The following is a 72,089-nucleotide window of genomic DNA, read 5'->3' on the forward strand; positions in this document are numbered from 1 at the left end:
TGAAGGCTGGGTTTGGTGGGTACTGGATCTTCCATTCACACACTTAGTAAGTAGCTTACAAAGTCTATGAAGGCTGGGTTTGGTGGGTACTGGATCTTCCATTCCACACTTAAGTCACACAAAGTCTTAGTAAGTAGCTTACAAAGTCTATGAAGGCTGGGTTTGGTGGGTACTGGATCTTCCATTCACACACTTAGTAAGTAGCTTACAAAGTCTATGAAGGCTGGGTTTGGTGGGTACTGGATCTTCCATTCACACACTTAGTAAGTAGCTTACAAAGTAGTGGCGTCATTGAAATATTTTTTCTTGTTGACATGTCGGAAAAATTTATCGACGTGTCAACAACATGTCGACATAAAAGTACGCCCATGACTTGGTCGAGAATGTCAATGAAGTTGAATAAACAATTGTATATACCATAGTAAATGCCATGATAAATGTGTATTCCACACATTATCTTTAATGCATGACATAAGCTTAAGTGCAACAAGATTTTTGGATAATTTTACCACTATTTAGTATTTTGTAAGCACCATGTGTCATAAACAATGTTGTTAAATTAATGTTGTAATCCAAATTTTCTGTTGACATCAGCAACTTTTTCTGATGTCGACAACATGCCGACATAATTGCATGTCCTGTAATCATATGTTTTCTATCTTTTTACAGGTCCGTGTGATAGATGTATTTTTAGTGGAGGGTCTCAAAATTTTCTACCGTATCGGATTGGCAATAGTAGTTCTGCATAAAAAGCATAGAGGTAAAAGTCATGGGAAAGAAAACAGTTGTTGTATGGATGTGAACATGTGTATATGCATGGAAAACAAAAAGAAATTCAACGACCTAGATTCAGTTCCAGGGACAGTTTAGGAAAAAATGAAATATGGCAAAAATGAGTATGCTCTTGTCATTGGTGCTAGTTTAGCATCAATGTGATGCAGAAGGTTTCACCTGAAGCCAAGACTTTTTTCGTGGAGGGTGCAGATTTTCCACAATGCAGACCTTTTCAACTTGTTCAAGAGTAATCTTCATTCCAGCCAAAAGCAAACCTTTACCCCCTCTATAATTGAGTTTTGGAGCCTATATTTTAGACCACAGAAAGCTCATGATTTGGGGTATATTTATCTAAATTGTACCATTTTTTGGCGCAATTTTTTCTATTTTTGACAGAAGAAACAGACCTTTTACCAATATATAGGGATGGATTTGTTGCACCCCTCCTCCATGGCTAAATGGACCTGCTCAATGTTAACAACTAGATATAATCCCTATAAATATAACTATGCAATTATCTTCTTATTCAATACAAATGACCATACAGGGATGTGCTGCAAGTATAAATCTCTTTTTTCAGGCCTCAAATGTTTAGAAATTTTGTAAACAATCACCAGATTGTGTTAAATTTAGCTTTAACACATTTTTCATGCTGATTCCAAAGATGTTAATGAAAATTTACAATTCTGAAATTTTTGAATTAAAAAAAACCAAAACTTGTTGTTTGCATTTGACAACCGCATGGAGAGAGTTAAATGATTTTCTTTTCTCTTTCTTTTTTAGGCGGTGAGGAGATACAGGGTGATATGGCGTCTTCCATTCAAGAGTTTGTTAAAACCATTCCTACTTCACCTGAAATATTACTTAATGTAAGTAGATTTGGATTAAACCAATACTTGGATCAAATTTATGTCAAAAGTTTCAAATATTTATTACCAGTTTGTTGAAGTAGTAAATGTCATTAGTAGTATTGGTATATAAGGAAGCTTATGAAACTTGACTAAAAGTGAAGTGTGAGAACTCTCCAGAATGGGAGCATAACCATAGAGTTACCTTCAGAGAACTCTCCAGAATGGGAGCATAACCAGAGAGTTACCTTCAGAGAACTCTCCAGAATGGGAGCATAACCAGAGAGTTACCTTCAGAGAACTCTCCAGAATGGGAGCATAACCAGAGAGTTACCTTCAGAGAACTCTCCAGAATGGGAGCATAACCAGAGAGTTACCTTCAGAGAACTCTCCAGAATGGGAGCATAACCAGAGAGTTACCTTCAGAGAACTCTCCAGAATGGGAGCATAACCAGAGAGTTACCTTCAGAGAACTCTCCAGAATGGGAGCATAACCAGGAGTTACCTTCAGAGAACTCTCCAGAATGGGAGCATAACCAGAGAGTTACCTTCAGAGAACTCTCCAGAATGGGAGCATAACCAGAGAGTTACCTTCAGAGAACTCTCCAGAATGGGAGCATAACCAGAGAGTTACCTTCAGAGAACTCTCCAGAATGGGAGCATAACCAGAGAGTTACCTTCAGAGAACTCTCCAGAATGGGAGCATAACCAGAGAGTTACCTTCAGAGAACTCTCCAGAATGGGAGCATAACCAGAGAGTTACCTTCAGAGAACTCTCCAGAATGGGAGCATAACCAGAGAGTTACCTTCAGAGAACTCTCCAGAATGGGAGCATAACCAGAGAGTTACCTTCAGAGAACTCTCCAGAATGGGAGCATAACCAGAGAGTTACCTTCAGAGAACTCTCCAGAATGGGAGCATAACCAGAGAGTTACCTTCAGAGAACTCTCCAGAATGGGAGCATAACCAGAGTTACCTTCAGAGAACTCTCCAGAATGGGAGCATAACCAGAGAGTTACCTTCAGAGAACTCTCAGAATGGGAGCATAACCAGAGAGTTACCTTCAGAGAAGTCTCCAGAATGGGAGCATAACCAGAGAGTTACCTTCAGAGAACTCTCCAGAATGGGAGCATAACCAGGGAGTTACCTTCAGAGAACTCTCCAGAATGGGAGCATAACCAGAGAGTTACCTTCAGAGAACTCTCCAGAATGGGAGCATAACCAGAGAGTTACCTTCAGAGAACTCTCCAGAATGGGAGCATAACCAGGGAGTTACCTTCAGAGAACTCTCCAGAATGGGAACATAACCAGAGAGTTACCTTCAGAGAAGTCTCCAGAATGGGAGCATAACCAGAGAGTTACCTTCAGAGAACTCTCCAGAATGGGAGCATAACCAGGGAGTTACCTTCAGAGAACTCTCCAGAATGGGAGCATAACCAGAGAGTTACCTTCAGAGAACTCTCCAGAATGGGAGCATAACCAGAGAGTTACCTTCAGAGAACTCTCCAGAATGGGAGCATAACCAGGGAGTTACCTTCAGAGAACTCTCCAGAATGGGAGCATAACCAGAGAGTTACCTTCAGAGAAGTCTCCAGAATGGGAGCATAACCAGAGAGTTACCTTCAGAGAAGTCTCCAGAATGGGAGCATAACCAGAGAGTTACCTTCAGAGAACTCTCCAGAATGGGAGCATAACCAGAGAGTTACCTTCAGAGAACTCTCCAGAATGGGAGCATAACCAGAGAGTTACCTTCATAGCAATAAAGATGTCATAGGGGACAGACTACTGGGCAGACTACTGCATCCGAAAATATATTTGGGTGAAATTAAAATGGAAAAAATGAAAATTAATATTAAATCAGCCCTTTTGGGCTTGTTTGACTATAAAATGGGACAAACTTCTCCCAACTGATAATGCACCCGTTTGTCGAGCACCAAAGGGGCTAGAGTTTTAAGATCCCACTCAAGTGTATGATTGTGTCCAAAATTTTTCGTTAGGTATTATATAAAACTGGACATGCCATAAATGTGTATGTTTCCCTGTGGAAATTTCTTTGTAATCTTTTTTGTAGCCACCAGCCTTTTCTATATAAACAGTCCTGTACATGTAGATACATTTATAATAAGCTTTTTAGCATGGAGTAACTAATTATCTTCTAAATGCCTGTAGGTTTTGCATTGTAGAAAAACTTATTTTTAATATTATTGGGAAGCTAGCTTAATATTTTCAACATAATATGAAAAGGCCGAAGGGGATATATTGTCATTAAAGAGATTATATTTCAGGATTATTGGTAGTTAATATACTACATAAATGTTAAATCATTTGAAATAACTAATATAAATTAGCTTTACTATAAAAGGAAGGAGTACAATTGATTGCAGTGATCCGACAATTACTCGATTTGACTGTGAAGCATGCCAGTGCAAAAATAGAGGCAAAATTTATGAGCAAACTAAATGTGGGGCAAAACTGAGTGATCTGTGCATGAATTCATTCATTTTGAAATGAGTGGGTTTTAGCTGCCTAAGGTGTTGTGCATTATGCGCTCACACAATACATTACTCTCTTTACAATGAATTGTAGCCCCATTTCCTCTCGTTCGTGGCAATGAAAGTTGAGGCGTTATTGCAAGAAAGCTGTATCTGCAGTAGCTGCCAGGTGTCATATTTTTAAATCTGTACAATATAGAATGCAGAAATTGTTACATTTTTACCAGGGCAACTATTGCATATATGATGCCTTGTTGCACTAAGACTTTAAAGTATGTGAAGTCCCCAAACTCCTTTACTATGTGATGGAATATATTAGCCCAATAATGCTTTTACTACTTGAACTAAAAGAAATTCAGAAATAAAGCAATTTAAGCAATTATGCAAGTAAATTTGGATTGTGTAGGCGCATATAAAAACATACAACATACATACCCTTAAAGTAATATTCCTGCTAGTGCAAAGTTTTTGGCTTAAAATAAATAATATTTGTTGTTATTGTGTTGAAAAGTGTTATATATATCAACTACGTCAACTTCTTACTTCTTACCAACTTCTTACGTCATGAAAGGAACATATTTCATAGCTATTGAGAACATGCTTTATATTTGGCCTGTACATGGTAGCTTGCTTACTAGGCCTGTGGGTGAAAGGAGCAAGATTAAAATGAAGCACCTTGAGGTTATCAATGTATCAGGCTCTACATGATGAATGAAAAAACATTGATTTTTACAGCATCTTTATTTCACACAGAGCATAAAACTAATAATAAAGTTTCTATTTTGAAGTAAAGTTTCTCAGATGTAAACAGTGTGCTACAATTATAATTCAAAAGAAAGGAGCATATTGATTTTTATAATTTGGAACAAATTTAACTTTTTGTATAAAATTTAAAATTAAAATATCTGTAAAAAAATAGTTGTGGAAGAGAGGTGCCAAGTACCTTGTAGATTATGGAGTTGGTAAATACACACCACCATGCATGCTGAGACAAGTTTTCTCGCCATGTATATTGATGAACGTGTTCTATAGAAGTATCATGCAGGAGATTAATGCTTGTATGGTTTAGGTGACGATTTGTTTTTGAAGAAAAGTTTTTTCTGAGATGCTGAACCCTTGCTTTATAGCATATATAAAAAAGCCTGATTATGTTTTCCCTGTGTGGTCTAATAAAAGAAAATAATAGATGAACTTTTAACACTGAATAAAATTGTGTGAAAACAATTTAAACTCTATACATTGTTCCAAGGATTATGATAACAAGGAAACTCATGAAATATTAACATAATTTTTATTCAAGAAAGAAAACCTTGATTCAACAAACAATCACAATTGATACAAAGTGTCTGATGAATGTCTAAGTTAGCCTCATCCCCCATTTTTCTTTATCAAAACTGAGATTTTGGTATCAAAAGAAAGCTGATATTTTTCTCATCATCCCAGTGAAATTTAAAGCCCAAGATATTTTTTGTGTAAATGGTGTGAACATAAACATAGTGATTTGTGTACATGCACTATCATATAGACCACTTGACATCACTGTTTATCAACAAAAGGCGAGGGACTCGTCTATCGTTATATGCTCGAACGAGCCGCTACACTGTTCAATGGCTTTCTTGTATTGTATGAAATGTGGCGGGCGATTTAAAATGCACATGCCCTTAGCAGACTACGATGCGTCGCACACTGCAGGGCAAAGAACAATGTAAATTGTCATAATGCGCGCGCATACTGCCGGGCAATGACGTCACATGCCAAGTGGTCTATAGGGCATCATTATACACATTTTTGCTTATATCAAAACTGCTGGAGCAATACACTCAAAATTTGGAAACATGTTGTTTTAATGGTAGGTCTCGATCTAAGATAGAAAACAGAACATTAAAAATTAGACCACACCTCTTTAATGCATCATTTTGTATTGTTTTAGGTTGCATTCCAGTTCCGAGGATTATCGCGTTCCATTATTGGTACATATCAAACCAAGCACCAGATAGAGTTGAGAGCCGAGGGCAAAGTTATGAGTAAATCACCATCAAAACAAAAAGGAATTCCTGTATTATTGGAAGAAATACAATCCAGCATCATCAATTCAAAACAGGTAATGTAGATTAATGCTGAATTAAAAGGCTCAAAGTTATACACTTCCAGATTTTTATTGCTGTCACTCCAGAGGTATACTGCTGCATAGCTATTCCATCTGTGCTCTAGAGTACCTGTGTGGGTACTCTAGAGTACACACATTAGAATCACATGTATAACAGTACACACACTGGTACTGGACTGGTGGTACATTGGTACTCTTAGCCACAAAGTATCTGGGCAGCAGTGTACCTTTGGGGTCCACAGCAATAGGAATCTGGTAGTGTTGTTATAGAAATACCACATTAAATATTCACAGCTAGTATCAGCTCCACAAGTAAGGGTTACATTGGGTCAAGTTGCAGTAAAGTTTTTTGTCCAAGAGAAAAACTCAAATTTCACAAGAGCAAACCAAGGACACCGCTGCTTCCTTGAACTTGCACTCTCATGCACCAGACTCTAGGGTTCTATGCTGGTTTCATACTTTCTGCCGCTTGCCACTGAGCGGCTGACAGAAAAGTGCAAGCGGAACAGCACAACGCTGAGCGGCAGTGATGTTACTCTCAAAGCCATTGTTGATGCTCAGCACCACTCTGCACTTATTTAGCCAAAAATTGTATCCTGTACATCAGAGCAGCACCACTCCTGAGTTGACTTGAATTCAATTCCTAGCAATCTGCCGCTTTGGGCAAAGCGGTGTAGTGATCGATATATCGTCTTGCGGCTGGTCACCACTAGTGTTTCTGCGCAGTGAAGCAAAATCGTTATCAAAGTATGCAATCTGCATTATCTATTGACCTATCTTGAATATTACACCAAATAAATGTATATTTTTAATAAATAAAAGTAAGTTTATGTGGTGATTGTTTTTTTCAGCTGCAAACTTTGTGGAAGTGGTTACCAGACAGAATCGCCTTATATCAACCCAGATTGATATTCACATCAGAAGAACATGGATTTAGTCTCAATACATTCTACTTGAAATGTGAGCAATATGAACCTACAGTACTCCTTGTCAAGACCACAAATAATGAGGTGAGTGAAATGTGAGCAATATGAACCTACAGTACTCCTTGTCAAGACCACAAATAATGAGGTGAGCGAAATGTGAGCAATATGAACCTACAGTACTCCTTGTCAAGACCACAAATAATGAGGCGAGTGAAATGTGAGCAATATGAACCTACAGTACTCCTTGTCAAGACCACAAATAATGAGGCGAGTGAAATGTGAGCAATATGAACCTACAGTACTCCTTGTCAAGACCACAAATAATGAGGTGAGTGAAATGTGAGCAATATGAACCTACAGTACTCCTTGTCAAGACCACAAATAATGAGGTGAGTGAAATGTGAGCAATATGAACCTACAGTACTCCTTGTCAAGACCACAAGTAATGAGGTGAGTGAAATGTGAGCAATATGAACCTACAGTACTCCTTGTCAAGACCACAAATAATGAGGTGAGTGAAATGTGAGCAATATGAACCTACAGTACTCCTTGTCAAGACCACAAATAATGAGGCGAGTGAAATGTGAGCAATATGAACCTACAGTATACTCCTTGTCAAGACCACAAATAATGAGGTGAGTGAAATGTGAGCAATATGAACCTACAGTACTCCTTGTCAAGACCACAAGTAATGAGGTGAGTGAAATGTGAGCAATATGAACCTACAGTACTCCTTGTCAAGACCACAAATAATGAGGTGAGTGAAATGTGAGCAATATGAACCTACAGGACTCCTTGTCAAGACCACAAATAATGAGGTGAGTGAAATGTGAGCAATATGAACCTACAGTAATCCTTGTCAAGACCACAAATAATGAGGTGAGTGAAATGTGAGCAATATGAACCTACAGGACTCCTTGTCAAGACCACAAATAATGAGGTGAGTGAAATGTGAGCAATATGAACCTACAGTACTCCTTGTCAAGACCACAAATAATGAGGTGAGTAAAATGTGAGCAATATGAACCTACAGTACTCCTTGTCAAGACCACAAATAATGAGGTGAGTGAAATGTGAGCAATATGAACCTACAGTACTCCTTGTCAAGACCACAAATAATGAGGTGAGTGAAATGTGAGCAATATGAACCTACAGTACTCCTTGTCAAGACCACAAATAATGAGGCGAGTGAAATGTGAGCAATATGAACCTACAGTACTCCTTGTCAAGACCACAAATAATGAGGTGAGTGAAATGTGAGCAATATGAACCTACAGTACTCCTCGTCAAGACCACAAATAATGAGGTGAGTGAAATGTGAGCAATATGAACCTACAGTACTCCTTGTCAAGACCACAAATAATGAGGTGAGTGAAATGTGAGCAATATGAACCTACAGTACTCCTTGTCAAGACCACAAATAATGAGGCGAGTGAAATGTGAGCAATATGAACCTACAGTACTCCTTGTCAAGACCACAAATAATGAGGTGAGTGAAATGTGAGCAATATGAACCTAATGAAGAGTCCAATTGAAACCAAACGTTAGTCATAGCTGCACTTTGGGAGCCAATGGTAGTGTTCACTACCCTTGTCTTCAGATGACATTTTTTGGACATTGTTACTATGTTTCTGTTATCCTTCTATCTTCCTCTCCTTTCCTTTCCTTTCCTATCATTTCCTTTCCTCTCATTTCCTTTTCTTTCCTCTCCTTTCCTCTATTTTCCTTTCCTTTCCTTTCCTTTCCTTTCCTCTCCTCTCTCTCCTCTCCTCCCTTTCTTTTCTCTTCCGTACCTTTCTGTCTTTCTTTTTATATTGTCCCTGTCCATCTTTTCCTTTCTTTCCATTGTCTTCATTTCCTTGTTATTTTTCTTCATTTTTCCTTCCTTTCTTCCGTTTTTAATTTTCGTTCATTTCTTCCTTCCTATTTAAAATTTTAAACATGATTTCAAAATTATATACTTACGCAATTGGTGCCAATTAAAACCATGTGCTAACTTGGATTTCCTTAGACAGCAAAAGTAACCACAGCCAGCTGGTTAAGGCACATTAAGTTAAATAGAAAGTATTATTAGTGAATTAAATAATTCCTCCACCATTAATGTCTAAACTACAGTGTTTTTAATACATGTGTATCAATATTTCTCACATAATACAATTACACAGGTATTTGGTGCTTATCTGTCGGTCAGTTGGGAAGAGCGAAATGATGATGCAAGAAAAGCGCCCTACTTTGGCAACGGCGTAGTGTTTCATGTTCACCTTGACGCCAAAAGAGATGCATTATCCTTGGGTCGGCACCACTAAGGCAAACCCAAAGGATGTGGTACCAGCTGAAACAATGTATATGAGAGCCACCGTTAATGAACTAGCTATTGGTGGGGGGTAAGTGGAAATTGGAGTTAATTTTTGGCACAAACCTTTGTTATTTACAGACCTTTATGTGGGGCCACCTTAATTATGAACCGCGTAATTCTAGTTATGCCTCCACTGGAGGTATTGTGTTTCCTGGTTGTTCGTCATTCCAAAGGCAATTAGCGGTCTTCAAATTCCGGTAGATTTTTGTTGCAAAATATGCTAATTTGGTACCTTATTTACATAAAGGTTTGTAAACAGATGGTTGACAAAACACATACTGGATCTATGAAGATACACTCCCGTGAAGTAAAATCAAATAAAATGAACGGAGACAGGAAACAGTTTCGGTACAAGCATAAGTTTCATTTTGTCCATTTTCTTGGAACTGGTGAGGCGTATAGTGATGGGACTTGGTGGAGGGGAGGCAATTGACAGTCTTCAAATTCCACTATTCTTTTGTCACAAAATATGCTAATTTTGTAGCTCATTTGCATAAACCTGTCAAATTACGCTAACTGATTGCTGCTGACCTTCATGACCCAAAACGTTGCAAATTCCCTTCTTTTACTACATTCCATATCTCTTCTGTAATAGTAATGGTAAAAACAATCATCAAGACTTTGTCAAAGACTACAAGTTCAGGCTATTTACAATCTCATTCTCTGCCTTGTTTTGTTTCTTTTTCCCAGTGATGGTGAAGGCATTCACCTTGACAAAGACTTGGACAAAGGCTACTCGCAGCCTTGCAAGACATTCAATAACTCATCCCTAGTGACAGAGGCTGATGGCCAGTTCCAGTGCCAAATAATTGAGGTGGTGGTGTTCGAGGACAAAGTTTCACAAGAGAATGGAACGCAACATAAGTCACCCAACAAGTAAACCGTACACAGTTATATTGGGTTGGTGGGAATGGGTGTCAAGTCTGAATTTGACTACACTATTTCATGATTAGAATGGAGGCTTGCATCAATGTAGATTAAGTCAAGATTTGGGAGTTTTCAACTCAATAGCTCTCAATTTGAAGTATATACAAGGATGTCCACTGATGGCCAATCTCTTGCCACGCTTAACCCCCTGAGCACTACCTGCTGATATAACATTGCCTCTGATTGGTCAATTACATTATATCTTCACTTTAATCACCAATCAGAATGGAGCTTTGCAAATAATTCACCCCAATTTTTTCTGTGGTGAAATTATTCTAACAATATTGCTGATTGGTCCAATTGATAATGAAAACTTCTTTTTGGCCAATAGGCAGGTAGTTCTCATAGGGTTAACAAAATGAAATTCATTTGCATCATGAAAAATAGCTGGGGAAAAAATTTCTTTTTGGGATAGTTCAAATCTTTGAACATAATTACATAACAGATTGGGCTTTTCCATTTGAAATCCACACCCTGTGGAAGATTAAAGAAAAGTGAGCAAGTATGTTTTCAAATAGAATTGGCTAGGGTTAATTATCTTGAAACCTATACACCCCTTGTATAATTGCATTACCTACATTTACAACTGGAGTGAGTATTTCAAATGGATATTACCCAATTGATTATTCTGTTTGAAACCCATCCTCTGTGGAGTGACAAAGTTGCATGTCCTACAAAAGACCTGATGCAACACTACGCCATGCCATCCAAACACTGTCCTCCAAGATGGAGTCCAGGGAATAATGGGCTATTCCAGTTGAAATCCACACTACCCCTTTGGAACATTTTGTAAATACGTTCCATAGGGGGAGTATGTTTTTCAAATGGAATTGGTCAAGGTCAATCATTTTGACACTCATACTCCCCTGTATTATGGCTTTACCTAGTATATCTTCCACAACTGGAATGAGTATTTCAAATGGAAGCTACCCATTTGTCTATTCTATTCGAAACTCATACTCCCTTCGTGGAAGACTTTAGCTATATCTTCTACAGGGGTAGTGTGGATTTTAAATGGAATAGCCCAATACATGATTCGAACAGGTGACTCAGTTGTGTTCTGAAATACTTGTAGTCTACACACTACCAACATGGCTGCCATTGTCAGATCCATTCTGGTTGGGTTTATTGCACAGGATTTATGGCCCCTTTTGTGCTATAAATTGCAACATTGTGTACAATTTGTTATAAATGTGGAAATAAAAGCAATTAAAGAATGTAATAAGGCAGACATTCTTGAGCACTGCAGTTTAAAAAGAAAGGACATTTTTTTTTTTCTTCATTAATTGATTGGGGAAGGAGTACAGTTTTGTAATTTGTAATAAATAATTTGTAATAAAAAAAATGGAAATGCACTTTTTATACCTGTATAAAGGTGATAGTTTTTGTGAAGTTGTTGGTAGAACTTAACATGCAACCCTTCTGTCCATGCAATGTATATGTCGGTTTTCAACAAAGTCTTTGGTGCAATCCCAAATGTCTGTGTTCAGAAAAGGGACTAAAAGGTAGTTTATAAAAGTAGTTTCCAAGTAAAGTGTTGGATACATGCCGTTAGACCAATAGGCCTATAAAATAAACACCATGTCGGACAAAAGTTTTGGCAAAGTTCAAGTCAGCAAAATATCTAAATCCAGCGATGCTGAGGTCTTCGCACAGGCCCCAATTTTATTTAATCATCTTTATTAACAGAAGAAGAAGAACATATAACCCCAAGATCAACTGAGATCCATACCGATCTCAGGCAAGGGTAAACACAAATACAAACCGCAAATAAACACATAAACAATGAGGAAATACATCATGGCGGTGAGAAAAAAGTTAAATAGAAAACATTAGCACAAACATGTTTATGTAACCCGAGCAGACAAGCTACTTCTGCAGTTGATGATGTTTTAATACTTCAGAGCTTCCAGATGGTAGAGCCACTCCAAGTAATCAGTGTATGGCACTCAAACCGCGTGTGGTTTAACATACGACAGGCATAGCACTGTCCAGGTTGGGTGTCTAACGGCACATATCCAACACTTTACATATAAAACTACTTTTATCTTTTACTTGGTGTGCCGACATAGCAACCGTGTCTTCTAACTGTTTACTAGTTTGACATTGTACTGTTGCTGACTGTACATCAGGAAAGACAAAAATACAAAATTCTGGTATACCTGATTTAGCTCCCACTTCGTTCATGACTCAGTTCTAAAATTAAAATAAACCAAAATAAGCAACAACAAAAAAACAATTTTTGCTTCAAAAATGTAACTTCTGTGAATATAATTAAGCAAAAATGGCAATATATTATTGTGTGCTAATAATATGCCTAAAAGCTTAAACACCCTGCCACCTCCCCAGCTTCAGTATCTAAGTACACTGCTAAGTGATGTACACAAGTGGTTCTTTGGTGTGTGCATAACAGGATATGTCGCTGTAAAACTGTACATAGAATGTAGCGGACATAACCAGTTATTGTTGAGCTTATTACATGTTGCAGGAATTATTGAAACTTGGCAAACATAATACAGATGTGCACAACTGTGTCAGGAAAATAGCAGATTCTTACATAAGTGAATATTGAACAAAATAAAGTCTGTCAAAGTGTCTACCAAATGGAATAGGTGTTGCAATGCAAATGTGTAGGTAAGCAAACTTGAGCAAAAAATGAGGTATAAATGGTTTGATATTTGGTAGGTGTGGCGGTGTGAAGTGATGAGAAATAAGCAAAATAAGTCAATAATGTGTTCATAAATAATTGGAAACAGGTGTTGTGATACAGATGTATAGTCATTGTATCTCAATTGTGAGCATGTTAAAATGTGTCAGGAAAAATATTAAGTGTTGTGATAAAAACTCAGTATCGGCTATGTGCGTTAGTATTGTGACATTTAAGTTGCAAAGCTGTTGTAGCCCACAAATAATGCAATGCACACAAGTTGCTGTAAATGCTAGTGCTATGTTTGATAATATTGTGCTGTTTCAGTTAAAATCCATACACCTGCTATGGTGACATGACTGTAATCTCCCACACAGGGGGTGTAGATTTCGAATGGAGTTACCCATTCTGGAGCTCCATTTGAAATTCACACTCCCTGTGTGGAAGATTAAGGTCATGTCGTCCACAGGGGGTGTATAGATTCCATTGTAACAGCCTATTGTGCTTCCAAGATGTACAAATTGTTAAGTTTAACTACATTGTCTATTTTTTGAGCAAAGTATTGAATGAAATTACTTGGGGAAAAATCTGTTCCTGTACCCACATCTACCCCATGTTGGGTATGGTGTCATTTAGGTTACAACAGTTGTGAGTTGGCATTTTGTGACCAGTTCACTGGGGACGGGTTCTAAATTAGCATAAAGTAAGTTTTATAATTATTCTTTATAAACTTCATTCAGTTAACCACAGTTCAGTCATTTTCTCTGTTCTGGAAGTTTGCATATATTTTTAAGGAGATGAAGTATCAACAATGATATGGCATTTGATTTTGCCATTTAAGAAGTTGCTGCTGTACATTAGAGTGTGACTTTTAATAAATATGTTATTTTGTCCACTCAATCCACTGTGCAAAAAATACAAAATTAAAATGTCCTAATTGTGCCTAAATGAAGTCTTGGGAGGGGGGGATTAAGGTGATGCTGTGGGGTGTACATTGATAGGATGATTTAATATCAGCTGAAAGAAGAAATTCAGTGTACAGGACATGTCATAATCCTTGCAACTTTTATTGTTTTCAGCATCAAAAGAACCAGGTTATCAAAAAACAAAATCCATGAAATGTCACATTTTGGGTTAAAATGTCCAATTCATGCCATGCCAACCGTCAGATGGGGGGAGGGGTGGCACAAGCCATTTTTTGGCAGTTTTCCTATGGGATTTTATGGGAATGATGAACCATACTGCATCACCTTATATGAATTGTAAATATATTCCCTAATTGCCCAGGTTTATTTGTACTTGGGCAGCATATAGTTTTTAAACAATGAGTACCAAATTTGAAATGTAAGAGTATTTTTGCTGCAAAGCAAAATCAACTGATGTCATGATTTAATATACATTATATATCCTATAATTTGATCAGCTCGTAATCGGCGGGAATTGTTAGGTTTTTACCACTACGCCATTGACCTGTCTGGTCTACATTTTGCATGTTAAAGAAGGATTTAATTACTAAGTTTTGGAATTAAATCTAATACGAGAACTTACTTTTTGCAACCGACGTTGCATCTGTAACCACCAGACTTCATCTGGCAACTGACCCGCTGGGCTGGTCACGTGATTGCATTGAGCAACCATCACTGAACAAGAAAGGGGGACTCAACTTATCTCATGCATGGGACCGGGCCATCGGGACGATACCTAGCCGTCTATCACATGACCAGCCCAGCGGGTCAGTTGCCTGATGAAGTCTGGTGGTTCCAGACGCAATGTCAGTTGCAAAAAGTAAGTTCCAGTATTAGATTTAATTCCAAAACTCTGTTTGGAACTACTGGATGACTAAGAACATTCACTCATTTGACTTTAATTACTAATTTGTGATGCTTCTTGCGAGATGTCACAAGACAATTTTTGAAATTAAATATATTGATATTAATCCACGATGTCACAATGCTCACTGAATGCGAGCTGATCAAACTATACTTTCCTACATTTGACATAATTATGATATAGTTTATTATGCATATTATTTCTAGTGTATTCAGTATCCTTCTTTTAGTTATGCAAATGTTTATGCAACTTTATTATAGTTTATTTTATTAGTTTGTTACATTTTATGTTCAGTATTCAATAGATATTGGGCTATACCAGTTGAAATCCATACATTCCATATGGAAGGCATAAGCTTAATCTTTCCCACAGGGAATGGGTGGCTCCATTTGAAATCTACACTCCCTGTGTTGGAGTTTAAGGTCATGTCTTCCATAGGGGGTAGGGATTTCAACTGGAATAACCTATGGTAAACATCTTTAGATTTATTTTTGTCTTGTCGCCTCAAAAATAAAAATGACATCATACTCATAGGCATGAAATAGTTAATTAGCCTAAAATGACTGAGAACTCAAATGTTTAGCATCACTGATGAAGTTTCAGAAAAGTAAAATGTTGGCACAATTACCCAAGTTTTTACAACTGAATATTTTGGCTACAGCGAGGCAAAATCTACACTGCCTGTATAGAAAACAAACTATTGGGGGAATATGAATTTCAAATGGAGTGAACACATTAAGCAGCTCCATTTAAATTTCATACACCCTCTGTGAAAGATTCAACCTGTATCTTACACAGAGAGATGGTGAGTTTCAAATACTTGCTAAAATGTGCTAATTCCATGTGAAATTCATACTCATTCTGTGGAAGATATTTCCCAAACATTCGTACCCACAAGATGGCAAAAGGCTGACGGCCTCTATATATCCCCAAGGCTGCAGATGTTTCCATGTTTCAATTTTAACATTTTGAATTTCAATTTTCTATTGCAGTTCAGAACAAATTATATTTTATGACTATGTGTAGGATCTGAATGTTTACTTCAAATAAGGTGTGAGGTGAACAAGACAAATTACACAATTGATTATTTGATTACTATAATTAGACTATGTTAAGATACTGAAACCAGTGCTCGAAATACCACATGCATACATGCACAGATGCATGTAACTTTGACTCTGTGCATGTAGAATTTTGCCTGTGCATGTAAAATTTTGTGAAAATCAGCCAATTTTTAGGAAAAAATCAGAGTTGTGCATGTAAGTTTTACTTTGTATATCGACCCCTGACTGAAACGTGTATGTAATTGTAGCACCCATGTATAACAGTCTTTTTTAAAGAATATCAAATTGTTGTCATCCAGATTTGCATTTTCTTTGCTGCATTCACCTTTTTTAAGGCATGTCGTGAGTAGTCATGGTTGTTCAACTCCAAAATATCAATTTTCATTGTCTCAATTAGAGGATTAATGAAAAATTACACCTTGAAGATTTGAATGGGTACGGATTACGGAATGCAAAACATGTACTTTCAAAAATTGCTTTATGTATTGTGGTTCTTGAGATATGTGTCGTTTTATGAAGATGTTTTGTTTCGATACTCTTTACATCATAACTCAAAAGACCTACAAAAGTGTAACTGTGATATTTGAAGTCTTTGTCAAGCCCGCTTCAAAGTAACAACAACAATTTTTGCCAGAAGTCATTACTAACTATTCACCACAATTCGACTAATTCACAACACCTAACTACTGTAACTGGCATTAAACACATCTTATGTCATTTGGTCTCAAACACAATGAAAATGAAAGTCTATAGTAATATAATTGGTGGTGTACATATTTATAATACATAGAGTTTATACTAACATGGAATTGGGCTATTACAGTTGAAATCCATACAACGATATGACCTTCTAAACAGGGAGTGTGACTTTCCAATGGGGTTACCTGAGTGTGGGAAATAAAGGTCATTGCTTCCATAGATTTCAACTGGGAATAATTGCCTATTGTTTGCTTTGTAAATCACCCCATCACCCCCCTAAACTGAGATACATAATGTTTGAAATATTAATCAATATGGGATAAATTTATGATATTTTTGTAAATATGTTCATAAAAGTGATAACCTTTCCAAGCTTATGTTGTTATAGGAAAATGTGGCTATGCAATCCCCTCTTGTATATGTTTGTGTATGGTACACCTGGTATACCTCATGATAAAGGTCCATGTAAAAATAACATTTTATTGTGTATTATAAGCTGATAGGTTATTATGTATGTATGTATGAGACTATTCTTGGTTTTGGTGTGTTTCAGTTTGAAAATTAAACAATCCACATGCAACTTGAGGAAATTAGAATCAAATTTATCGTTTTTAACAAATGTGTCTCAATGCCAGTAGATGAGGCTGATGTCGGCAGATACAAATTTACTGAATGTCCAAAAATGTCAAGAATGTGTTGAAATTTTTTTTTTTTTAAATTGCATATTTGATATCTTGATATCTCATCTTTTGAACCATATAATGCTTTCTTTATTTAATTCCCGTTAACATGTTTAAAAAAAAGCAATTTTTTTTTGTATAATAAAAATGAATGTGCTTCAACTTAACAGGCTCTCTGTATTTTGTATTTCACAATGTCCAAGTTCTGTGACCTTTGACCGATCTTAACTTGAAACGTAAATCTAACAGAGATGGTTTATGTATTATTTTAATCCATATCTAGTGTTTTATATGAAAATTCAAAAATCTCAGTTAACAAAATGTATGACATGTGCCTCATTCACTTGCATTGGGTCACAAATGACTCATATTGAAAACAATTATTCTGTACTAGCAAATATGTTAGCAAAATGTTAGTCAATAACAGGTAGCGTATTTTGACCTACTTAAGGAGGAGGGTCAAACAAATTAGTACCCCTCCCCTAATTAGCACACCAGTGGACTTTTCTGATCCAAAATGTGGAACCTGACTGTGTGTGAGTCAGAAAATGTATGATTTTCTTCCAGTTTGATTTCTTGCCATTATATAATTATTACATGTACAATAATTTTGTATAAGTGTGGTTGTGATCTAATTTGTATTACTAACATGGTGAATGGTGTTATAGAACATGTAGTGCATAATGTCAACAAAAATTGTTTGCTTTTCCTTCACTGACAAACTCTGAATTTAGAAATTCCAGAATTTGAAAAATCCCATTGAAATTTGCTGAAACATTGCTGATGGGGTACTTATTAGGGAGGAGAATGTAGTAAAGTCAAATTCAATATGGCTGACATGCATCACATTTTGCTATATTTCATCACATAATAATGTGTACATCCATATCAACTTGTCGGCTGCTATATATAACTAGGAATAAATAGCAGACTCATCTCAAGTGGAGGTCACTTCAAATCATGCCCAAGTCACATTAAGGAATGCAGAGAACTTTCCTAAACTACATGATTTGGGGATGATTTGAAGTGACCTCCACTTGAGATGAGTCTGGTGTCTATTCCTAGTTGTTATGTAAAAAGAGATACATGTATCAGCCGACATTTGCTTCATTTTGATACGGATGTATACATGTTTGATTATAACAGTGTGTGAAATCTAATCAGTTCCTGTAAAAGTCAATATTTTCGCGAGAAGATATTTTCACGATTTTGAAGATTTTGTCAATTGCGCGAGAATTAAATTTTCGCGGTTTTGATATTGATACAATAGAAACCTAATGCAAAAGGTTATTTTTGCGAGTTTATGTCCACTCGCGAAATTCGCGAATATAAAAACCTCGCAAAAATTTCTACTTTTACAGTACATTTGTGTAGTTGATATGGGTGATAAGTTGGTGTCATACAGGGTGCACACCAGTAAATAGCCTCCATAGACTTTCTGTACAAACAGGGTCCGGGAAAACGTCATTTTTGTTTTACTTCAGAGCGACTCAGCTCTTCAAAACTTACTCTTTCTGCAAGTTGAAGGTCAGCTGAAGACATCTAGTCCAGAGAAATCATACAGAGTCCAGCATTTTTTTTCAGGAAATTGCCCACTAGATCACCCTATATAAAATACAGCTTACGGCGACTCACAAATAGCTTGGTGTTTCTGAAATGTAACACATTTTGAAAGCTTAGCCAAATCTTCATAAAAGGTCGGATCCTGCTCATTTTTCACAGACAATATATTTCCCAGGCCCAAATTAGGATTCAATATGAATCAGGGCCTAGTGGCATGTTTTTAAGCCTTTCCTAATCTATTATATTCAGTCTTCTTGCACGTTTCCTTGTTTGAAACACTGTGACTTTTCAAGAAAGGATGTAGGAGATTCCTATTTACTGGTGTGCACTCTAAAATTCCTGATCCAAATGTAATTTCACTATTGAATGTATGTAATGTATCAAAAACAAAGTAGTATATTTTGTTGTTGTTGCTACTGAATGTCATAGAAATATCGGAGTATATTATTGTAATGTAATTTGTAAAGTGACAGCATATGTATAAAAGTCAAATCAAGTCAACACCAACCCCTATGTCTGATGGGCCTGTAATAAATCAATGTAGAGCAGTCAAGACCCCTGTTCACATTCATTTTGCAGTTCAAAGGAAAGATTTTGGTATGGAGAACATGTTTGCTGTATTTCTTTGCTAAGATTTTTGTCTCAAACATAACTTTAGTTTTTATTTAAAATTTTTTTCATTCATATCTTTTGGTGAAACTTTCTATACATTGGAGGCATAAACGTAGATGTAAACAAGCTAGGAAAGTGCTGATATTCTTGTCCAGAAACAAAAGAGGTCTCTCTAACAGGAGCAAAGTAAACAATAAGGTCTGTTTGCCCTCTCAGCTCAATTTTTTTTTTGGGGGGTCGGTAGGTCAATATATATATTTTTTTAAGATCTAAAAATTCCACGGGAACATATAATACTGAATTTGTGAAAATTGTTCCAACTTTTTGTTCTCATGCTTTATAACAATGCTTGGTGGAATTAACTCTACAAACCCACCCAAGCCCAATTAACCTTTAATGTAACCCGAAACCCTTGCCCTTACCCCGAAAAGGGAAATTAGGGGAGAAAATTATTTCACTTTGATAATCGGACCTATATTCTTTAATGTTTTTAAATGTGAATGTGTTAATAACGTTTTAATTACTTTATTTTGCCTCATTTCATAGAAATTGATATTTTTTTATTGCTCATAAAATAAAATTGAATCCTTCTTCTGTGTAAGAATTATTTTCTTACATGTATGCAGGTTAGAAATTTGAACACTAAACATGCTAAATTTAGGTCCGATTTTAGGTGAAATTAATTTTATCCCTAATTTCCCTTTGGGGGTTGGTGCGAGGATGTAAGGCCATGAAAAACTTAAAACCAAATTACATTTCATTTTGAAATTTGATTAAAAAAAAAGCGATTGTGATTTTTTTGCTTTCTTAAGGTCGGAGTGAGACTCCACGAGGGGTTGAAATCTCAAACCATAAGCAATAAATCGCTAGCCAACCTCTATTTTGAAAAAAAAATCAAGAAAATGACTGCTTGTTCAAATAATTTGAAAATATTTGTAAAAAGGGAGAGGGTATTTAGGTGGAAGCGTCAAAATATAAGGCCTTACATGTAATCTACAATAGGAAAATGTCGTCCCCAGTTTTACAGTCCATGTAAAGTTAACTTTGTTAGATTTTGGATCAATGTTAAGCTACACACCTTGCCGAGTAGTGCACCATGTAACATGTTTTCACACAAAGTTTGTTTCCTATTTGTAACCTTTGTGAAGTAAACTTGGTGAAAATGTTACTAAGTTTGTACAAAATGTTAAGAAATGTGCATTATAAAATAAAATTCACAAGCAATAGTATAAGTCAATTTGATGGAAGCTATTTTCTACCAATGTTATGTGCTGTGTGAACCAATTTGTACTACAATTATGTCATGATAAAAAGCAATTAAAATAATACTGATAGAACCAATAGAATTGATTGTACACTTATTTTGTCCAGTCTATTTGAAAGCCACAATAGAAGATGTATATCTTCCCCAGGGGGAGTATGAATTTCAAATGGAATAAACGCATAAGGCAGCTCCATTTGAATTTCATACACCCTCTAAGAAAGATTCAATCTGAATACCATAGAATTCCATCTACCAGCATACACTAAAAAAAATCCAGTCTACAAGCGCTTCTGATGAAAGCAGTCTACAAGCGCTTCTGATGAAAGCTACATTAATCCCGTCTACAAGCATATAGAGTGCTTCTGATGAAAGCTACATTAATCCAGTCGCCATTATAGAGTTTGAGCAGATAAATTTCGGATTCAAGCATATACAAACAAGTATTATTTTAAGACCAATCTATTGTATTGGTATATTTACGCTTGTGAAACGGTATTGGTAAATCAAGCAACACATAATATTATTTTTAGGTAATTCCCATTTCATTTTCCTATCCCCAAATCGCGTGTATCCCTTTAAATTGGATTTCTTGTAATTTTCAGTCAATCAATTATCTCTGTCAGCCAATTAGCGTACGTATCTAATCAATGAACCGCTCAGCCAATTAGCGCTACCGTCGTATCCAATCAATTATCTCCTCAGCCAACCAGTGCGCCGTACGGCTGGGCGACCTCGTGTCATTCTCATCTTTTGCTGCAGGTGAATATATACAGCTTTTCTTTGTCGTATTTTTATTTTCATTATTTTTAGAGTATAAAAATTGTTTCTGAAGTAAATTGTTCCAAATTAAGTTAGGTATCGTGTATAGAACGCGGAGAGGTGGTTTTGAGATCGTGAGGTCAGTTTTAAATGTGTTTTGGACGATTTTCTTCATACGTAAGTTGGGTGATTTGGCTATGTTGTTTCAAGCACGTAAGCGTGTGCATAGCGCTGCATCCAAATTTCTTGTCGTTCATGGTTTCAAATGCACCTCCAAATTCATGATTTCTCATTCTAGTATTTTATCATCATAGGTCCTAAACCAGACAGCATACCTTTGCCCTTACTATGGTGTGCATTTCAGCTTTCTAGGTAAAGTGGAAAGTGAGAAAGAGTTGAATTAGTTTGGTGTTGTGATTTATTTTATTTTTGTAATTAAATATGGGTTCCATCATTGTGTGGGTGCTTACGTGCGAAGGTGATGGATGACCTTTCTTCGAGGTCATAGGTGCGTGTACAGTACAGGTGCATTACTGGAGTGCATATACAATGTGCATGTGCTAATTGCATCAATACGGGGTTTCCCCGTTTTATTTTCGGCTCTTAGATTTAATTAATTATTTTAGACGTGGCATGTTGTGCATTAATAGGGGGCCATTTTATTTTCGCGTTGTATTATTTTCGTTTGGAAAATAATACTCACACTCTCTTTCTCACATTTCACAAACTTATTATGTGTTTGCAATGTTGCCTGACCTTTGGCATTATTCATGCTTATTATCTAATATACAAACTTAGGCCTCAACCAAAAGTAGTCATGTAACGAAATTATAATTTGTTTCAAATCATAGAGGCTTTAACGTTTAGATCATATGTACAGTCACACCCAAATGCTACTTCAAGATAATTAGGTTTTTATTATGAGATTGTCATGTACAGGGCCTATGATTTTATTTAGAACTTTGTGTGAAAAGGTATATTTAAATATTCACATATATATTTATGTGAATATTAAGCGCTCACGGAAAGAGGTGGTGAGTTAATATGGTATATTGATTATTATTTATTTTATTATTGATTCCAACAGAAATGGTTATGGCTCCGTGCACGTGATGTTTGCTTTTCAGTGCATCAGAAGATTGCGGAGTAACTTAAAAGGCGTAACATCATCCTGAGGAGGTGTTATTCCAAGATTGCGGAGTAACTTAAAAGGCGTAACATCATCCTGAGGGGGGGTGTTATACCAAGATTATGGAGTAACTTAAAAGGCGTAACATCATCCTGAGGGAGGGTGTTATACCAAGATTGCGGAGTAACTTAAAAGGCGTAACATCATCCTGAGGGAGGGTGTTATACCAAGATTGCGGAGTAACTTAAAAGGCGTAACATCATCCTGAGGGAGGTGTTATACCAAGATTGGAGTAACTTAAAAGGCGTAACATCATCCTGAGGGAGGGTGTTATACCAAGATTGCGGAGTAACTTAAAAGGCGTAACATCATCCTGAGGGAGGTGTTATACCAAGATTGCGGGGTAACTTAAAAGGCGTAACATCATCCTGAGGGAGGGTGTTATACAAAGATTGCGAGTAACTTAAAAGGCGTAACATCATCCTGAGGGAGGGTGTTATACCAAGATTATGGAGTAACTTAAAAGGCGTAACATCATCCTGAGGGAGGTGTTATTCCAAGATTATGGAGTAACTTAAAAGGCGTAACATCATCCTGAGGGAGGGTGTTATACCAAGATTATGGAGTAACTTAAAGGCGTAACATCATCCTGAGGAGGGGTGTTATACCAAGATTGCGGAGTAACTTAAAAGGCGTAACATCATCCTGAGGGAGGGTGTTATACCAAGATTATGGAGTAACTTAAAAGGCGTAACATCATCCTGAGGGAGGTGTTATACCAAGATTATGGAGTAACTTAAAAGGCGTAACATCATCCTGAGGGGGGGTGTTATACCAAGATTGCGGAGTAACTTAAAAGGCGTAACATCATCCTGAGGGGCGGTGTTATACCAAAAAGAGACACATCAGAGGATTGAGGAAGTCTGGGGGCCTACCCACTGAGTAGAGTACCTTTTGGTGAGTTTATATTTTATAAACAGGAGAGGATTTTTATTTGGTGAGTCATGTATATTTCTATTATGTACGTGATTAGTGCACATGCTGTTGGAATCATATTGTTTTATTATGTGTATATAGATTTTATGATGATACTTTACCAATACATGCTTGCATGCGTTCGTAAGTGTCATTACTATTAGCATGCGCTGAGCGGGGCTACTATGCCCAATTTTTCATTTAGTACCAAAATAACTTAGATTTTTGTAGGCCTTTCATGTTAAATTGTATTAACGCATTTTTCCTTGTGATTCTCATCCTTGCTGTCAGATGAGGGCGGGTGCTAGCTGGGTAGCATTGCAGGGGTAGTGGAAGTAGTAGGAAGCTAAAGTATAGGGGTGTGACTGAGTCTTGTACGTTGTAGTCTGGAGTTATGGAAATAAAGCACTTTTCGTGTTCCCATTTTGGGAACTGGTGTCAACCCAGCCACCTGACATTCATATACCAAGTTACAGCCTAACCAGGTTTTCATTTAATAACCACATTGAGACATTTCACGTGCTTTTCTCGCGGCAATCGGCCGTCCCGCCACAAATTGGTGTCAGAAGTGGGATCTGAGTATTATAAGCAGAACTATAGGTGCACTACTATGTCGGGGAGAGTAGGAGAGGAAGGTAGAGGAGGTCGTCGGGGGAGAATGGGCAGGAGGAGTAGAAGGAGGAATCGGAGGTTGCGTGATCGCCAGGAGGAGGTGTGTGAGGCCGTTGTGGTGGAAGCAGGTGAAATAGACTGGTTCATCAAGATTATGACAGGCAGGTGTGGTGATGATAGAGCCCAACGTGGGGATGATAGGAGTAAGGAGGAGAGAGTAGATAAGGATGACATGGATGAGGGAGGTGAGGAGTTACCACCGAGAGTAGAGGATACTTGTGAGCGGTATTTGGAGCGCAGTGATGGGGAAGACAGTCATGACAGCGGTGTATACCTTTTTGGAGACTCAGGGGTGGAAAGCGTAGACTGGGGGAAAATAGGAGAGGCAGAGGAGAAGGAGGGTGATGATAAGGCTGAGAGGATATGTGATGGTGCTGAGGTGGCTGGAGGTGTGGCTAGTCCTGATGAATTTGGATTGGATGAGAGGGAATTGAATGACAATGTGGACCCAGATTCGGGTATTTATGACATGGATGGTGAGGTTGAATACCAGTTTTCGGTGCAACGGGGGCAGATTGAGGATGTTAAGGATGTAGTGAGAAGGAGGATGGAGAGGAGGCTTGCGGATGTTGTGAGGGAGGCGGAGGAAAAGGTCAATATTGAAGTAGAGAGGTTGAATGCGATGACAGAAGAGCATAAGATGGATGTGGTATTGTGGGAGAAGAGGAACGTAGAGGAGAGAAGGGAGGTGTATGAACAGATGTTGTATAACCAGCAACGGAGGAGGGAGTTGGACGAGTGGGGAAGTGATCTGTCTGACAAGAAGGCCAAGTTTAAGGAAAAAGAGAGAGAGTGGGAAAGTCATAGAGAACTTGAAGTAGCTGGGCTGGAGGAGCGACGAGCTGCCTGTGACTCGCAGGTGGAGGCCTGGGAAACGAGCCTGGCTGAAAGGAAGGCCAGGATGGAGGAAAGAGAGAGGGAGTGGGAAGTTGAGAGGGCACGTGAAGTGGCTAAATTGGAGAAATTACGAGCTACCGTTGAGGTAGAAGCGAGGACGCAGGAAGAAAGCAAAAGCAGTGAGAGGGAGAGTGCCCTGTCTGACAAGGAAGCCGAGATCGAAGAAAGGGAGAGTGCTCTGTCTGTCCAGAAGGCTGAGCTTGAGGAAAGAGAGAGGGCATGGGAAAGTAAAAGGAACCGTGGAGTTACTGAGTTGGAAGAGCGACGAGCGACCCTTGAGAAAGATGCGTATGTTCTCAATATACAAAATGATATACGGGAGTGGGAATTGAGCCGTAAGATGAGTACACTGTCTGATAGGGAAGAGGAAATTGAGGAACGGGAGAGGACGTGGGAAGTAGCGAGGCAACGTGAGGTAACGGAATTGGAGGAGCGGCGAGCTGCTTTTGTCGCGGAAGTCGAAGTATGGGAGAAGTCTAAAAGCAGTGAAAGACAGCAGATAGATGCTAAAAAGGAAGAGAATAAAGAGAAGTTAAGAGAGAGGATGGCGGGGATACATGATAGGGAGGTGAAGTGTAAGCACGAGAGTGAGGAATGGGAAAGAGAAGTGCAGGTGTGGGAGGAGGCGAAGAGTAGGGAGATAGAGGAACTTGGTGCCCGGGAAGTGGAGTGTGATAGACGAGACAGAGTACTGGGGCAGAAAGCTGCCAGTTTGAGTAGTGAAGCGACTAAAGCCGAGAGGCGACGCACAAAGTTTGAGACTGAGAAGGAAACTTGTGAGCAGGTGTTCCGAGAGAGGCAGGCAAATTTAAAGAAATGGGAGGCGGAGTTGAAGGAAAGGGAGCAGGGACTGAGAGAATTGGAAGATCAAATAGAGGTGAGATCAAAGATGGTGGAGGAGAACCAATGTTCTCCTGCTGTTCATGATGATTCGTCTAGCGATCATTTAGTTGAGGCGAGAAATGAGAAGTGTCCGTTGGAATTTGGTGGGGGGACCCCATGGAAGGAATTTATCATACACTTTGAGGCATGTAAGGGATACAACCAGTGGACAGAAGAGGCTGCCAAGTACCAACTGGTTACGTGCTGTAAGGGTGATGCCCTAGCGGTTTTGAGTGTCAATGATGTAGATGCGAGGGATATATCTTATAAAGATTTGGTGGCTTTATTGCAGAAAGAATTTGGGCCCCAGGGAGTGCCCGGAGAGTTACTTTCAAAGGTTATCCCAGAGAGAGCAGCTCCCAGGGGAGACCATTGCTGCCTTGGCCCGTGAGATTTTAAAGCTGGTGGGGTTAGTTTACCCCGAAATGAGCCGGGAGAAGAGAGAGGAGATAGCCAAGCTGCATTTTGGGCGAGCGCTGGGGACTGTGGAGCTGAGAGAGGAGGTCTTTCGGGTGAGGTCCAAAACTTTGGGGGAGGCAATAAGTAGTGCAGAGGCCATGGAGTCATTTCTCCACAGTGAGGAGGAACGGGTGAGGAATGGTGTTCATGGCGAGAAAGTAGGGCCAGGAGGTTCGGTGTTGGTAGGAGTGTATGCAAGGCCAAATAGTGCTGGGTCCCAGCAGCGGGTGGCTATAGCCGAGGGACAAGATTTGCGAGCCGGTAATTTAGAGTATGGCGAGCAGTGTATGTCCCGGCTGGAGGCGAAGACAGATAGTAAGGTGGCAGAGATGGAGGCGAGAATGGACTCGATAGACACCTCACTGAAAGCCGTTGAGGTGATGATGCGGAATACTGCCCCAAAGAAAGTAGAGTTCAAAAGTGCACGGGCCCCTCAGACAGCTGAAAGACCACCGAGGGGGTCAGTGTCAGCAGGAGTATATGTGAGACAAAAGTGTGTGTCTCGGGCGTTGACCGTAGAGGGGGATAGTAGTGTCAATGTGAGGCATACTGCGGAGCAACGAGTTGGGGAGAATGTACAGGAGGGTATGGAGGACGCGACGGAAGTAGTTGGAGGGAGTCGGAGCAGCAAAGGAGGTATACCGGGTGATAGGAGGATGAGGAAGAAGGAGGCAGTTGGAAGGATGGAAGGGAATGTGCGGAGAGGAGATCAGGACTGGGAGGGGGGCTGTAGTGGAGAAGGAGGTGTGAGAGGAGTTACCTTGGAAAGCATAAGGGACATGCAATTACGAGATGGAGTTGTTGGGCCTGTGTTAAGATGGAAAATGGAGGGTAGGAAGCCAGTGTGGGGAGTAGTAGCGAGGTTTTCTTCTGCGACACGGGCGTATATGAGGCAGTGGGACATATTAAGTGTGAGTGAAGGGGTGTTGGTTAGGAGATGGGAGAGCGATGATGGCAGGTCGGTGAGGTGGTTGGTTGTGTTGCCGGAGAGACTGCAGGAGGAAGTACTGGATGAATTATGGTCAAAGAGGGGTACATTGACTCGGGCGAGAAAGAATTATTATTGGGTGGGGATGTATGATACTGTGCAGAATTACCTGATGGGACGAGGAGTTGCAGTTGCAGGGACTTTTCATAACCAACGTGGAGTGGATGCCGGTGTACGACCAATGCAGCCAAGTGTTCGAGTCAAGCCTGGAGAATTTGTTTGGGTGCGGGGTGATGGGCCTTATATGGTGATGGCTAACCTAGCGGGAGGCGCTGTTCGTGTACAAAGGAGCAGGGTTAGTAGGCCAGTGGTTGTCAGTGCGGGACAGTTGACGGTATGCGAGGGACTGAACTTGGAGCCTTGGATGTGTGGGGTGCCTGTGGTGGAACATGAGCGGCGGCCTTTGGTACATGTGAGGGATCTGAGGAGTGGGGCTAACTAAAAGTCAGCAGTAGTCAAGAGTAGTCAAGAGGTGGAGGAGTGTAAATAAGTGTTGTTGCAGTTTTCAGTGTGTTTCAAGTTGTGTTGAGGTTATTGTGCATTCGAGTAAATTAAAACGTGCGGTTAAGTAGTACGGAGATGACTTCATCCGTGACTTTTGTGGTTGTGTGTGAGGGGTGAATTAATGTGGCTGCATGGTAAATATGTGTTTTCTACGGACGTGACAGGGAGAGTTTACTTTGGGGCTCGTCATACTTATTTCCTTATAGGAGTAAGGAAATGTTGTCAGGACAACGGGGAGTCAGTGATAGTTTCAGGAGTTATATGCTATGTGTTGTGCCAAATATAGATGGTGGTGATGTCTGTACGTCACTGGACTCCTCGGTACCGCCTTGAGGACGATAGCTTGGGAGAGTCAAGGACACTGGTTCGGAGTGAAGGTCCAAACCGTCCTATTACCAATGCAATCAAGTAGAGATGAGCTTACCAACCAAACTCCCATGACCATGACTTACGAAGAGAATAGAGGAGGGGAATAGAGAGGCAACCAGTCGGCGAAGAGACGGATGAAAGGAAGACGGGGAAGCAGAGTAACAGAAGTATCGGGGGGAACTTATGAGATTCTGGTGGTACCCGCATGTTGGGGTGATAGGCTGGTCCTTTACCAGAGCGAGGGGACAAGCTCCCTCCACCGCCTTAGCTGTCTTTGTACTGCACCTTATGCAGTACCCTTTATTATTTTGTTTTTCTTTCCGAGTGACGTTTGGTATTTGCAGTGGTTTCTTAATGTTATGAATCACAAGGAGGAGTGTTCAGAGCACTAGATTATTCCAAACTTATATGTATAGCCGCGGTGTTTGAGGATACTTACCGTGGTGGGACCACCAGACTTTCATTCCAGCAGTATGGAGATAACTGGGTAGAGTGACGGTTACCACCCAACCGTCTCTTCGTCCAATACCTTTCTAGGCGTAAATCAGCCAACCATTTCCCCATGACCAGGACGTACATACTTACGAGGATGGTAGCAGTTAGACATTCGAGTGGTTTTTGATGAAGGACAACCAGCATCGCAGATGTCAGAACTGACAGACTGATACAGAGGATAACCATGAAGACCGCAGTGCAAGATTGAAGACTTAGGCCATTTCCATTTAGTTAGGAGTAGAGTAGAGTAGTACTAAGATAAGGCAGCATTTACCAATGCCGTTTTTATTTTTTTACGTCCATGTGCCAGGAACGGCACATTGTGGGAGGTGGGCTGTGAAACGGTATTGGTAAATCAAGCAACACATAATATTATTTTTAGGTAATTCCCATTTCATTTTCCTATCCCCAAATCGCGTGTATCCCTTTAAATTGGATTTCTTGTAATTTTCAGTCAATCAATTATCTCTGTCAGCCAATTAGCGTACGTATCCAATCAATTAACCGTTCAGCCAATTAGCGCGCCGTACGTATCCAATCAATTATCTCCTCAGCCAATCAGCGCGCCGTACGGCTGGGCGACCTCGTGTCATTCTCATCTTTTGCTGCAGGTGAATATATACAGCTTTTCTTTGTCGTATTTTTATTTTCATTATTTTTAGAGTATTAAAATTGTTTCGGAAGTAAATTGTTCCAAATTAAGTTAGGTATCGTGTATAGAACGCGGAGAGGTGGTTTTGAGATCGTGAGGTCAGTTTTTAAATGTGTTTTGGACGATTTTCTTCATACGTAAGTTGGGTGATTTGGCTATGTTGTTTCGCACGTGTAAGCGGTGTGCATAGCGCTGCATCCAAATTTCTTGTCGTTCATGGTTTCAAATGCACCTCCAAATTCATGATTTCTCATTCTAGTATTTTATCATCATAGGTCCTAAACCAGACAGCATACCTTTGCCCTTACTATGGTGTGCATTTCAGCTTTCTAGGTAAAGTGGAAAGTGAGAAAGAGTTGAATTAGTTTGGTGTTGTGATTTATTTTATTTTTGTAATTAAATATGGGTTCCATCATTGTGTGGGTGCTTACGTGCGAAGGTGATGGATGACCTTTCTTCGAGGTCATAGGTGCGTGTACAGTACAGGTGCATTACTGGAGTGCATATACAATGTGCATGTGCTAATTGCATCAATACAGGGTTTCCCCGTTTTATTTTCGGCTCTTAGATTTAATTAATTATTTTAGACGTGGCATGTTGTGCATTAATAGGGGCCATTTTATTTTCGCGTTGTATTATTTTCGTTTGGAAAATAATACTCACACTCTCTTTCTCACATTTCACAAACTTATTATGTGTTTGCAATGTTGCCTGACCTTTGGCATTATTCATGCTTATTATCTAATATACAAACTTAGGCCTCAACCAAAAGTAGTCATGCAACGAAATTATAATTTGTTTCAAATCATAGAGGCTTTAACGTTTAGATCATATGTACAGTCACACCCAAATGCTACTTCAAGATAATTAGGTTTTTATTATGAGATTGTCATGTACAGGGCCTATGATTTTATTTAGAACTTTGTGTGAAAAGGTATATTTAAATATTCACATATATATTTATGTGAATATTAAGCGTTCACGGAAAGAGGTGGTGAGTTAATATGGTATATTGATTATTATTTATTTTATTATTGATTCCAACAGAAATGGTTATGGCTCCGTGCACGTGATGTTTGCTTTTCAGTGCATCAGAAGATTGCGGAGTAACTTAAAAGGCGTAACATCATCCTGAGGGAGGGTGTTATTCCAAGATTGCGGAGTAACTTAAAAGGCGTAACATCATCCTGAGGGGGGGGGGGTGTTATACCAAGATTGGGGAGTAACTTAAAAGGCGTAACATCATCCTGAGGGAGGGTGTTATACCAAGATTGCGGAGTAACTTAAAAGGCGTAACATCATCCTGAGGGAGGGTGTTATACCAAGATTGCGGAGTAACTTAAAAGGCGTAACATCATCCTGAGGGAGGGTGTTATACCAAGATTGCGGAGTAACTTAAAAGGCGTAACATCATCCTGAGGGGGGGTGTTATACCAAGATTGCGGAGTAACTTAAAAGGCGTAACATCATCCTGAGGGAGGGTGTTATACCAAGATTATGGAGTAACTTAAAAGGCGTAACATCATCCTGAGGGAGGGTGTTATACCAAGATTGCGGAGTAACTTAAAAGGCGTAACATCATCCTGAGGGAGGGTGTTATACCAAGATTATGGAGTAACTTAAAAGGCGTAACATTATCCTGAGGGAGGGTGTTATACCAAGATTGCGGAGTAACTTAAAAGGCGTAACATCATCCTGAGGGAGGGGGTTATACCAAGATTGCGGAGGAACTTAAAAGGCGTAACATCATCCTGAGGGAGGTGTTATACCAAGATTGCGGAGTAACTTAAAAGGCGTAACATCATCCTGAGGGAGGTGTTATACCAAGATTGCGGAGTAACTTAAAGGCGTAACATCATCCTGAGGGGGGGTGTTATACCAAGATTGCGGAGTAACTTAAAAGGCGTAACATCATCCTGAGGGAGGTGTTATACCAAGATTATGGAGTAACTTAAAAGGCGTAACATCATCCTGAGGGAGGGTGTTATACCAAGATTGCGGAGTAACTTAAAAGGCGTAACATCATCCTGAGGGGGGTGTTATACCAAGATTATGGAGTAACTTAAAAGGCGTAACATCATCCTGAGGGGCGGTGTTATACCAAAAAGAGACACATCAGAGGATTGAGGAGGTCTGGGGGCCTACCCACTGAGTAGAGTACCTTTTGGTGAGTTTATATTTTATAAACAGGAGAGGATTTTTATTTGGTGAGTCATGTATATTTCTATTATGTACGTGATTAGTGCACATGCTGTTGGAATCATATTGTTTTATTATGTGTATATAGATTTTATGATGATACTTTACCAAATACATGCTTGCATGCGTTCGTAAGTGTCATTACTATTAGCATGCGCTGAGCGGGGCTACTATGCCCAATTTTTCATTTAGTACCAAAATAACTTAGATTTTTGTAGGCCTTTCATGTTATTGTATTAACGCATTTTTCCTTGTGATTCTCATCCTTGCTGTCAGATGAGGGCGGGTGCTAGCTGGGTAGCATTGCAGGGGTAGTGGAAGTAGTAGGAAGCTAAAGTATAGGGGTGTGACTGAGTCTTGTACGTTGTAGTCTGGAGTTATGGAAATAAAGCACTTTTCGTGTTCCCATTTTGGGAACTGGTGTCAACCCAGCCACCTGACATTCATATACCAAGTTACAGCCTAACCAGGTTTTCATTTAATAACCACATTGAGACATTTCACGTGCTTTTCTCTCGGCAATCGGCCGTCCCGCCACACTTGCTTCGAATTAATTTAGCTTTCATAAAAAATACCATATATGCTTGTAGACAGGGTTTTACGGTATATACTCTAAGAGGTTTTTATTACGAAAGAGACACAGAGCAACACCCTACATAAAAACATTAGGTTGGTCTTATAATAATACAAGTTTGTACAGCTGCCTGTATTTTTTATTTAATCATCTTTATTAACAAAAGAAGAAGAACATATAACCCCAAGATCAACTGAGATCCATACCGATCTCAGGCAAGGGTAAACACAATTACAAACAGCAAATATACACATAAACAATGAGGAAATACATCATGGCGGTGAGAAAAAAGACTTCTTGGACATTCCACTTTGGCTCATGTCTTGAGTTGAAGATTGAGTAAGATGACATGGGAACAGATTTGGTAATTTGGTCTTTCAATACCTTGAATTTTTTTGGGGTGTTAAGTTGTTTTGACAAACGAGTCAGCCTATTTTTGTTGTCGGTGTCAATCAAGCCTCTAGAGCCGACTTCAATGGCAATTAACGAGCAATCATACCCGGCGTCGGTAATGTCGGAAACAAGGGAAGCGTACCGATCATGTTTGATAGAGTTGGCTTTACCAATGTTCGGCTCGAATGGCACCGACAATTCAAACAGAATGACTCGCTTGTCTGCCGGCCAAAATAAAACAATGTGGTTTTTGGGATGTGGCAATTATGTTGGGCGGTATTGTACCGCCACTGATGGTATTATTTTCAATGTCGGCATATACTTGTAGATTGCCACACTTAAACGATTCAGCCTCTTTGAATGTGGATAAAAATATACGAATAACATTATTATGTCTCCATAAGTATCGATCTAGCATATTTTGGCAATTATTGAGTATGTGCAGTAAGGTACCTTTACCCTTATAGAGGGGACAGGTGTCAAAAGTCTTTTGCCCCAGCGTTTTAAATTTGTAAAGGAAGGCAGGGTATCTATGGAGGCGTTATAAATAGCGAATTTTAACACACCTTTGGGTAAAGAATATATCAACGATTTCCAGGTTAAGTCGGTTTCACATTTTTCCAACAGCTTAGGGATATCCCCCTGGCTCAAGAGTGGCTCAACAACAGATTTCCAATAGTTATCAGTTTCAACCTTCAGATTTTGTTTAACCTGAGGTTTGATTTTACCCCATATGGTATTTTCGGGGTTACTAATAGCCAGGGAATGGATGTTTTCGCATTCTTTAGTGATGGAAATTTTATGAACCCAGGAAGATTCACGTTGGAGCTTAAAGTCCAGAGTCAGGTTTGTTATTTGATCTGCTATGCATCTTGATCTACTGTATGAGGCACAATGAGCTTGGCGATGTGAAGACCTTGTGACATGTGCAACAACGCTGTATTAGCACCATGTTTTGGAATCCCTAGCCAGCCTTTCAGGAACTGCTCAGCTTTGCGGTCCAAAAGCTGGAGATTTGAACTAGTAAGATCATGGACTGTCAAACAGAATCTCAATGATGGAAGGCAGTAACAGATGTATATGGCCAATTTGTACTCATTGCGAATCAAAGATGAATCTATGTTGGTTAATTTACCGTTAAGTTTAGAGACAATATGTTCATAAACATTTTTTCTTTTCCATAAACGTAACCAGCGACCCAAGGAACCGTTGAGGATCATCATTGTCAGATTTCACAAGATTATCACCAATATAAAAATCAACCAAAGTTGGTTTACCACCACACAGAGAGAGAGAACGGCATTTGGAGGGTTTCAGAGTAATCCCCATGCTGGTTGCTCTCCTATGGAGTTCATTGATTATTTTTTGGTGCCGAATCTTGTTGTTGGTGATTAAATTAAAATCGTCAGCATGGTTTCATCTAAACTAAACCCACTTTTTCCACGAATGCCCTCAAGATATTCGAGAAGAGGATTGAAACACATAATAAAGATTACAGGAGACAATGGATCTCCCTGAAATGTCCCCTTTTTGAATTCAAATGGTTTAGAGGTCCAGTCAGGCCCCCGTATGTGACCGTTAAGCCGAGAATAGAGGTTGGAAACATAACTTAAAGCTGGCAACGTTCCATAGAATGGGATATAAGATTATGGCTGACACAGTTGCTAAAATTCCAAGTAATGCTTTTGTGGAGGGTGCCTGCATCGTTTAGAGGCATATATGCGTGTTGATGGAATTCTACTGTATTCCACAGAGGGAGTGAGTTTCAAATTGAGTTGGCTATAGAGCTCTCTGTAGTCCATTTGGCCATCGTAAAAATAAAAATATAAAAATATATTTATTTTTCATAGTTCATGAGTTGTGTCTTGCCAAAACAGCAGTCATGTCTAAATCATGCACGCACAAATCTTCCAGATTTCTGATACTTTTTTAATTTGATCGCCATTAAAAAAATACTCAAAATAGTATTTTCAGTCTCACAATTTTGAGACTGGTTGATCATACAATGCTATTTTAAGGGTGGTGAATTACAGGGGGCAAAGATTTGTTGGCAGGCCAAAGGGGGGGGGGGGATCAAGTGATTTTTGGCAGGTCGAAAGGGGGGGTGCAAGTGATTTTTGGCAGATATTTTGGACACCGTTTCTATATTACACCCTAAAAAGGTGTAGGAAAACGTTAGGGACACGTTCAAATATAAATATGGGGTGGGGGGTGCAAGCGATTTTTGGCAGACCATTTTGAGAATTCACCACCCTGGGGTACACATAATTATTGCACAACCCCTTATTCATCAAAAGAAGCCCTAAAGTGTAGATTTTCATTATTTGGGCTCCCAAATTTCATCACTGATTTGGTTCAAAAGTCCTGACAGTCTGTGACGGTGATATTCAAGAAAAAAGTGTATACTGAAAATGTCAGTTGATGCCAATTTTGCATTTGCAAGACATGTGTATTACTGCTCCAAAGGCCAGTACACCAGAACGTAATTCAAGTCTGGCAATATTTTTGCTAAAGGAATTAATGGGCAAGAAAATTTTTGTACATAAACATTATGTTTACCAGTGGTATAAAAATCTTTTTTTGGAGAAAATGAGGTGTTTTTTTGGAGAAAATGAGGTGGATCACAAAATGCCCTTTTAACTTCAGAAATAGGTTATCATTAAGTTAGGCAAATTCAAGTCCTGTGCTATACAAATTCTGGTCCAGTATCAAAAGTTAGGCAAATTTTGGTCCTATTATCATAAAGTTAGGCAAATTCCAACCACTACTCATTCCCAGTGTTCGAAATATGCCTCAAAAAGTTACAGGCCAGCCGGGCTTGACCTTAAAAAGTTACCGGCCAGCCGGGCCGGCAAGCTTAATTTCTTTCTGCAACCATAATGGGCCACAATATATCACTAACCGCATAGTCCGAGGCACGGGTTCGTTATTGTCAGGGTTAGGGTCTAATAGGGTTAGGGTCTGAATATGGTTAGGGTTAGGCCGGTAAGGGTTAGAGGTTAGGTTCAAGACATTGCCGAAAGTAATAATAAAAAAAAATCAAGATCAATCCCTTGTTCTTGACATCTTGCCCCTTTACTTTTCCCTCCAGATTTTCTCTTCCTGATTTTTCAAGGTCAGAGGGGCACTTTTTTCTTTCATTTTTTGTCATGTGGGGCACTCTGCCCATTGCCACCCCGCTGCCGGCTAGTGGCTATGCCTAAGGCAAGGACTAAAAACTTAAAGTAGTGTGTTTTCCGGGCGAGTCAGAGAAAATGGAACAAAGTTAGAAGTCTCATCTAAAGAAAGATGAAAATCTGAAAATTTGATGTTAAAAAATTATGGGGCACATCGACATCGCCCGGTTAATAATTACATTATTCAACCAGAGACACTGAAATGAATACACGGAATCGATACACGTAAATGTGCTATGCACGATTGATATTCAGACGATAAATCTTTGGATACCGGGGTGGAAAATGATGAATATCTCCCGTAAATGATTTCGTATAAAGAAACCAGATGTGGTTCCTTGCACTTGAATATATATTTTGAACAGATATGATAGTCGTTAGTTTGCGCTTTGAGAGAGTGGCTTGCGTCTTGAGCTGAAAAAGTGACCAAAATTCAAGATTTTAAATAGCGCAGCGTAGACCCTCGTGGAGGTAGTCTCAGGCCAGACTGTATGTGGCTATCACGAACATACAGGATCGACGAATTCACCGTGACCTTTCCAGCCATAAACCCGCTTATTGAAGATTAAACCGATATATGCAGTAAACCATTATATAGTAATCTATTGTCCAATGCAAATTTATTACCACCTGATAATATTGATCCAATGAGCGACCGAATTGTCCGCTACTGACGACTAATCCAATCGATATTGACATGTACGAACGGAGCCCCACTGACCGAGTTTTGGGATATTTTTCACTGGTTTGCAGCTGTTTGCTGTCATTTACTCATCAAGCTTCAAGGCGGACGACCGTTATTATAAGGTCTATGCCAATTATTTAAAACATGTAGAGAATAAGCCATAATTGATTGACAGAAAGTACTAAATTTGTACCTATGACGGTTTTATGACACCAATCTTCAAAATACGATCAAAAAATGGCTGCCCAGTGAAGTAAAATGTGCATTGGAATAACACGGCGAGTTTGGATAGATGGTAGGATTTCTTTTTAATAACAATGTATGTTCCCCCGTTATTAAAGCTAGTGTACCGGGTTGAAGATTCAGATATTTGGAAAAGATTAAGTAATTGAAACATAGAGAAAGTACTAAAATCATAGCTTTTATACTTTTTGATATATGATACTAAGGGGTGGTGCAATAATTATGTGTACCCCCGGGGGGGTGAATTCTCAAAATGGTCTGCCAAAAATTGCTTGCCCCCCCCCTTTGGCCGTGCCAAAAAACCTTTGCCCCCCCCTTTCGACGTGCCAAAAACCTGTGGCCCCCCCTTTTGACGTGCCAAGAAATCTTTGCCCCCCTTACACATGCAAGATTTTGGGGAACCCGAATTTAAAACCTTAAATTGTCTTATCATATAGTGCGAGCGCAGCGAGCAAAATTTTGCATATTTGAACGTGTTCCTAACGCTTTTCCTCACGCCTTTTAGGGCGTAATATAGAAACGGTGCCCAAAATATCTGTGCCAAAATTGCTTGCCCCCCCTTTTGACCTGCCAAAAATCGCTTGACCCCCTTTTGACCTGCCAAAAATGCTTGCCCCCCCTTTGGCCTGCCAAAAATCTTTGCCCCCCTATAATTCACCCCCAGGGGTACACATAATTATTGCACCACCCCTAACTAGTTCATCCCCAATAGCTACGATACAGCGCTACCAGTAGGGTTCAATTGCCTATTGTGAGTGCCCCTGTGTTGTGTGCATACATGTAGTTAACAATCAATAACTGCATGATGATGAAGATATCGGGGCGATGACACTGTGGGGGTCTTTCAGTTAATAAATAAAAATTCATGTTCACCCCTGTCTTTACAGATTTTTTTTCGTGTTCCCCCCTCACCTCCTCTACTCCCCCTGACCCCCTGGCGTAGTCCTATAGGCCTAGTATTATAGGGTATAAACCAATATAGGCCTACATGAAGGGAGATCAAAAAATAATTTAGACCACAAAAAGGGGAATCAAAAAATCCACCCTTTTTCAAAAAAACAAAAAAATGTTGATGTTCGAGGTAAGGTTCAAAATTTCCCAACCCCCCTCCCCTAGTCCCACAAAAGTATTTATGAACACGGGCCTTTAAATGTGTTACGTCACCTATTCAATATTCATACCCTGATAAGACGCACGTCGACTTACGTACAAGTGCTGGTTTATAAGGTCAATGTTTTGCCTGCGCCTCTTGTGAAAAAATGGCTTCGGAGGGAGGAAATTTGTCGGAATTTACCACTGTACAATTAACAAATGGGGCGTTTCTTGAGTCTTCTGTGTCACCCGAGCCGGAAATGTCTTGTACATTATTTGGAGGGGATCTCAACAAATGTGTAAGTGGTGGTAACAGATGTTTTGGTGTGAAAAAAGTGGCGAGAATTGCACTGCCGCAAGACTGTTGAATTTTGCACCCCCTTAGCCCAAATCCTGATAAACCATGTAGGCTCTCAAATCTACAGCAAAATTAATTTTATAAAAGTTGCGTTGCGCTAGTAAGTAGTTTGGCGTATGCAATGTTGCCGATTCGCTGCTCATACAGTGGCTTTAGGTGGCGAATATTGTAAATAAGGCAGGCCCCGCCCAGCCAATGTCCAGCCTATTAAGCTTCTAGCCTATAGGTAGGTATGCTAGGTGAATTCAAATTTGCCATCAAACTGCATCATTTTATATATCAAATCAAAGCCCTTGAGTAAACAAAGCCAAAACTGAAAACCATTTTTTCATAGCACTTTCCGTAGCAAAGTTACATCTTGTCAAGATTGACTTTCATCAAAAAGTTTCAGCTACAATGTAGCAAAATTCCCCAAAACGGCATTTCGGGGGTGTTTCTAGATCCTAGTCTCATTATGATAGCAGCTTTTTTAATGGAACTGCTATCCAAATCCTCTAAAATTCCATGTGCGAAAGTGACTTATCACCATAAAAATCATATATTTGGGTCAAGTGAAGTATAGAAAACATATTTATGTACGTTTCCTTCTTCGCCAGTTGTTTTAAATTTCTATGTAAATATGCATTGACATTGTCGGCGAATTTGGCTGACTAGCAAATGTGTTAACTAAGGTTTGCCTGGGTTACCTACTATAGGCTATGCACTTTCAGTTTCCCGTTCCATGTTTGAATGGGAATGAGATTGCGCACTTTCCCAAATCCCAATGTTTGGTGAGCATATTCTCTCCAATATTTTGATCGTATATTTTTATTGCCGACTCGACTCGAAATTGTGTACCTTCGCAAGGGTGCAGAATTCAGCAGAACTTTGACAATAATTTTGCCTTTTGGACACTAAAATGCATTCGATCCTTAATTTTGTTTCAACCGAGTCTTTAATTAGCAAGCACAGTATGTATGTGTGTAGAATTGGCAGACTTATTGTCCATGTACAAAGACTAGAAATTACATTTCAAATACACCATGGTATTCTTCCCTGACTATTTCACTTGCCAATACCATGTCACTGTTACCCTAAACTTGTTTGAAGTAAGCTTCCTTGGTTGTATTATAACTGTCTGGAAACCTTTGGTTCAAATTTGTAGTAATAATCCTGAAATTATGTGTCCTGTTTGTAACCTGCAACATGCCTGAAATGGTGGTGATCTTGATCTTGTTGTTATACTGGCCAACACTCCTCCTGGAGTCAGACGGTCAGGGAGTGTGCGTGCGGAGTGCTATGTTAGTCTTGACTTGAAGTGGTTTTGATGTGGTTGGCTACAGCTTCTTTGAACTGTGGTATTTCTTCTATTAGTGTTATTTGTTCTGGTAGGTTGTTCCAATTTATAATAGTTCGGGGAAAGAAAGAGTATTTCATACAGTCTTTGCTGGTGGTGATTGTAGAATAGGCGTTGCAGTGGAGATGCCGTGAACGACGTTGGACGGGCTGTAGGAGTGTTCCGGTCGGTAGGGACAAGTGGCCTAGGCGGGATTGCTGCAGGATGGTTAACAGTGATCGATTTTCGTATATTTTTTTGTGTAGCAAAGAATGCTACTCACTTTCAGATTTGAGTAGCAATTACAAAATTGTGAGTAGCATTTTGCTACGCTAATCCAGGTAAATCGAACACTGATGGTTAATCTGCGAGAAGTTCTTCTATTCTCCAACGAGTCCCATTCCAGGGTTTTCAACATGTTTGTAACTGATCCAGGTGTGCGAGATCAGATGTGTAGTCATTGAAAACAAAGCGTGCGGCTCTTTTCTGTATCATTTCAATCTGGTTTATAGAATCTTTGGTGTGAGGATCCCATGCAGCCGATGAATATTCTAGAAGTGGTCTGACGAGGGATCTGTAAGCAGCCTCCTTGGTGGATTTAGGACATGAATAAAAATTTCTCTTGATGAAACCCAGTGTCCGGTTTGCCTTAGCAGATATCTGTTGGTAATGAAGACACCTAAGTAGGGGTGGCCATCCGTTTCATTTAAAACAGAATCACCCAGTTTGTATTCAAAGAGTTTCGGTTTTCTAGAGTGTGTGAGTCTCATTATGAAACACTTTGAGGGGTTGAAACTTAATTGCCACTTATTTTCCCATTCAACCAGGGTATCAAGATCATCTTGAAGCTCCTAAATTGCATCAAAATCATTTTGTATTTCATGGTATAAAACGCAGTCATCTGCGAACAGACGGACAGACGAGTTCAATTTATCAGGCAAATCAATAATGTAAATGAGGAATAACAACGGCCCCAGCACCGTGCCCTGAGGGACGCCTGAAACAACATCAGCCCAGGTCGAGTGTTCGCCACCGACGACGACCCGCTGGACACGGCGCGTGAGGAAGTTGTTAATCCAACTGTGGGTTTTGTTATGAATACCATACAACTGAAGTTTAGATAAGAGACGGTTATGTGGAACGCTGTCGAAAGCTTTAGAGAAATCCATTATGGCGAGGTCAATTTGAGATTTTTTATTGAGGCCAAGGGCAAGGTCATGAATGGTGAGAATTAACTGACTTTCACAGGAGTGTTTACTCCTGAACCCATGTTGTTTGTCAGTTAAAATTGTTTGTCAAAGTGAGCCACGATACTGGAATGAACAATATGCTCAAGAATTTTTGAACAAATACAAGTAAGTGACACAGGCCGATAGTTGGCGGTGCTCTCCTTTTGTAAAAAGGGGTAATATTTGCACGGAGCCATGACAAAGGAATCTCTCCAGAATCCAAAGATTTTTGGAAAATTAAGCTTAAGGCTGGGATATTTCCTCAGCAGCGATTTTGAGGATCCTGGTGGGGACATTATCAGGCCCTGAAGCCTTACTAGGATTGAGCTCCTGCAACAATTTGGTAACACCGGCAACTGATACCTGGATATCAGGCATGATAGGGATTTTCAAATCAGGCAAGCCAGGAAGGTCAGGATTTTCACAAGTGAAGACCGAGCTGAATTGTTCATTTAGTATCTCTGCTTTCTGCTTATTCTCCGACTCAAGTTTCCCATCCTTTTTCAAGGTAGGGATACCAATATTGTCGACTCTTAAGCTTTTTACATAAGACCAGAATTTCTTTGGTGACTCAGTACATGTATTGTTAATAAACTCAACCAATATAGTATCGAAACGATTATAGATGGCCAGATATATCGGGAACTGAAATATATAGCAAAAACTTATTTAATGTATATAAAGGGCAGCTTTCTCCTGCGCATTTTGATACCTCTTTTGTTGCTCTCTGATATCATTTGGTCGAATTACGGGCGCTTGAGTGGCTTCAAGTCGGATTTCTAAAGTTGCACTTAGCTCCTATTTTTGACGAAATTTTCAACATAAATTTGAAGAAATGGTACAATTAATGCAACAGTCGCAATCTTACATTGTTCTCAATTTTGAACAATCATGTTTCAAACATTACTTCTGAACTGTCAAAATATGTTTTTGTGTTATTGCTGGTAGTGATATATCATTTGCAATGTTCACAAAGGTCAAATGAGACGGCTATTTTGTCCCAAAATCATACAGAAATGTATATTTTCATCATTTGCTAAGCATTTCAGTTTCTTTGTTGCTGTGTAGGTGGAACTAATAGGGGCCAATAATTAGGCATGGGATGGCCACTTTTAATCATAAATTAATCTAATAATTTAAACAGGGCACAATATGGTGCTCAGCCCAAATGTACCTTGATTGTAAAACAACCCATATTGACCCCAGACAGAACACATTTGTATTGGTTAGTTGGTCAAGGTCACCTGACGTCACCCGAAGCCAAATCTTTGGAAGGTCATTTTGGAGTCATCCGGGGTCACCCAGGGGTCATCAGAGGTCAAATTGCTAAAAACTATTGTGTGGGCACAAAACTTGGTGGGTACAGTCAACATTAATAGTCAAATTTTTGGAAGGTCATTTCGAGGTCATCCAATGTCAGCCAGGGGTCATCTGAGGTCAAATTACTAAAAACTTTAGTATGGGCATGAAACTTGGTGGGTATAGTCAACATTTAGAGCCAAAATTTTTGGAAGGTCATTTTGGGGTCATCCAGGGTCATCTGAGGTCAAATTACTAAAACTGTCATTGACCTCCACCAAAACTAATCGCAAAAGCAGGCGGTCACAAAAGCAGGCGAGACTCGTGGTCCGAGAATCGCCTTGTATGGTATGATTGCCAATGTACTTTGTATCATAACTTGTATGATTTCAAATTAATTATTTGTATATATATGTCGCTTTCTGTTTGCAGAATGCTATTGTTGGTGTAAAGAAAGCCATGGCGTCATTATCTCTAATCGGATGGTAAGTAGAACTAAAACTCAATCTTTTTGTTTAATTTGTTTTTTTATATTCTGATGTTCAATATTTTATGCTGATAATAGTATCAGTTTTGTTGCTCATTTTAACATTATACACACAATTGAATTGAAATTTGTTAGCAACATTGTTTTCCTCTGACAGTTAGTTTTAGTACTATCATTCAATCAGATATGTCCCCTTTTAGTTTTGAGCCAAATAAATGATGTATGGACATTTATTAATGACTAATTTCAGCACCTATATAACATGTGTGTATCAATTTGTGGATCGCTAATGAGGTCAATTAATGAGTGTGTTATGAACATCCCATACATGTACATGTACGAATGGCAGTAATTTGTATGGCTTCATTTATTTCAGCTGTACACAGGTTTGAATAATCAATCGTATGAATGAAATCTTGTACTTGATTTTGTTAAAAAATCTCAGACCGTGTCACAAATACAGAGCAAGGCCTTGATTTTTGCAGGGTATATTAATGTACAGTACATTGCAGTCATGTGAAAGTCAGAATTTTGAAAAATAAATTTGAGTGCATCATCCTCAGCAAACATTGCCTATAATATTTGAGTTTTGAAGCCAAACATAAAATATCACTGTTTCCACCTGCTTTTTCCATTAGGACTCATTCAATGCATACTTACTTTTCACCCCGTATAGGTTTAGCAAGAGAACATGTTCATTATATGGATATTTATCGGATATTGCTTATCAGAATGACAATAGCTGTTCTACTCATTAAAGGATAAACACTATTTTGCTTTAAATGTAATTTGTTATTGCACGCATCAATTAAGTGACAAATTATGTACTACATGTACATAAATGACAAAAGGTGTGAGCCAGTCATACATTATGCAATGCAGGTACTGTGCCCTACTGTGTGTATATGACATATTATATATCGATCTACGATGTTATGAGTGTTGCCTACATGTATGACTGCCTACATGTACTAAGAAATAAACAATTTGATGTCAAATGAGATTGTATTAAATATAATATCCAGGGTTATAGCTATGGTGGGCAGTCCCAGATAACGCGCGTTCACTAAAAAGATTGTGCCCGAGCCAGTGCTCTAATTGGATAGAAAAATTAGCCAACACTCAACTTGGGCTAGCTATAACCCTGATAATATCATATAACATTTTTGCTTTTTCTCTTTCACTTTTGTACGGCACAGTTTTTTCATGATCTTTGTCATTTGGTTGTTTCGGAAGTACACATTGTTTGTGCAGAGACTGATTCTTTACCTGACGGTGGCTGCATTCTTTGACAGTACAGCTCATCTTATGGTAAGTAAGTTTTTATGTTTGGAGCTAAATCCAAAGAAAATTCTTAATTCATATGAATCAAAAGTGCAGTCATTGTTTAACTGAACAGGAAGGAAGTTCATTGGTATAAAAAATTGGAATAAATAATGTGTCTAGATACAAAGGTCATGGTTTGAAATCAAGAAATTTTCTTGGTATAATTATATATTGATTCCTCTATGTAAAAAGAACCACTAATTTCCCAATTATACTTTGTGCCATGAATTGACATGTTGATAGTCTATACTTTGAATTTTATCACAATTATGTTTAATGCAAAAGTGACAATTCAAGACCATAAAAATATTTTATTAATGTAAATGAAATATAAACATGATAGAGTGCATAGTAACATGACAAGAGCATTATGAGTATGGTTGCATGCTTTAAAAAATTATGTATCAAGTGAAACAATGAGTTCATTTGTGTTGCAGGCCAAAGTTCACCCTGATGGTCCACTGTGTGATTTTGAAGCCTGGTGGCTGTCATTTTGGGGTGAGTATCAAATAATAAATCATAACCACATGATAACTTGATATGGGATAGTCTGTGTTAAACGATGGCTACATGGAATGTCACAAAACTCTCATGAGTCAAGTTCAGGTTTTAAATTGTTTTCATCTCCATTCACAACAATGTGATAAAATGAAATATGCAAAAAAACCAAAAGAATGACACAATGTGGTTTTGGTTAGGCTTACATGAAACTTTAAAGCCATTCAAAACATGGGTGCGGATGGCTTTGTTATTGACAAAATAGTTGGGGTTAGTATTATGAGATGGTAATTGGTCATGTAGTCAAAGTGGGCATAGAAATTAACTTTTATGCTACTCATCAATATACATCATTATAAATTGAGCAGTTTGGAAAATGTAAAGGTCTTATAGATTTTAAATACCCCAAGGATAGGTGTGGGGAGCCAAACTGAATAGTTACATGTTCTTTAGCATTAAGAAAATTCTATGGAGATGGTGTCTGTCAGCCCAGATCATGGCACAGTACTTTACTGTACTGTACTTAAAAAGATATGGGAAAACAAAAGTATTGTAAAGAGTGATCGAAGAGTCAGGGATAGGCATGGTCTGACCTTTATAATTATACCATTATAATGTATATTTCCGAGACAATTTTTGTAATATGGGATTTGTGCGATTTCCATGATAGGTCGTCATCTAATAAAATGTGAAGAAAGTTAGATACTTGTTTGATTAATTTCTCATCAATGCAAATTTTAATTGTTGTTGGGGCAAGGGGGGGGGGTATGTTTATTTTTGTTTGTAAAATTGTTGTTGTTGTTTTCCAACATTTATGGATTTGGATGATATTTTAGCATAAAAAGAGCTGGACAAAATCCCATAGCCTATTCCCTCGGACAAACTCCCATAAATGTTTGATGTGGGATGCAAACGCCCGAAGACTTGGACAAATACCTATGTTACATCTCTGTATGTTAGTCATACCTATCTGCTGCCTCAATCATGATTGATTGAATGACATATACTCTATTGTTTTGTTTTGTTGAATTCAGAATGGGTGGTGTTGTTATGGGTCAGCTGCATCACACTCAACATGTATCTAATCTCAGTGAAGATGATTCCTAGAGCAGAGAAATATGAAATGTAAGTATACGTCGATGGGGACTCTGAAACAATTGATGCGATTCATATTAAAGGGGGATTATGACAAAGGCCTTTGCGGTCTTATGGTTCAAAACTCCAAGGAATTTTGTAAATATTTACAGGTGTGATATCAATTAAACTTGGTAACTTCCTGATTAAACCCAACGAAGAAAACAAGCTAGGGACATACTTCACAAGCACTGCATCTCTCCAATGTGATCTTTGTAAAAATCCTTTTTGGGGTGGGGGGTGGGTGAGGGTTCTGGTAAGTTCTGGGGCAAAGACAAAAAAATTCCTGGTGAGCATTATTTTGGCCCTGTGCTACTGTGATAATTCCATGTGAAGTGCGAAAATATTTTCAATTATACTCTATTTATGAAGCCCAAAATTGAGGTGAAATTGTGTTTACTTGACCAATTATCAACTTGACACTATTTGGGGGTTAAGGAGAGTTGAAATTCTCTTTTGGGTGTTGGCTTTTAGAGGGGATTGAAACCAACTCATTTGAGGGTTCAACTCCCCTGCAAAAACCACACTGTATCTCTCTATTATTATCACCTGCTATATGAATAGTAAACTTATGTTTCTTTTTTAGGTTGTACCACTTAGTATCATGGGGAATAGCATTGCTGATGTCACTACTTCCATTTATTGGGAACCATTATGGACCGGCTGGTGCTTGGTGGTGAGTTAACCTGTAGTTAAGGATACATACTCTTGAATTCCATCCAACTTGTCCATGTTTTACATTTTTGCATATTTATGAGGTACATACATGTATTCAACACTTCAGATATTCAATTTTTATTATTTTTTTATTCAAGGTTTATTAGAAAAAATGCACTTCGCAGCCAAAGGCTGAATTACATACATTGCACATATAAAAATACATAAGCTAAATAATAAATGGCATATAAATATAAATTGACAATATTTTTAAACAAAGACACATCAAATGCAAATAACCTTCCTTGCTCGCTCATACAAGCTGCCACTCACATTTACACAACTGCAACACACATTCACACCCACTTACTTACAATGTACACCCATCACACTCACCAAATATCACCAATAAATAATTGACCTACAACTACCAAAATTAGTACTACAACAAACAATATATGCAAAGAGATTGACTTTCCTCACCTCACAACCACACACCCAACACGTTACACACACCCACACACCCCCATCCAAACATACCAATTTGCAAAATTTGTGCCTAAAAAGTGCTTTTAAAAATGATTGTAGTATATTAATTTTTACCCTACATAATATGTTGTTTACAGTTGCTAGGTGAGGCAATTGGGATTGCCAGACCCAGCCATAAACATTTCTAAGACAGCTGACCATAAAAATCCCTCTCATTCACAATATGTATTAGCACAAGGCAGAGAAAATCCATAAAAATCAATATATTCAGACAATGACATAACACCAGCCCTGTTTCAGCATTATTGAACACCATCCCACAATTCACCTGCTTTTGACACCTCTTGATCTAAATAGCAGTGTATTATAATACATGTTAGTTTGTCACACATCAGCACACATGTATTGACTGCATTGATTTGTGGGAAGTGCTTTGACTTGAAAGATTAGGCTCTTCACCAACCTTCAAAAGAATTCATTACTGTACTGTTGTATGCATGGCTAGTTGTCAATAGTGTGACTTGTAAATGAGGCTTTTGTGTGGGTCAAATACTTGAGGTCAATTCTGGGCACCATTTTGAAAACAATGCTTTTTATATGACTGGAGACATTTGAGATTTGGTCTATTTAACCTGTTCTTGAACCTGGATTTGGATATAATATATAGGATGTATACATTTTGCTTGGGATATAAATGGTGAGTACAATTGAGATTGTAAACTTAGAACTGATTTGACACATAATGGCAAAACAGGTACCTGAATCACAAAAATGATTGAAACGGAAGCTTTTGAAAAAGTGTGTGATTTGGCAGAATGGTGGCAGGAAATGTTACTATTTTTCATCACTGCTGTAGTTTGGACATACAAACTTGGTACCTATGGTTTAAGTAGGATTCAGTGATATATTGCAGCTAGTTTAAAATAAAAAATATGGGTCAAGAAAGAAAATGGAAGAACTTTAATGAATAAGCTTATGGCCAAATGTGGAGCACTGAAAAGTTACGTTTTCTAGAACTTGTAAATTATATTTCGGAGGTTCATATAGCAAGAATGTAATTATGGAATGTTTGACATATGCCTACAATTTGGTAGAGAAATCGGTGTGAAGTATGGTATGATATCAACGGGCCTAAAATAAAATAGCGAGTGGTGATAGCGGGACCCAAGTCATAGGCTTCCAGTGAAAATCTGATTAAGGCTATAAAAATAACAATGGGAAAATAATAATATATAAGCATTTACCTTTAAGATGAGGTATAACTTTTATTTTTCCGATGATTATTTCTGGGCCAAATTTGATACTTAATGTGGCAAATTCATCCCATTTTTTTGCTCAAAACCTCAAGAGGCAGTAACCTTAATGTTCATATGTGGCTAACATATCACACCCAGAATGGTGTGTTTGAGAACAGCGGACACTGGGACACAAGAGAAATCTCTGTACAACATTGAATGCACAAGACTGTGGATGACGTCCACTGGACGTCGTCCACAGTTCCTAGATGGTATTTCTAGATGTACATATAAAACACCATTCGAAAATATTGATGACCAATGGCTGGAACGTCTTGTAGTCATGGCCGTTGATCAGCCAATCAGCATCGACAGCTATGACAGTGTGATTGTTTATCACTTTGCGTTCATATCCAGATTCGCTAGCCGCACGGCTTATACCACAGAAGAATTACACAAATTTCTTTACATGGCCTTTAAATGCACTTAGGAGGATTCCACACTCCCCCTGTGGAAGATTTTGGAAATATATTCCACAGATAGAATATGAATTTCAAATGGAGTTATACCAACTAGATTTTGAAATTTGCCCTCCCTCTGTGGAGGATTTTTTTTCTCAATCTTTCTTGAAGGTGTATGAAATTCAAATGGAGCTGCCAAATATGTTCATTCCATTTGAAATTCATACTCCCTCTGTGGACTATATTTAAAAATCTTGCACTGTGGTTTTGTGGATTTTAAATGGAATAGTCCATTCATTGGTTATTGCCAACTCCCAGCTACATACATCTGAAATGCAATCTTTTTATTTTGATTGTTTCAGCTGGATTCGTGAAGATTCATCTAATGCTACTGTATGGAGATTTTTTATGTAAGTTGTCTTTGTGTAAAGGAATATATCATATATGACTTTCAAATATGCCAGTATCACTGCCACATTGGTTCATTCAAACATATAATAATATTGTATTTATGAGACACACAGAAACTTGTTGTTGATGTGACAAGGAACTACTTTTCTCGATTTACTTAACACCATACGATTATACTTTGGGAGGTGATCCTGGTTTTGATGGTTATATGTTTGTAGACTAGGAGACTGCTCCTATATTGAGCTGATCCTGGTTGGGATGGATATGTTTGTAGACTAGGAGACTGCTCCTATATTGAGCTGCGCCCTTGAGTAATATCAAAAGGTGTGTCTTGGGTGGTCAGCAAAGTGTGCAGAAGCGTGTGGGTTGGCATTGTGCAATAAAAAAACCCAATTTTATCTTATTATTTATTGGGCTCTCCAAACTGTGTTTCGATTTGATATTTTAAGGGGGTACTACACCCCTCGATAAATTTTTGTTTATTTTTGCATTTTTGAAAAACTAATATTACACTGGTAACAAAGTTATGTATATTATAGGGGCAAGGAATCCAATTACTACACTGAAATTTCAGTGACCCAAGACAAACGGTTCGTTATTTATGATAAGAAATAAGGTACCGCTAGGATGTACCTCATTTCCTATCATATATACTGAACCGCTTGTCTTGAGTCACTGAAATTTCAGTGTAGTAATTGGATTACTTGCCCTATAATATACATAACTTTTTTACTAGTGTGTTATTATTTTTTAGAAAAATGCAAACAAATTTACCGCAGGGGTGTATAGTACCCCCTTAAAAAGCATACCACATTTGCCTGGCTGGCAAGATGATTACTTGAGGTCGGTTCCAAATGCAGCGAGAAGAAGTCAGAAATTATTTCTTACGTTTGTTAACCTTCAAATACATTTATGACCTCTGAAAGAGGCATACGTCCTGTTCCTTAATACTCCAAAACAACTTATGCGATATTTGCTTCCAATTTTGTGGCACAAGTTTAAAATCAAGTATAGTGACCACAACTTCTGAATTTTTTCAGTTAGCATTCTTGACTCTACCATTTGCAGGTTGATTTCATTTAGATATCTTTTACAGGTGGTATGGCCCATTGTTTGTGTTAATTATCGTCATGTTTGATATCTACTGTCTTTTACAGGTGGTACGGCCCATTGTTTGTGTTAATCATCGTCATGTTTGTAGCATATTCCTACATCATATATGTATTGAAAAAGAAGGTAAGTTACACACATAAGAAAGTTCACCTTTGTATATTTTCAGGACACAGATAACACCTATTTTTACAAAATTTCACTTCATAATTAAGAAATAAAGGGTAATGCCCCACCCTGAAATAATGTGCCCGAGGCAGTATAAACGTAAATGATTTGGTGTAAACGAAATGGCAGTAACCTTTAATTTCTATTCTTTTACCCGCAAGAAACCACCTCGGCTATTCCTTTGTAAATGGTTCCCTGTAAAACATGTTCTTTTCTTATTCATAATAAAGTGGGTCAACTTTCAGGCACCAATGGGAATAATGTATGGTTGGAAGAATTGCAGTGTGTTATTGTCAATAATGGGCTGTGAGGGTAATAGAATTCCAAGTTACAGTGCAGTGCTATGTTGAAAGGGGAGTTGTAAATTGCATCAGAAGTTCCAGACCAATAAAACTTTAGAAAGATATTTTAAAGCTCACATTGAATCTGTAGAAAATGTATCTTTATCCTTTGCAAAAAAAGTATGTGATGTGTCAATCAGGCAGAGTCAAGAAACCACCTCAGCTATTCCTTTGTAAATGGTTCCCTGTAAAACATGGTCTTTTCTTATTCAGGGACCAATGGGGATAATGTATGGTTGGAAGAACCAGGTTTTTTTCTCTCGCCAGAGTCCTTTTTTCTCACAGACACATGCACCTTCCCTTTTGGGCTATTCCAGTTGAAATCCATACACCCCCTATTAGGCCCCTATGGAAGACAATGCCTTAATCTAACACAGAGGGAGTGTGAATGAATATGTCACTTGGTGACTCCATTTGAAATCTATACCGAGCGATGAAGGTCCTGTCTTCCACAGGGGGTGTATGGATTTCAGCTGGAATAGCCCTTTGCATGAAAAGAACTGGGCCACGCAATAGGATCATGATGCGATTCAATTAGCCAATCAGTACCTCAGTTCCAAATTTACCCAGCGCATGTATTTACTTTTTACCTTCAGGTGCGAAGCTGGCAAGGTACATATGAACCCGAGATTGAAAGAAGTAGACAACTTATCAAATCAGAAATTAAGCCATTGACATCGTATCCATTCATCTATTTAGCGCTATCAGTATTTCCACTTATTAATAGGTAAGTGATCAAACAGGTATGTATGTCAGTGATCCCTGTAAGGATTTTGTTGTTGGGCAAATTTGACCATTTGTTTAGTTTTTGGTCCATGGAATCTTTTTTGCAATGAGGAAAACTGGGGATAAGGCTTAAAAAACGGAGGTTTTCCTTTTATCTTCTGAAAGATCCAATTGCGCAGTATATGGCTTTACTCCATATAATTGTAATGCCATTTCCCTTTGAATATGTTATTAGGCCAAGAAAAAAATGTTTATTTCCCCTCCAGTGGGATTTTTGGGGTGGGACGGTCTGTCATATTTAAAAAAAAATTTTTAATGACTCACTACTGTATAGGCCTGTAGGCAATGATTTTGGCAAGCAAACATTTTTTGGCCTTATATAAGAAACAGTTAGTACTATGCTTTTTAAGGGATCTGGAATGAGCGTTTTGAGCGTTTAGACAGTATTTTTTGGGACATGAGAGCACATCAGACATATCGAATTGCATTATGCATACGAAGAATGTCTTTCTGATATCAAATAATTTTCATTTTTTGAAATTCACGATATAATACAAATTTTATGACAAATTATTAAAATTTGGTATTTTTCACATTTTCGATATAACAGTCCTCGAAGTAAATTTTATAAATTTAATAATATATTCTTAAAGTGTATGTAGCTGGGAGGAAAATCCGACAATCAATTGAAAATGTTGACCTTTCATATTGAAGATATAGATTTTTTCCCAAAAAAGACCTAATTTTTTTTTTTTTTTTTTTAAAAAAAATCCATATCTTCAATACGAAAGGTCAAAATTTTCAATTGATCGTTGGCTTTTCATCCCACCTACATACACTTTAAGTATAAATCATCAGATTTATAAAGTTTACTTCGAGTACTTTTAAATATCAAAAATATCAATTTTTAATCATTTGCCATCTCAAAATTATTTGATATCAGAAGGACATTCTTCGTAATCAGAATGCAATTCGATATGTCTGATGTGCTCTTATGTCCCACAATAAATACTGTCCAAATGTAAAAATGTTCATACCCCATCCCTTAAATGAGTAAATCAGGGAGAATTATGATATCATTATCCTGCTCGATGTGAGCTTCATAATTTAGTTCAAGGTTTGTTGATTAGTACAGGAATAGCTTCAACTATCTTTAGCCATACGTTAAGAATATTGATTGCACTATATATTCCAATTTGATCCCCTACACCAAATCTTACATCTGTAGCTTATTTGAAATTGTCCATTGGAATGTCTGAATGTATTTTTGAATGTCCATTTGGCCTTTTGACTTTAGAATTACTATTTTATTTTAAATAATGAAGAAGGAGGCAGCCTATATGCTTCACCCTAGCAGGGCATAAGGCAATGCGAAACACAATTCTAATATTAAAATATATGCAAGGATCGGAAATAAATGATCCAGCCGAGTCCCGATTTTGTCTCTCTCGGAATATCCATATGTCGGTTTGCTCGCGCCCAAAAAACATTAGTTTATTTACTCAAAGTGGTCTATCACCTAATCATTTCATTTACTCTTTGATAATACTTTTTAGAATTCAGAATGCAGCGAATCCAGGTAACCCAGTGTTTGCATTAGTACTACTCCATGCGTTGTCGTCACCCTTAGTAGGAGCTGTCAATGCTGTTGTCTATGGCATGGATGCGGAGACCAGAAGTAGACTCAGCTGGACACAGATTAAGGTGGGTACCTCAAACACAACATAATTTCCTTGAAAGTCCTTGAATTTGAAAACACATTTTCAAGGCCTTGAAAGTCCTGGAAATTTGTACAAGGTCCTTGAAAGTCCTTGAAAATTGGAATTTAACCTACAGTATAATTATGACAAAATTTGGGGAGTGGAGAGGAACTCACTTTCATTAATACATACAGCATGGAGAATGTTGTGTTGTGGCAAGTGCTTGAAAATCGTACTTTTGGACCTTGAAAGTCCTTGAAAAGTCACTGAATTTTAAAGGGTTCATGGTGCGGGAACCTTGATTATTAACATTTAATATTTAACAATAATACCTCACAGTGACAATTTGGATCACACATATTCAATTTTATACTTGATCATTTTTATGGAAAAAGGCAAAATAGACCTTTTTACACATAAATTAAAAAAAAGATCAAGTTTTTATTTGTCACCCTTTTCAAACTTACAATGCTTGTAGGTGCACTTTAACTGACCAGGTGTGTTTATGGTTTCGTGAATCTGGTCACTGCATTGGATAAAGTACTGCTATAAATTAGGGAATACAAACCAGGTGAATGGTGTATATAAAATTCTTAGTCAGTGGGAGTGGTCTAGTTCGTAGACACATTTCTGATTGGACAATCGCATGATTTCGGTGCCGTCTATCAGGTCGTAGACGCACCCCCACGCCATCGTATGCCTTGATAATGCGTAATCAAGTGTAGAGGTGCGCGTATGTATCGCGCTGGATGCGTGAGACTAGTGCGGAATCGCGAACGCGCTTAGCAATACGCCGCAACAGAATACGTGAAGTTGTAAACAAGTTTCGTTCATTTTATAATGAGGGGAGTTTTATGACGGTAGCTTAGTTTTTGCTTAAAAATTTGTTTACAGTTATTAAAATAATATTTAACTGACTAAGAATGAGAATAACGATAGGAATTTTTTTTTGCCTATCCTCTACCTATGATGAGCGACAGGCAGGTCCAATATTTTTATCGTAGTGGATACCGCTGCGCCGGCATCCACTACTCAAAATATTGGACCTGCCTGTCGCTCATCACACGGTAGAGGATAGGCAAAATAAAAATTCCTATCGCTTATTCTCTAATTACTAGAGAGTTGACTGTCCTTTATTTCCCTGCCAAGATCAGTAATGAAGGTGTATATTTATTGGATATTGGAAAAATATCATAACAGATGGGGAAGATAATAGGATAGATCTGTTAAGAGTTCTTTGTCATGTCCAAAGAAATTGTTTAAATATTTTTTCCTGCTGACAGTTTTGCCAAGATGCTTGTGGCTCTTTCAAAGTGTTGTTGATGTTATTGATCCATATACTTAGGAGCGGAAAGCTTGACCGGATTTTTTGTTTTACTAGAAGTATATCCCTATCTCCAGTGCTGGTCTTGAGCAGTATAGATCCGCAAGAGAGGGGAAAATACCATGAACATAGATCAAAAATATTCAGCCTCATCTTCCCACTTTTCTCAAAAAAAGTTGAATCACATTTATGATCGTATGCTCAAGACCAGCGCTGCAAATAGGAATCCACTTCCAGTAAAATAAAAAACATCCAGACAAGTGTTCCACTCTGCTCCAATGCAGACGGATCATTAACATCATCACAGGTTTGAGAATCGACTGGTCTTGACAAAGAACTCTAAGTAACTTATTAATCAATAGACCTAATGGAACCTCTTTAATCCCATATAACCTGCACGTAATTACAAAAGTTAATAGTACTAGTTCACAATTTAGCAAGCAATTGAATTTAGTTGCAAATCCAAATTAGGTCATGATAAAGGATTATAATTGCATCACATGTCAAAATACTTCAACTCTCAACAAAAAGTAATTAAAAACTAGTTCTGCATTTGAAAAAAAAAAAAAAGGATTAGAAGTAAGAAAGGTTGTGTAGTTTGTGGTTGATTGAGTTATGGACTATATAGTCAGTGGCCAAGATCAAATTGGACTGTTGCGTGCGACGTTACATGTCACTCAAAGTATGAGTAGGCTATGGTTGGCGGTCTTGCTGATTGACCTAATTAATAACTTAGATCTGGGTCACCATACGTGTGACATCCTTTGCATTCAGAAACCTGGCACGGTCCTCAAGGATCTGACGTAACAATCCAAGTGAATCTCTGTGGGTGACCTTACTTATTAATTAAGCTGTATTGGTTTAACATTTACAGTTGTAATTATATGTTATGTTTTATGTATATGGAAATAAGTCAAAATATGTCTGTATTTAGGGTTAGGTTGATGTTATACAAAGTGGACATTACAAAACAAAACACCAGTGCTTATATCTCAAAATGTGCCAGAATGTAATATGGCTGCATGTATATCAGAGTTGCAGTATGACATATGAAATGAATTAAGATTTTCATCATGCTGCTTGTACTTTACTGCAAGCGGAGCGGCACTTTGCTGAGCAGCAGCGGTGTGACTATGAAAGCCAATGTTACAGCCAATCATACCCCTAAAAATTGCTTCCCGTTCTTATATGCCGCTTCCGAGTTGACTTGAATTCAACTCCTAGCGTTCTGCCGCTTTTGGCAATGGAGCGATCGATATATCAGCTTGCCGCTGGTCCCAGCTATCATTTCTGGTGCGTCTGCGCAGTGAAGCAAAATCGTCGTCAAAGTGGCAAGCGGCAGGAAATTATGAAACCAGCATTAGTGTTCCCATTATACTGCACCATTGATGTACATGTTTGCTAAACAGTAAGTAGAATTAGGAAGGAGTATTTGCACAAATGAATATTTTTCTGACAATTAGCACCTCTCTTACTTTTTCTTGCTCACCTTCCTAATAATACCTCCTATCTGTCACCCTGGCACTGTCCCACTTCTCAATCTACTCGCTGCCATCTTTTGGTGTTGCTTTTCCACTCACATATTTCTACAGGGAGCCTATCAAGGTCGTTCTGCTCACCAGCCAATCAGAGAGTATCCGCTTGTGTCGGCGCCGAGACTCCAGAGTTAGAAGATGTAACCCCATTTGCCATGCGACCACTACCCAATCCCCATGTGTAATCGATTTAAAAAGTCAGTACCCAATTATGAAATCAACATTCTTTTGTTTTATGGTAGTACTGGTGTTTGTTTGTATATTTAGTAGGCCTGTAGGGCATGTTGCTTACAGCTAGTTTTCATATGGTTTCCCAAATATGCTCTGACCTATAGACGAATCCGACCAGCCACATTCCTACACCTCACTGGCAGCCATAGCTAAGGCCATCCATCCAATTTACGCCACGCCAGTATCATAGGCGTGCAGCGCCATCGCTCCTGTGACACGCGCAGTGCTACGCGCTCCGATGCCCTGGCGATAGTGGGCATCTTGGATTGCAATCCAAATGAACTAAGCTAGTTTGACGCGGATTGCCCCCAGCTATGGCCAACTTAATCCTGACCATCACTTGGCTCGTCGGATTTGTCTATATCCGGTATCAGATTAATAAGCTAATTCAGAACAGAGTGGATTGTTGGTAAAAATCTCAAACATGAAACTGAATACAAATAACACAATTCTCCCTGGATAATTGTGGGACTGAACTTTGACTGATGGCAAGTTGACTGATCGCAAGTTGACTGATCGCAAGTTGACTGATCGCAAGTTGACTGATCGCAAGTTGACTGATCGCAAGTTGATGTGATTTCATTTTTCATTACAAGACTGGCACTTCATGGTAGGTTCAAGCAATTTTTCTGTGTTTTTATGAAAGTTCTGTGAGGGGAATCAAACCCAACAATTGGTAAAAAAAAAAAAAAAAAAAGGTTTTTGTTTAAAAATATGAAGTTTGTCACTAAAATACTGTGTGAGCTTGGCCACGATATCCCAACAGATTTTTACCCACACTGCACTCAGTTCCGAATGATCAAATTATCTATCATGAAAGGTTGGTCCATTATTATGGTATTTATGAGCTTTGGTGCTAAACAGCTATGACTGTGCTGAAGACATCACATGCTATAATTGTCCCACTAAATGGTAAAATGCTACAGAGTCGTATATTCATAGGCCTATGGGCTGAACACGACAACCTCACTTAATGCATCCGCATTTGCTCATTAACTAAAGGTTGTAACAATGGACTAGGGGTTAGGGATTCTCAATGTGTGATCCTTTCATTGAGTAGTATATACTATATTTGGCTCGACAATGGCTTATAACAGCCTTGATTGATATAGAATGGCATGCTCACAGCTGGGCGCATTGCATTTTTTGTGAATTGCACGGACATTAAAAGGGCATTTTGTGATCCACAGCCTCATCTTCCCACTTTTGTCAAATAAAGTTGAGATTTTTATATCACTGGAAACGTCTGGCTACGTAATGTACAAAAAATGTCTGGTTTACAAGAACATAATTCAACAGTACAATGGAGCAGTGTAATACACATAATCATGCATAACTTGCAAACGCAAAATCAGAATCAACTGAAATTTTGGGAATAAGCTTTTTTGTGGATAGCTATTGAAAAATGTCATAAAGAGGTTGCTAGGATCTCAAATACTCCTTTAAGTCCGGACTATTGATGCATGCAGTAACAAAAACTGAATAATTCTTGCCCTATTACGAGCTTATCATACTAAACACAGCCAAATTAAAAAGTCTCCACTAGTTCCATTCCCATTTAATCAGAGTCTGATAAGTTTATGGCAAAATAATTCATATAATAATTTTCTATACACTTTCCTTCAAAGGTTGATACCAAATTTGATATCAAAAGTTCAATCATAGTGAGCATAGGAACCTTTGTTTGGAAATTTGTACAATTTTAAAAATAACATAAGGAATTGTATCACGTAGCGGAGCTAGCGTGAGTGACAAGAATTACGTCGCCTGAATAGGCCGGCAGGTTAAAGGTTTACCCATGCATGTCAAAATGCAAATCAAATACCCCGCTCTTTTAATTGTGCGCAGGCAAGTGTACAATGATTCCTGTGCGGGTTGCTTCAGGCCACATACTAAGCTGATACCATGCATTGACTTTTGCGTGGTCAATTCGTAATTTGTCATTTTTGAAATTGCACAAATTTCCAAACAACGGCTCCTATGCTCACGATGATTAAACTTTTGATATCAAATTTGGTATCAGCCTTCGAAGGAGAGTGTATAGAAAATTATTATATAAATCATTTTGCCATAAACTTATCAGACTCTGATTAAATGGGGATGGAACTACTGGAGAATTTTTAATTTGGCTGTGTTTATATATATTTAAATTGCGCTGCTGGTGAAGAAATACAGGTCTTGTACAGTATTGCTTAGTTTGAAGGAAAAAATAATAATTTTGAGAAGCTTTTGACAATAGCATGCTATTTGAAACTATAGAATGATTATAGTGACTATGAGTTGCTGTAAAAAATGCATGATTATGATTTTGTTGCAGACTTATTATATTTGTTTTATTATTTTTGTTGGCAATTCAGTGTGCTGATCAAAAATTTCAGTTGAAAATAACTAATTTGCTATTACCTTGTGTAAAATAAAATAAATTGCTGAGCATTTATAAAGTGTAAAAAGCATTTACCAGACTGTTTCATGGATATGCTCAATAGCTAACTTGCCACTGTTCATATATAGTATCTGATCCTGCAAGTCATAATAGACCCTATGCAATAAACCCAACCAGAATGGTAAGCAAATAAAATGGCAGCCATGTTGGACGACAATTCTCAAATGACAGGTCTCTAGTTCGATTCCACAATCATATCTACCACCTGTTTTATTGTATCTTACTATAAATAGGGAAATGTTGTGACTATGTGTGTATCTATGTGTGTATGTATATGAAAGGCTCCTTCAGTTTGGATCCAAATGTCTCCAAATTCATACGGGAGATTGAGGAATATACCGAGATGGCAAGGAACTTTATTTGGTTGAAAATGGTCAAGAATCTGCATATCTGTTATTCATTGTTCATGTTATTAAGAAGATTTTGGGCCCTTGAAAATGCCTTGAAAGTAGGGTTCCAAGTAAAGTGTTCCGTAAAGACCACAAGGCCTCAGCATCTCTGGATTTAGATATCTGTTTTTGCTGACTTGGAATCTTGCCCTGTTCAAGGACTCAAGTCCCACAAGGACCTAAATTTTATAAGCCTTATTTGATCTATTTCTTATTTTGACACTTTAATTGGAACCCTACTTTGCGTGCTGGTATAGCAACCTTGTCTTCAAAAGTCTGTATGTCTTCCTCTGGGCAGTGAAGTAAAATCAAGATTAGTGATTTTCTCAAACTAATTTTTGCTGGAACCTGTTATGCTAGTAGGATTTCTTGCATGGTGGCTTATATCTAATACAGACTAGCATCTATCCAGGATTTTAATTGAAAATGAGTGCTTTTTTAAGAATAAATAACTTATTCTAGCTGTATGCCTATAACTTGCAACAATGAAAGATGTCATGCATGGTACTGGCAATAAATAATGCTGGGGTTTTGTGATAGTGATGTGAATTGCTGTGTGATCCTTGCATCTATGATTTCAACTCCCCCCAACCAGTACTTCATAATATATCTCATGGAGACTGAAATAAATGTTATATAATCTACATCAGTGTAACTAGTATTGAATCTATTTTGATGGTGCATGTTGTGTGTGTATAAACATTTAGTTACAGGCTGTTGAGAACAGGAAGGAATGAAACAGAAAAAAAAACTAAGCCCCGCATATGACTGTTATCCCCAAACAATCATTTTTGGTCAATGTTTTTGGATAATATCACTGGTTGAGTTTTATGAAACCAAAATAAAAGAAATAGTAAGATTACCGTAAAATCTCGTCTACAATAAAGTGTTTTCGATGAAAGCTAAATTAATACAAACCAGTCGTAAATATTCCAACACAATAGATTGGTCTTACAAAAATACTTTTTGTATATGCTTGTATCGGTAATGTTATAATTTTGTTGATGGATTGCGCCTGGATTAATTTAGCTTTCATTAAAAATCACTCTATAAGCTTGTTTTACGGTATATCATTCTTGGGCATCCTACACTTAATTTTGTGTCGTTTAATTCTTTTGTCTTCCTCAGAATTCATTGCTAGCAAAATGCAGTGAGGACGTCGTAATACAAGAATACAAGCCAGAGGATGCTTCAACGACGGATGAAAACCCAACCCCAAGCGGTGCTACTGAAGGTCAACTACCAGGATATGACATTGAGGACCTGACCCCTACATTTAGTCACCAAGAGCAATCCAGTGTGTTTGATGGAGAGGACGGGGATAACACGAGGAACGAGGTGATGGCGTAAGGTGATAATGTAACATGGTGGGCTGACAGCTCTAATAATTAGACAATATTTGCATTGTATTTAAACACCACACCAGGGTTCGCAGATTTTTGCCGCAGGTGAAAAAAACAGTTTTTGCCAGCAAAAAAAAAAAAAAAAAAAAGTGATTTATAGTTCAGTTTTTTCATCTCAAAACAAATTATTAAGTTACTAAAATAAGTTCCTGAGTGTAACAAGGCCAGATTTTGTAATTATAAGCAATATATTTAGAAATTAAAGGCATGCGTTTTCATTGCTCAAGTGCATTTAATCGAAATGTGGCTTGTATCAAATTCAAAACTTTTTCATTTTAATGATTGAATGATTTGTTAAAAGTTGTGTTACTGTTTTTGAGCTTTATGTGTCACTTTTTAATATTGAGTGACTATATGCGAGTTTTTGCCATTTATGCCGGTTTAAACCAGGCAAAAACTAGCAAAAAACAGTTTTTGCCACTTTGCCGGCAAAAACCTGCAAAAACCGAACCCTGCTCCACACTACCCCTGTGGAAGATTTTTGAAATATATTACACAGGGGAGTAAGAATTTCAATTGAATTAGCACATAAGGCAGCTCCATTTGATTTTCATACACCCTCTGAGCAAGATTCAACCTGAATCTTCCACAGAGGGAGGGTGACTGTGTGATGTGTAGTCCCATTTGAATTTTACATATTTCCAAAATCTTCCACACTTTGAGTGTGGATTTTAAATGGAATAACCCATTAAAAGCAGGTTTTGACCGGGCTCTACTTTTGTGAAAAAGGTAGAGCCCAGTTGAGGTGGATTTTGTGTGAACTGTGAGCTACATGTATCCTGGCATGCAAATATGAGAGATATAGAGCGTGTTTATGGTGAGCCAGCGTATCCGATATTTAGCATTTGCGAAATCAATGGATATTGCAGTATAATCTTTCCATATACAGCCACTACATGCTCAATGAGAATTTGTGACAGGAGAATTTTGCCAAAGCAGCTATTTCCTGGTATCCAGTTGGCAAATAGAGCATAAAAACCTGTTTCTTATTTCCCTTGGGTTTTGAGAAGAGAAAATTGACTAACTTGATACTTTTTTTTATATAGAGTGTCCCAAAATGGTTATATGTAGGAAAATATTTGCTTATATGGTAGTAAGTTTATAGTTTTCTAGTTATTATGAATTTTATCTGTGTGCTAGATGTGTACCAATCTTCCACTGACGAGAAATGCATCTTGTTATTCCATTGTGAGAGCTGTTTGATGTCATTCCCATGATATCTTTACAAGATCAATTGACTGTCCACAAAATATCATTCAAAACAGAAATAGTCTTTTATTTTGTTGCATCTGGAGGTTGGTATAATTATTTTTTTATCAACATGTTGCCAAATTGTGTCATGGTAAATGCTAGATGTGAATATGTTTAAATTGTCACACACAAAGGTCTAACTTTTCTTTCAGTTGATTATCTGTGCGAAAAATACCATAGTCGTCTTAATTACTCTGCCCAAAGTTTGTCACAGAGCCCCCACCGGAGACGATGCTGTCCCCGACATCAAAGTCTGACACCAACAAAGAGAAATTTGGGCTGCTACACATCCTGCAACTTTAAAAAAAGGGTTAACGATCAGTGTTATGACATGATAAATGATACAAGTACCAGCTGGTACATACATGACACAATAATAATATATGAGCACTAATTTCTACAAACAGTGGTGATGGAAACATGGATAGGACTCCATACTGATTTCCAAGTTAATTAAACAAAGTATGCCAAACAATGTTACTTACATACCTTGCTGACCCATCCCACACAACAAAACAATATTATGTAACCAAAGATTACGAAGTTGAAGGATAAAAAATTAATATACTTGACGAATAACATACAATGTGTAAAGTTGCACCGAGAAAAAAAACTCATCCCACTTCTGACACCATTTGGAGGTTGCTGCCATTCTGGTTATACTGGAGCAGGTGGTTGTCATTTTGGAGGTGGCTGCCATTCTGGTTGTACTGTAGGTGGAGGGGGTTGTGACCAGTGCTGCTGAGTGGACACCGATGATCTCTGTGGATAACTTGATGAAATCGAGATCTTGCCCAACTGGGCTGCCAGCTTCTCCACTTTTTGCTTCCAATAGTTGGATTTCTTTAATGGACCCTCAGCTTGACCATGCTCTGGATTTTCACTCTGAAAGAATATTTCCACCTTACGTGCTGCCTGGATAGCCTCATCTAATGTCTCTGGTTTGGCTTGAAACTGTTCCTGGGCCAAATGGTTGGTGGCTTCTGGAGGTAATTCAGGGTACGCAAGACCTACCAAGTCTTTGCTGTTATTGTATTGTTGTATTTTGAATGAAATAAAGATGATTGATTGATGGCTTGTCCCAGCTCTTTCAGGGATCCTTGGTTTGTGTTTCTGACTCGGAAATTCGAGGGCATAGTTGTCGGGACCCTCGGATGGCCCATAAATGTTAAGTAGTGCCTCTTAGGTCAACATAGGTCGGGTAATCATCATCAAATATGCGGGTCGCTGATCCCATTAAAGGGGCAGCCAACCGCTCCAGTGCCATCCTGCTGTTCCAGCCATTTAACCTTGAACAGGCTTCAAAGTGCTTTATGTAAGCCTTGGCCATTGAACTTCTCTGGCACAACATCCTTGTTCCCCTGCTTGGGATTTACTGCCATCTAGTCCCAACTCATGTTCTAGGTCAATAACTTGCACTTCTGCTTCTAACCTAGACTATGCCATAGTCGATTTTTTATAAATAAAAGCATGTTATTAATGTTAATCATGATGAAAGCATTCAGTTGAACTCGAAATTATACTGATATTTATTACATCAAAATACTAGTATAAAAATTATTATGAAAAAGTTTATATAATTATATTAGTGACAGTAAAAGTAAAGTGTATGTAGGCTTATATTATTGAATGCAACATATCATAATGTCATAATTGTATTGGCACTTCAATACTGAACAATTCTGATTTTAGAATCTGCCAGTTTATTAATCGCGAAATTGCAGGTTAAAAATCGACTATGGACTTTCAATTTTAAACGGGATTTTGAACGGGCAAAGTCCCCAACACTCACACTGTCAATCATACTTGTTTATCAATCAAATTTAACCGCAAGCAAATACAAGACCCGCTCATGCACTTACTGACGCGTTCATGCAATTACACACAGCGGCCGCTTACTTGTGTACCATGTAGTTATTAATGGTAATGACAGGTACCCGGAGGATTTAAACCATAACGAGATCTGGGCGACCAATCACAAGCCAGATCCATTTAAAGATGCATTACATCATGGCCAATTTTAGTAGGCCAGATTTCCGACAATCTCATCCATAGAAGCTCATAGACAGCCGTGTTCAGCATGTAAACCGCAATCCAAAGTCAGTAGTCCACTTGGGAAGCTAACAAACAGAGGGAGTAGGGTGACTGAAAAGATCAGATGTGAAAATCTGTCAATTGTGCACACATTAATTAAATCAGAGTTTTAAGCTTAAATACAATATCCAGAGTATGCACAATGGGCAAGTGGACTACGGGGTAGTCTACTTCTAACCAGGATGTTGCTTCTTGTCATAGTTGTTTTCCTCATCTGAGCTGGTATTTACTCATCTTTGTATTCTCAAAATCTCCAGATCCCACTCCTGATACCATTTGTAACGAGAATATAAAGTGGGTTCCGGACTGAAAATGAGGTGGCATGGGCCGGGATTTTTAAGTCCCTCTGGATATAAATTAGGGTTTTTAGGTCAAAATTTCAAATAGCTAGTAGAACACTGAAATTGGTGTCAAATTAAAGAGCTCAATGAGTGCATTAAAACACTTTTTAAATGGGGTCGATAGAATGTCTACTTCTTATAAGATTTTACGTGTCAGGAAATGGTCCATTGCCGGAAGATAAACCACTGTACAAAGATATAGCCATACACATGTATGGCCCCAAAATAGGGTAAAAACGGGTTGAAAAATGAACTGTTTTGTAGGTAATTTAATAATTACTTGAGATATACCAACCAAATTTGCAGGGGAAGTGGGTAAGGATATAAACTTCAACAAAACAAAAAAAATTACCCGTAACATCACACATTTTTCAGTTTGTTGCCATGGCAACGATATAAAGGTCAACAACCTATTTTCAATGAGTTTTCGGTACATTTCCATGTATTTTCCACATCTGATGAAATATCTTAATGAAATTTACAGACAATGTCTCCTGTGACATAACCAACATTTTAATATAATTTAAAGTTGCAAATTGCTGTCACAATGTATTTTGACCTGGTTACCATGGGAACGGCTATACAATTTGAGAAATGAAAACGACCAAATTCAAGGAAAAAACACAATTTTATGTTTTTCCGACACATATCTTCACACCTTTTGTAGTGAATGAAGGCTTCTAAGGGAAAAGTAGGTAAAAAGCGTACTACATTTTTAAAGCTTTTCTCTGCAAATTGCAGTTGCCATGGAAACCATAAATAGGTCAATGACCTATTTTTGAACAAAATACTTAAAATTATTTGTAACAACATTTATCAAGGAAAGTTTAAGAAAATGCTCAGGAAACAGTCAAGATGCAAGTTATCACGGTCATTAGTTTTGCAATTTATTAAAATTTTAAACTTCATTCCTCTCTTGATAGATTAAAAGAAATAAATCAAATACTTGACTTTACATCCCTGCAAGTAACAACATTGCATCCAGGACAAAGCTAAAGTTAAGAGGTCATGGACGCAACATTGTTACTTTCTGAAATTCAAGTCAAGTATTTGATGTACTTCATTTGGTTGCCATATTTTTTATATAAAAAAATTATAATAAAAGAATATATGTTCATATAAAATACAATTCTTTGGTCTTTGTGTAATGGTTATGTGTAATTATCACAAATAATTAAACCATCTACCAAAACAAGCAGATTTCATATCCCCCTTTTTGAGATCAGTGATCAAAGGGAAATTCCAAGTATCTTTTGGAAATTCATCATAAATTACATCAAATTCAGTAAGCAGCACATTTCTCTTTTGGGCATGGATGCCTGCAACACACACATTGAACCATTCCACTGTTCCGTCTTCTTCCCTGGTTCGATGTTTGATGGCTTTCCCAACCAATGTGTCAGGATTTTGTATGAGTTCTGTTTAGCCCTTATTTGGTTTCTTTGTGTAGGTTAAAATCACCAACAAAATGTGCATGTGGGTCTAATTAACATGGCATGTCTATGATCATCAACATTGATTTTTCATCATCATTAAGCTTTCTATATGTATACGCAGGCAAGCGAAGGTTGTTGAATTTAGAAGCCCTGAAATCACAGAAACCAGCCGTAAACCCAATACTAATGCCACAAGTCCCCCCCCCTCCCCCTCAACCTGTTACTACCTCAACGGGTTCTAAAAACATACCTTAGTAGTCGAAGAAGATGCACGGTTTTCTTGCCAGGGCAAATACAGTTAAATATTGAGAAATGTAAGCAAAAAATAGCTAGAAAAGTCTCCATGACGGATATAAGATCCATAGAATTCAGTGTTTCTATAGGTTAAATACCACTAATTATGTATTACACGGGTTTCAATGGGAAAATGCCTAATTTCGGTGGAATTTTCTCATATTCAGAACTCTCACAGTTCAATGCCACCAATATCAGGTGAAACTATATGATTTAGATGCCAAATGATCAAAAATTCAACATAGGTTGACCTGAGACTTTTCTTGTTTTAACGCACTGAACCGTAAACACCTTAAAATGACAGTGCGCCCTCGAAGCTGAAAGTTACAATGTGATAGGGCGACTATTTACTAAAAACCTTTTTTTTGGATAACGATAATCAGAATCATAATCCATGTCCTCTTTTAAAGTGTCGGACGATGATCCGAAATATTCTGTTGTGGTGCATCTCATTGATGTTTTCTGTTTGTGCACAAAGAAAAGTTGACTACAATTGTTAAAGGTGAACCTCATTGAAAATAAAGTTATATATCAATGGAAAGCTTATGATGCCAGGAAGCAGAAAAGAATATTTTTTATTTGCCTAACGCACCAGGATAGACATAATCTCCATGCAAAGATTGGATATTGGCACCCCCCCCCCAAAAATAAAAAACGAAATCGCTCAAATTGGGCGCTTTCGTGGATGACGTCAGCCCAGGGGCACACAGTTACTGCCGGGTTTGATTGTAAACACAATGTCCATGCATTACTGTGGCATGCATCGGGCCAATGCACGAACTCAGTCATTGCCAACTTACTTTACATGAAAAATATCTTCAATAAAATAAGAATAACATGAAGGAAACATCATGATGAAATCAAGAATGAAGTTCCTGAATAAAGTGTGTGGATTAAAAAATGGGAAAAGTGCTGGCCGGGGTGATTTGGGATAGGCCAAGCCATCCACGATATGCAGGGAATATTACAGTAAAGCACGAAGAGCGGATTCGCCGAAGAACCGGAATGAAAACAGATTGCAAAAAATAACTGCTAGTGCTACCAGTTCAGATCGTCACACCAAGTTGAGATGAACTTATCACAATGAGAAAATGAAGGAATAGAATAAAGTACATGTACGGGATTTTTAATTATTTCTTAACTTTACAACCGGTCATGTATGATAGGCGAACTCGTAGATACATACGGGCGGGTGAACTCACTCAGTCGCCGAGTGTTCCGTATCCGCGACTGTACGTACTGTACTTGCAGACAAAATGACCGATTTGATATTCACATTCTGATATTTCCAACTTATTGCTACTTCATCAGCAAAATTTATTCCTGTAGATGTTCCAAATATAAGGGAACCATTGATCAAATCTGCTGAAACACGGCGCAACTTGAACTTGTGCTACCGGAGAGACGAAGGGAGTCGTTGTGTTTGCCCACCTTGATCGGCGCAGCTGCCTGTAATTTCTTCAGCATAAAAGCAGCAATTTACGCATCGTGTTCGGTAATCCATAAAACATGAATGTTTCACTTTTTCAGTACACTGATGGTAGTATCATTAAAAGAATCGTGACACAAGTGACAATATTTTAATTTTATTCAGATTTCAGAATCAAATAACTGTCTACTAAGCCTAAATTGTATTTATTTTATAATAAAGTATCTGTTTCTTTCAATCGTGATTGTGTGGAAAGAATGTACCGGGAGAATGTATTACCGCAATGCGCTATAATATGAAAACCTTTATGGGCTGGATTTGATGAAATCGGCGGTTTTTTTAATTAATTGTTTGATTACTACAAGACGATATTTTTTAAAATCAAATATTTTTAAATGAATCAAGAATAGGGAATGTCACAAACAAGTTATTTAATTTGTTATTCGATCATGTTTATTCAGTCCATGACATGAACGGTATACGGTAGCAGCAATCATTTGCGCATGGAATTGATCCCAGCGCGAAATTCAAACTCAATTACCCAGTTATACCCAGCCAGTTATGACTGATTTTTTCAAAAATTTACGGAACATTTTCGTGTTGACAATAATTCTATTATTTCTAATATATATAGAAGGAATCAGCAACTTGAAGATTCTTCTCATTTCAAGCTTTATTGTGAAAATCAGACTTGCCGGGCAGCTTGCAAAGTACATGAAGCAAGTCTTGTTTACATGTTTCCGAGTAGGATCACGTGATCAAGCGAACCCTGAGCTTACGTCCACGAGCATTCTCAAGGTCAAAGACGATTGATTTGGGTGCTTTTTGGCGCCTTAAAAAAGACAAAAAATTCATTCATTTTTTAATTTTTCAGCTTTATTGGCCATCAAAAAAATCGGAAAAAATTATTTTTAATATCCTGATATCATAAGCTTTCCATTGATATATAACTTTATGTTCAATGAGGTTCACCTTTAACAACTTTTGGAGATGGTTGCCATTAATTGGGCTATTCCAGCTAAAATCCATCCACCCCACCCCATATGGAAGACATGATTTTAATTTCCCACATAGGGAGTGAGAATCTAAAATGGGGTTACCTCAAGTTTGAGATAACCATCTGCAGTGGTTGTGACACTGATGTTGGTGTTTCTTGTGGCCACAGTTGACAATTGTACTGGAATTCTTTTGTAAAAATGTGTCATTTTACAGGTGCATTTTTCAGCATTTTTTTTTGTTTTATGCGGTTTTTGGTTGTGAATTTTGAAAAAAAAAAAAAAATTTGGGTCAGCCTCGAACATCAGGTCAGTTGGTCCAGTACAACCAAGTAGTCCTACATTGGTGATGGTGTACCTGTGTATAGGTGTGTTGTGTGTGTAGGTTGAGTCTGCATGGTAACTGAGCAAGGTGTTGTCGCAGAGTCAGTGGGTGTAAAATGTGCCAACTTAACTGGTGTTTCTCAAATTGTTTTAACAGTTTCTTCAGGTTCATTACAGTACAGTGGGTGTTGTCACAGAGTCAGTGGGTGTAAAATGTGCCAACTTAACTGGTGTTTCTCAAATTGTTTTAACAGTTTCTTCAGGTTCATTACAGTACAGTGGGTGTTGTCACAGAGTCAGTGGGTGTAAAATGTGCCAACTTAACTGGTGTTTCTCCAATTGTTTTAAAAGTTTCTTCAGGTTCATTACAGTGCAGTGGGTGTTGTCACAGAGTCAGTGGTTGTAAAATGTGCCAATTTACCCGGTGTTTCTCAAATTGTTTTAACAGTTTCTTCAGGTTCATTACAGTACAGTGGGTGTTGTCACAGAGTCAGTGGGTGTAAAATGTGCCAACTTAACAGGTGTTTCTCAAATTGTTTTAAAAGTTTCTTCAGGTTCATTACAGTACAGTGGGTGTTGTCACAGAGTCATTGGGTGTAAAATGTGCCAACTTAACTGGTGTTTCTCCAATTGTTTTAAAAGTTTCTTCAGGTTCATTACAGTGCAGTGGGTGTTGTCACAGAGTCAGTGGGTGTAAAATGTGCCAACTTAACTGGTGTTTCTCCAATTGTTTTAAAAGTTTCTTCAGGTTCATTACAGTGCAGTGGGTGTTGTCACAGAGTCAGTGGGTGTAAAATGTGCCAACTTAACTGGTGTTTCTCCAGTTGTTTTAACAGTTTCTTCAGGTTCATTACAGTGCAGTGGATGTTGTCACAGAGTCAGTGGGTGTAAAATATGCCAACTTAACTGGTGTTTCTCCAATTGTTTTAAAAGTTTCTTCAGGTTCATTACAGTGCAGTGGGTGTTGTCACAGAGTCAGTGGGTGTAAAATGTGCCAACTTAACTGGTATTTCTCAAATTGTTTTAACAGTTTCTTCAGGTTCATTACAGTGCAGTGGGTGTTGTCACAGAGTCAGTGGGTGTAAAATGTGCCAATTTAACTGGTGTTTCTCCAATTGTTTTAAAAGTTTCTTCAGGTTCATTACAGTGCAGTGGGTGTTGTCACAGAGTCAGTGGGTGTAAAATGTGCCAACTTACCTGGTGTTTCTCCAATTGTTTTAAAAGTTTCTTCAGGTTCATTACAGTGCAGTGGGTGTTGTCACAGAGTCAGTGGGTGTAAAATGTGCCAACTTAACTGGTGTTTCTCCAATTGTTTTAACAGTTTCTTCAGGTTCATCAGGGTTGTTGATTTTTTTAATCTTTTGATATTGTATGTCAGGCAAAATGCCTTTATTCACTTAAATACACTACAAATATTACAAAAAAATTATTGCACTGCACATAATCCATATTATATTAGATATTATAAAACAAATTTAAAATAAGAAAATCAAAATAATTTAAGCAAGATGACAGAGCCAAGAACAGACACGGAAATCATCCAAGTAACTGTTCATCTGCGATCAACTAGCTAAAGTCATCGCAGACCAAACCTCTCATATGAAGTTCCTGCCTAAAGAGGAACAGAAAACAAGGATGACCCCCATATCTGAATTTGCCCATGCACATTTTGCCAACACAAATAACATAATTGATATATTTTGAACGAGTACTGGTAATGTCATTACGATAATTAAATAAAACATTTTCAACAGAAAGCCTAAAGTTCTTACCTAGCCTTTGTGTAATAACCCTGTTAGCAAATTCCCAAATAGGAGTAGCCTTAATACAATAAAAAAGAAGTGCTCTGGATGATCAACAGCATTACAAGAATTGCACAAATGTGTATGTTCTTTCCCCATTTTACATAATAAAACTTCTAATTTTCCAATTAAGTGAAATAAGCCTGGCCTCACTGGTACAACATGGTATTGAACCCCAAATCTTTGTGGTTTTTGGCTGTGAATTCAAAAAAAAAAAAAAAAAAAAAAAAAAATTGGGTCAGCTTCAAACATCAGGTCAGTTGGTCCAGTACAACCAAGTAGTCCTACATTGGTGATGGTGTACCTGTGTATAGGTGTGTTGTGTGTGTAGGTTGAGTCTGCATGGTAACTGAGCAAGGTGTTGTCGCAGAGTCAGTGGGTGTAAAATGTGCCAACTTAACTGGTGTTTCTCAAATTGTTTCTTCAGGTTCATTACAGTACAGTGGGTGTTGTCACAGAGTCAGTGGGTGTAAAATGTGCCAACTTAACTGGTGTTTCTCCAATTGTTTTAAAAGTTTCTTCAGGTTCATTACAGTGCAGTGGGTGTTGTCACAGAGTCAGTGGGTGTAAAATGTGCCAACTTAACTGGTGTTTCTCAAATTGTTTTAACAGTTTCTTCAGGTTCATTACAGTGCAGTGGGTGTTGTCACAGAGTCAGTGGGTGTAAAATGTGCCAACTTAACTGGTGTTTCTCAAATTGTTTTAAAAGTTTCTTCAGGTTCATTACAGTACAGTGGGTGTTGTCAGAGTCAGTGGGTGTAAAATGTACCAACTTAACTGGTGTTTCTCCAATTGTTTTAAAAGTTTCTTCAGGTTCATTACAGTGCAGTGGGTGTTGTCACAGAGTCAGTGGGTGTAAAATGTGCCAACTTAACTGGTGTTTCTCCAATTGTTTTAACAGTTTCTTCAGGTTCATCAGGGTTGTTGATTTTTTTAAATCTTTTGATATTGTATGTCAGGCAAAATACCTTTATTCACTTAAATACACTACAAATATTACAAAAAAATTATTGCACTGCACATAATCCATATTATATTAGATATTATAAAACAAATTTATAAAAAGGAAATCAAAATAATTTAAGCAAGATGACAGAGCCAAGAACAGACACGGATATCATCCAAGTAACTGTTCATCTGCGATCAACTAGCTAAAGTCATCGCAGACCAAAGGATGACCCCCATATCTGAATTTGCCCATGCACATTTTGCCAACACAAATAACATAATTGATATATTTTGAACGAGTACTGGTAATGTCATTACGATAATTAAATAAAACATTTTCAACAGAAAGCCTAAAGTTCTTACCAAGCCTTTGTGTAATAACCCTGTTAGCAAATTCCCAAATAGGAGTAGCCTTAATACAATAAAAAAGAAGTGCTCTGGATGATCAACAGCATTACAAGAATTGCACAAATGTGTATGTTCTTTCCCCATTTTACATAATAAAACTTCTAATTTTCCAATTAAGTGAAATAAGCCTGGCCTCACTGGTACAACATGGTATTGAACCCCAAATCTTTGTGGTTTTTGGCTGTGAATTAAAAAAAAAAAAAAAAATTTGGGTCAGCTTCAAACATCAGGTCAGTTGGTCCAGTACAACCAAGTAGTCCTACATTGGTGATGGTGTACCTGTGTATAGGTGTGTTGTGTGTATAGGTTGAGTCTGCATGGTAACTGAGCAAGGTGTTGTCGCAGAGTCAGTGGGTGTAAAATGTGCCAACTTAACTGGTGTTTCTCCAATTGTTTTAACAGTTTCTTCAGGTTCATCAGGGTTGTTGATTTTTTTAAATCTTTTGATATTGTATGTCAGGCAAAATACCTTTATTCACTTAAATACACTACAAATATTAAAAAAAATTATTGCACTGCACATAAGCCATATTATATTAGATATTATAAAACAAATTTATAAAAAG

The 72,089-nt window shown here is 38.1% G+C and overlaps 2 protein-coding genes across 3 annotated transcripts in view; both read left to right on the top strand.

Moving 5' to 3' along the window:
- LOC140155425 (TBC1 domain family member 24-like) overlaps positions 1-10,907 on the top strand; it is a 108,395-nt gene extending 97,488 nt beyond the window's left edge. Inside the window, 7 exon segments of the mRNA XM_072178271.1 lie at positions 670-760; positions 1,558-1,643; positions 6,045-6,215; positions 7,073-7,231; positions 9,313-9,393; positions 9,395-9,531; positions 10,194-10,907. Of these exon segments, the coding sequence (XP_072034372.1) occupies positions 670-760; positions 1,558-1,643; positions 6,045-6,215; positions 7,073-7,231; positions 9,313-9,393; positions 9,395-9,531; positions 10,194-10,383 (915 nt within the window). The 3' untranslated portion in view covers positions 10,384-10,907.
- A 27,178-nt stretch (positions 10,908-38,085) lies between these two features.
- On the top strand, positions 38,086-60,249 carry LOC140154255 (cyclic AMP receptor-like protein A). Of its 2 annotated transcripts, XM_072176845.1 has the most exons (12): positions 38,086-38,231; positions 42,566-42,618; positions 43,820-43,931; positions 44,384-44,444; positions 45,479-45,569; positions 46,165-46,254; positions 48,783-48,830; positions 49,989-50,067; positions 51,047-51,177; positions 52,733-52,880; positions 55,793-55,932; positions 59,927-60,038. In XM_072176845.1, exons 1-11 carry the CDS (start codon positions 38,100-38,102, stop codon positions 55,868-55,870), a joined length of 1,023 nt encoding a protein of 340 aa, XP_072032946.1. In that variant the 5' UTR covers positions 38,086-38,099; the 3' UTR covers positions 55,871-55,932; positions 59,927-60,038. The 2 variants fall into 2 exon arrangements, with proteins under 2 accessions (XP_072032946.1, XP_072032944.1); XM_072176843.1 differs by lacking the exon at positions 55,793-55,932 and having other exon boundaries at positions 59,927-60,249.
- Positions 60,250-72,089: the final 11,840 nt, after the last annotated feature.

The sequence above is a fragment of the Amphiura filiformis genome, chromosome 6, assembly GCF_039555335.1.
Source record: "Amphiura filiformis chromosome 6, Afil_fr2py, whole genome shotgun sequence".
NCBI classification, from domain to species: Eukaryota; Metazoa; Echinodermata; class Ophiuroidea; order Amphilepidida; family Amphiuridae; genus Amphiura; species Amphiura filiformis.

Coding starts and splice junctions, on each gene's coding strand:
- LOC140154255 (XM_072176843.1), top strand. CDS start 38,100: ATGGCTTCGGAGGGAGGAAATTTGTCGGAATTTACCACTGTACAATTA. Junction 46,255..48,782: donor GGACCGGCTGGTGCTTGGTG/GTGAGTTAACCT, acceptor TGATTGTTTCAG/CTGGATTCGTGAAGATTCAT. Junction 50,068..51,046: donor TATATGTATTGAAAAAGAAG/GTAAGTTACACA, acceptor TTTTACCTTCAG/GTGCGAAGCTGGCAAGGTAC.